This window comes from Lactuca sativa, chromosome 4, assembly GCF_002870075.4.
Source record: "Lactuca sativa cultivar Salinas chromosome 4, Lsat_Salinas_v11, whole genome shotgun sequence".
In the NCBI taxonomy this organism is placed as follows: Eukaryota; Viridiplantae; Streptophyta; class Magnoliopsida; order Asterales; family Asteraceae; genus Lactuca; species Lactuca sativa.
The window spans coordinates 402779356-402850511 of NC_056626.2; the positions used below are offsets into that span (position 1 = coordinate 402779356).

The 71156-nt window shown below is 39.4% G+C and overlaps 2 protein-coding genes across 2 annotated transcripts; both read left to right on the top strand.

Moving 5' to 3' along the window:
• Positions 1 to 30723: 30723 nt before the first annotated feature.
• LOC111920505 (bidirectional sugar transporter SWEET6a) lies at positions 30724 to 32408 on the top strand. The gene is made up of 6 exons (XM_023916086.2): positions 30724 to 30769; positions 31375 to 31411; positions 31526 to 31742; positions 31818 to 31979; positions 32069 to 32188; positions 32292 to 32408. The coding sequence occupies exons 1-6, from the start codon at positions 30724 to 30726 to the stop codon at positions 32406 to 32408; spliced, it is 699 nt and encodes a 232-aa protein (XP_023771854.1).
• Positions 32409 to 54229: 21821 nt separating this feature from the next.
• On the top strand, positions 54230 to 57236 carry LOC111920472 (uncharacterized). Its single transcript, XM_052771291.1, has 7 exons — positions 54230 to 54434; positions 54674 to 55478; positions 55543 to 55552; positions 55922 to 56078; positions 56415 to 56563; positions 56666 to 56760; positions 56888 to 57236. The coding sequence occupies exons 1-7, from the start codon at positions 54230 to 54232 to the stop codon at positions 57234 to 57236; spliced, it is 1770 nt and encodes a 589-aa protein (XP_052627251.1).
• Positions 57237 to 71156: the final 13920 nt, after the last annotated feature.

Sequence of the window (71156 nt, forward strand, 5' to 3'; positions counted from 1 at the left end):
AGTTATCCAATTCATTGTTTTATATCTTTAATGTATCAGTGTATTCCCAGGAAAGTCCCATACTCTCCTGAAGGGTAGTTATTGTAAAAGATGTAATGTTATTCAGTTGGTTACTCGTTTCTGATTATGTGTATGTTACCCAGGAATGCCCCATGCTTTCCTGTATGTTGGTTTTCAATGTAAAAGATGTATTCTGTTAGACCTGGTTGTGTACAAGATTTCCCAGGAAGGTCCCATACCTTCCTGAAGGTTGGTTATCATATGTAAAAGATGTAAAAGATGTAAAAGATGTAAACTGAATCCTGGTTATCTATAAAATGTAGTATGTGATTCATTATTACTATTAGTAAATCTCTGTTATTCTAGTTGCGAGTTCCATAACCATACTAAAGACTGAACCTGTGGCAATAAGTAGTCCACAGCCTTGTGGCAATAAGTAGTCCACAATCCTTATGACTTTCGTCACCCTTGAACCATTTCGGTTCGGCTGTAGCTAGCAGCCAGGTGTGGGGTAGTCAGCCCCGTATAGATCTATACACTCAAGTCACGTTCTTTAAATCCCAGAGATTCTGGTTACGGGTGTAGTCCTCCACTCGCGTATCTCTGTGGAGTGTTTGCCGAGGACGTGTCTCCAATCATACGGAATAACAAATTTACTAGTAATAATAGGATAATCCTCCATTCGCGTATCTCTGTGGAATGTTACCGAGGACAAGACAGTGTACGAATTATATTGTTCATATGTTATAATGTCATGCTTTTAACTGATAAAATGTAGAAACCATTTGTGAAATATATAAAACATAATCGTTTATAAAATTCATTTCACAAATAAATGTTTAAGTGAGCTATATGTTCTACTGGTTATCAGTTACGTATATCAGTATTAAAAGCATATGGAATGTGAAACACACACACAAAAATAAGTTTTGAGTACAAGAAAACCCTTGTACTTTGCTTGTGTTCCCCCCCCCCCCCTCTGAAAACAGTGAAAAACAGTAAAAAAGGTAGGGGTATGAACTCACCGGACTCGGAAACGTGTCGGTTTTGGATACTAAACGTTGGTTCGGGGTTTGATTACTCGCGATGTCCCTATGTAAAATGAAATAATGTCCATATATATACAATTAGGGATACATTCACTAATCATATGGAACATTACACTCCAACGAGGTTAAACACCTCAAAATGAGCGTTTGGAGTGACCCGGGTGACATCTTCGGACGTGTAATGGCACTAGGGACTTGGGACTTGGGTTTACTCTCCTTAAGTAAACATTTAAATGAGTTTACAACCACAAAACACACCCACACATGAGTTTACGGCCGTAAACTCATGTTGGTGTGATTTTGATGGTTTAAGGGTTTAAATGGACATGGGGATTGCTAGAATGAATTATCTAAAATGCCTTGGGACACTTGGAATGAATTTACAACATTTAAACATGAGTTTACGGCCATACTCTTAGAGTTTACGGCCGTAAACTCACCCATGGCCAAGAATGGTTAGTTTAAGCTACAAAGGACAATCACATGTGATTTTAGTTAATTTTCCAAGCCTTGAAATGAATTTAGAACACCATTTAACACACTTTTTGGAGTTTACGGCCTAGAGGTATGTTCTAAGGCCGTAAACTCTCCTTTACCCATAAAGAAGATAGTTTTTGATGCTTAAAACAATCACATGTGATTCTAGAAATTTATACAAGCCATTTGAGTGTATTTGATGCATCATTAACATGGTTTTATGAGTTTACGACCAAGGGTGTGTTCCTAGGCCGTAAACTCCTATAAATGACAATTTTGATATGTTTTAAATCCTTAAACTATTTTTAGATGCATCTAGATTTTACCACAAGGCCATTGGTTGAGTTTCAAAGCATTTGGACATGTTTTAAGGCATTAAATCCCCTTTTAAGAGGAGTTTACGGCCCAAGAATATGTCTTGGCCGTAAACTCTCTTTTGTCCCCCAAAAATTATGTTTAAGGTGTTTAGATGCTAAAACCAATGTCCCACAAGTCATATCTAAGTCCCAACTATGATTTGGAAGGGTTAATTGGCTCAAAAACCCTTTGAATATGAGTTTACGGCCCAAGAATGTGTCTTGGCCGTAAACTCACTTTTGTCACTTAAAATCAAGGTTTTAATTGTTGTAAGTCCCTTCCATTAAGTCATTAAGCCATTACTAATGTCTAACATTGCTTAGGAGAGGGTTTTAGGGCTTAAAAACCCCATTGATAGGAGTTTACGGCCCAAGCTAGTTCCTTGGCCGTAAACTCATGTTCTTGGTCCCAAATCACAAACTAAACACTAAATTGAAGGCTAAAGAGGTTGAATAACAAGTTAGGGGTGTTACCTCTTTGATTTCAAGCCTTAATTCTTTGTTTTGGACCTTGATTTTGGGTTGAGGAGAGAGGTTCTGAAAGTTTAGTGAGAGATTGGCCAAAGGCTTCAAATGAAGTCTTAAAACACTTTATATAGTGTTCGGGAATTGGACACGACGGAATTTTACCCGATACTGACGTTAAGTGAGGCTTTTGGTCATACCCGACCAAATTGTCGTGACTTGATATGGCCGATTCTATAATTATCCCGATCACTAAAGTGGGGTGTTAAAGTGATTTCTAAACGTATTAAGAAACCCATTAAGTCATTTTAGGTCAATATAAACTAATGACTTAATAAAATGGCGAAATTGGAAACGAAATTAAAAATGACGTTTGGTTGATCGGATTGGATTACAAGCTGTGGTACAAGAAGTGACATGAAATTTCGGGTTGTTACATTATCCCCACGTTAGAGAGAATTTCGTCCCGAAATTCAAGACAAGAATTAAGATAAAATACAAATCATGGACTTAGAAAGAGTTGTGGATATTTTTGTTTCATCGAGTCTTCTCGCTCCCAAGTGAACTCCGGTCCCCGCTTGGCATTCCAGCGAACCTTCACCAACGGGATGCGACTCTGTTTCGTGCGTTTGACTTCTCGATCCATGATTTCGATTGGTTCCTCCACAAAGTTGAGGTTTTCATCGATCTCAATCTCGTCTAATGGAATCACTAGGGTTTCATCGGATAAGCACTTCTTGAGGTTTGAAACATGAAAGACGGGATGGATGTTACTAAGTTCGTGAGGTAAATGAAGTTTATAGGCTACCGGACCAACTTTGGCGATGATTTCAAAAGGTCCAATGTATCTCGGATTAAGTTTCCCACATTTACCAAAGCGTACAGTGCCTTTCCAGGGCGAGACCTTCAACAAAACACGGTCCCCAACCTGGAATTCTAGTGGTTTCCGACGATTATCAGCATAACTCTTCTGACGATCGCGCGAGGCCTTTAGTCGTTCACGGATTTGGATAATTTTCTCAGTGGTTTCACGGATGATCTCAGGACCAGTAAGTGCGTTGTCGGGGACTCGACTCTTGGCTAACTGTGTATCTCCTACCTCGGCCCAGCACAGAGGGGATCTGCACTTGCAACCGTATAGGGCTTCGAACGGGGCAGCCCTAATGCTGGTGTGGTAACTGTTGTTGTATGAGAATTCGATCAATGGTAGATGTGCGTCCCACGACTTTCCAAAGTCAATGACACATGCCCTAAGCATGTCCTCCAGGGTTTGGATTGTTCTTTCGCTTTGTCCATCAGTCTGAGGATGGTATGCCGTGCTCATGTCTAGTTGGGTTCCAAGGGCTTTCTGAAGAGACTGCCAAAAGCGGGAAGTAAACCTGCTATCTCGATCAGAGATAATGGATGCAGGTACACCGTGCAGTCGGACTACCTCTTGAATATATATCCATGCAAGTCTTTCCATCTTGTATGATTCTTTGATTGGAATGAAGTGAGCTGATTTTGTCAAACGATCGACAATCACCCAAATGGTATCATACCCACTTGAGCACTTGGGTAGTTTGGTGATGAAATCCATGGTGATCATCTCCCATTTCCATTCAGGTATCTCAGGTTGCTGGAGCAGACCCGAGGGTTTCTGATGTTCAACTTTTACCTTGGCGCAAGTCAGACACTTGCCCACAAATGAAGCTATCTCAGCCTTCATATTTGGCCACCAATATTGTTTCTTGAGATCTAAGTACATCTTGTCAGAGCCCGGGTGAACAGAGTATCTGGTTCTGTGTGCCTCCTCCATGACTAACTCTCTAAATCCTCCGGACTTGGGAATCCAAATCCGATCCATGAAACAATGGACTCCATCGCTTCTAATCTCAAGTTTCTTTTCCATTCCTCTCAAAACTTCAGTTGTCATGTTCTCGGGTTTCAGGGCTTCTAACTGAGCTTCTCGGATTTGCATGGGTAGGTTGGAATGGATGGTTATCGACTGGCTCTTCACCTTGTTGCTGGTACTCTCCTTTCGGCTAAGGGCATCTGCTACCACATTGGCCTTGCCGGGATGGTAACGGATTTCACACTCATAATCACTGAGTAATTTTACCCATCGCCTTTGTCTCATGTTCAAGTCTTTTTGGTCGAAGATATGTTGCAGGCTCTTATGGTCGGTGAAGATCGTGCACTTGGTTCCGTAAAGGTAATGCCTCCAAATCCTCAATGCAAAAACTACGGCTCCTAGCTCCAAATCGTGTGTGGTATAGTTGACCTCGTGTGTTTTCAACTGCCTAGAGGCATAAGCAATTACCTTTCCTCTTTGCATAAGCACACAGCCTAAACCTTGAGTAGACGCATCGCAGTAGACAACAAAGTCCTCTGTCCCTTCGGGTAGGGACAGGACAGGTGCGCTGCACAAGGCTTTCTTCAATGTCTGAAATGCGGTTTCTTGTTTATCACCCCAACAAAAGGGTACATCTTTCTGTGTTAGAGTGGTTAGAGGTTTGGCGATTCTGGAAAAGTTTTGGATGAACCTTCGATAATAGCCAGCGAGACCTAAGAATTGTCGGATTTCTGTGGGTGTCTTCGGTGCTGACCAATTCTCTATTGCCTTAATCTTGGAAGGATCAACATGAATACCCTCCTCACTTACCACATGACCAAGGAAAGTTACCTTCCGTATCCAGAACTCACATTTTGTAAACTTCGCGTATAACTTCTCGGATCGCAGGGTCTCCAACACTAGCCTCAAGTGTTGTTTGTGGTCTTCTTCACTTCGGGAATAGACGAGTATGTCATCGATGAATACTATGACAAACTTATCCAAATAAGGATGACACACCCGGTTCATCAGATCCATAAACATTGTCGGTGCGTTGGTTAAACCGAAGGGCATCACTACGAACTCGTAGTGTCCATATCGAGTCCTGAAAGCTGTTTTGGGCACATCACTTTCATGAACTCGCAACTGATGATACCCTGACCGAAGGTTTATCTTAGAGAAGTAACTGGCTCCCTGGAGTTGATCGAAAAGGTCATCTATTCGAGGAAGAGGATATCGGTTTTTGACAGTCAACTTGTTTAACTCTCGATAATCAATACACATACGAAAGGATCCATCCTTCTTCTTGACAAACAAAACCGGGGCTCCCCAGGGTGAGGAACTCGGTCTAATGAATCCTTTGTTAAGAAACTCGTTAAGTTGACTGGATAACTCCTGCATCTCTGTTGGAGCTAAGCGATACGGAGACTTCGCTACAGGAGTAGCTCCAGGAATTAGGTCAATACGGAACTCGACCTGACGTTCGGGAGGAATTCTTGGAAGCTCTTCGGGAAACACATCAGGAAAATTACAGACCTCGGGGATGCTCGCGAGGTCTTTAACTTCTTGTTTCTCATAAATTACATGGGCTAAGAATACAATACACTCCTTTTGCAGGAGTTTCTGAGCTTTGATGCAGGAAATGATATGAAGGTCGGAACCGAGCTTATCGCCATAGATCACTAGAGTTTGACCCAAAGGAAGGTTAAGACGGATGGCTTTTTCGAAGCAAAGGATATCTGCATGATTGGGACTCAACCAATCCATGCTAATAATGACATCAAAGCTCTTTATGGATACATGCATAAGATCGATAGGAAATGAATGGTCGTTTAAGGTAAGAATGCAATCTACGAATACCTCACTCGCACTTTCTTTCTCTCCATTTGCCATTTCAACGGTAAACATTTCAGTTAGAGGTTGGGAATCATGTTTTAGGTTATGTTTGAATGCATGACTAATAAAACTTCTTTCAGCTCCCGAATCGAAAAGAATATTAGCATACGATTTGTCGAGAAGAAACGTACCCGAGACAACATTGGGATCGGCGACTGCTTCTTCCCGTCCCATAGCAAGGACCCTTCCTGTGTTGCCAGCAACAGTCTTCTTGGGGCAGTTCCTTTCAAAGTGCCCAGCTTCACCACAGTTATAACAGGCTTGACCAACGCCTGTTCCAGAAGATTGATTTGTTGATTGAGTCGGAGCTTTGCAGTATCGAACAGTGTGCTCCTTCTTACCACAATTGGTACAAGATAGTTCTCGACAGGGACCAGGGTTGTGGTGATACTTGCATTTTTCACAAAGAGGGAGGTTACCAACATATAGGTTGGTAGGAGTTGGCGCTGTGGATCCCACAACAGAAGCAGCAGCTACGGGGGTAGTAGCAGCATGAACTGCTACTGTTTGTTGTCTTTTGGAGGAGCCTTGGGAAGATTGACCCTTCTTTTTCTTCCAGAAATTTCTTTTCTCGCCACTGCTTTTGGTCGACTCAGGGGTAGCGGTGGTGGCTTCCTCAACATCATCACTGTGGTGAATTATAGCTTAGGCTAAAGTCTTAGCGCTATCATAAGTATCTGGGCGAGCAGCAAAGACATGACCTTTGGTTGGGTTGGTTAACCCCCAAATAAACCTCTCGATCTTTTTGCTTTCAGGGGTGACTAGACTAGGGCAAAGAAGGGCAAGATCATCAAATCGGGAAGCGTAGGCAGCAATATCGGAACCTTTCATCTTCAGGTTCCAGAGCTCGTGCTCTAGCTTCTGCATTTCGCCTCTGGGACAATATTCAGCAAGGAGGAGTTCTTTCATAGTCTCCCAGCCCATGGCATTGGCTACAGGGAGAGTTAAAGATTTGACTCGGCCACTCCACCAAGTCAATGCTTTATCAAGGAAGGTACAAGCTGCGAACTTGACCTTATCGGACTCATCACAGGCACAGATTTCGAAGATGGATTCGATTCTCTCGAACCATCGGGATAAGGAAATGACACCACCAGTGCCATTGAAGAAAGAAGGCTTCGCATTCATGAAGTCCTTATATGAACCCTCCTTACGGCGTTCCTGATTACCATCTTGACTTTGATTACTACCTCCTGAACCACCGGTATTTAACTGGGACATGGCAGCTGCCACCGCGGCGGTAACAGCTGTTTGAAATAACACGGGATCGATTTCAGGAGGAAGTGGCGGAGGGTTGTTGGAGCTGGGTCTCTTCCTGGGAGGCATCTTGATCTAATAAGATCAATAAAGAGAGAGGATGATAAGTCCTCTGAATCGAGAGATATGACAGGTATTTATTCCAATTAAGCGGTAAAGCAAGAAAGAGTTATTGAAGCAAGTAAACTATAGCTAACGGAATGTTCGGGGGTCTATACATGTATGATTATTCGAGAAATACTCCCATAGTATTTCATGGTTTGATACGATACTGGCTCGATGTTTGTGGTATTAGGGTAAGTTTTAGGCATGCCGCATACCACAATCACTCCCAAGCACATGTTGGCCGTGTCTCGAATGAATATAGTTGGCCAGGCTATATTGACCCTAGACACGACTACATAACTGCCCAGGTTTAACTGCAATACACAACACCCATTTACTTATTTTTTGTTCTACTTATAGATACGGATCTCGACGGTTCGGTATACTTGTATATTTTTGAAAATACTTATAGTCTGGAGATACTTTTATTTCAGAGCACTTAGGCCCCTTTAGTGTTTATAGTTTTATACCATGTAAGGTTTGGTATACTTTATTCACTATAAACAAGGGCTCTGATACCAATCTGTCACACCCCGAAAACCGAAGGCGGAAACATTTCCGGGGTTGACTCCACGTTGAGTATCAAATCCAATGTACATAGTAAGTAAAGTGAAACAAACATTACATTACATATTAAAAGTTTTACAATTTGTTTCAAAAGACACAGTTTATACAGTTGTGATACATAATATAGACATAATCAAAATGAACGAGCCTTGCACGCACACGATCCTGAACCAAGTAAGTCTTCGGGTACCTGTACTATCTTTGACCTGAGAACACAAGCAGTTTGAAAATCAGCATAATGCTGGTGAGTTCATAAGCAGTTTTGTGAAAAAGTTTATGTTTCCTTTCTGTTTCTGAAAATGTAACACACACCAAGAAAATCCCATATTTTCTTAAAAGTTGGTTGTTGTTTCATAAAAGTAAAGTATGGTTTAGTTATCCAATTCATTGTTTTATATCTTTAATGTATCAGTGTATTCCCAGGAAAGTCCCATACTCTCCTGAAGGGTAGTTATTGTAAAAGATGTAATGTTATTCAGTTGGTTACTCGTTTCTGATTATGTGTATGTTACCCAGGAATGCCCCATGCTTTCCTGTATGTTGGTTTTCAATGTAAAAGATGTATTCTGTTAGACCTGGTTGTGTACAAGATTTCCCAGGAAGGTCCCATACCTTCCTGAAGGTTGGTTATCATATGTAAAAGATGTAAAAGATGTAAAAGATGTAAACTGAATCCTGGTTATCTATAAAATGTAGTATGTGATTCATTATTACTATTAGTAAATCTCTGTTATTCTAGTTGCGAGTTCCATAACCATACTAAAGACTGAACCTGTGGCAATAAGTAGTCCACAGCCTTGTGGCAATAAGTAGTCCACAATCCTTATGACTTTCGTCACCCTTGAACCATTTCGGTTCGGCTGTAGCTAGCAGCCAGGTGTGGGGTAGTCAGCCCCGTATAGATCTATACACTCAAGTCACGCTCTCTAAATCCCAGAGATTCTGGTTACGGGTGTAGTCCTCCACTCGCGTATCTCTGTGGAGTGTTTGCCGAGGACGTGTCTCCAATCATACGGAATAACAAATTTACTAGTAATAATAGGATAATCCTCCATTCGCGTATCTCTGTGGAATGTTACCGAGGACAAGACAGTGTACGAATTATATTGTTCATATGTTATAATGTCATGCTTTTAACTGATAAAATGTAGAAACCATTTGTGAAATATATAAAACATAACCGTTTATAAAATTCATTTCACAAATAAATGTTTAAGTGAGCTATATGTTCTACTGGTTATCAGTTACGTATATCAGTATTAAAAGAATATGGAATGTGAAACACACACACAAAAATAAGTTTTGAGTACAAGAAAACCCTTGTACTTTGCTTGTGTTCCCCCCCCCCCCCCTGAAAACAGTGAAAAACAGTGAAAAAGGTAGGGGTATGAACTCACCGGACTCGGAAACGTGTCGGTTTTGAATACTAAACGTTGGTTCGGGGTTTGATTACTCGCGATGTCCCTATGTAAAATGAAATAATGTCCATATATATACAATTAGGGATACATTCACTAATCATATGGACCATTACACTCCAACGAGGTTAAACACCTCAAAATGAGCGTTTGGAGTGACACGGGTGACATCTTCGGACGTGTAATGGCACTAGGGACTTGGGACTTGGGTTTACTCTCCTTAAGTAAACATTTAAATGAGTTTACAACCACAAAACACACCCACACATGAGTTTACGGCCGTAAACTCATGTTGGTGTGATTTTGATGGTTTAAGGGTTTAAATGGACATGGGGATTGCTAGAATGAATTATCTAAAATGCCTTGGGACACTTGGAATGAATTTACAACATTTAAACATGAGTTTACAGCCATACCCTTAGAGTTTACGGCCGTAAACTCACCCATGGCCAAGAATGGTTAGTTTAAGCTACAAAGGACAATCACATGTGATTTTAGTTAATTTTCCAAGCCTTGAAATGAATTTAGAACACCATTTAACACACTTTTTGGAGTTTACGGCCTAGAGGTATGTTCTAAGGCCGTAAACTCTCCTTTACCCATAAAGAAGATAGTTTTTGATGCTTAAAACAATCACATGTGATTCTAGAAATTTATACAAGCCATTTGAGTGTATTTGATGCATCATTAACATGGTTTTATGAGTTTACGGCCAAGGGTGTGCTCCTAGGCTGTAAACTCCTATAAATGACACTTTTGATATGTTTTAAATCCTTAAACTATTTTTAGATGCATCTAGATTTTACCACAAGGCCATTGGTTGAGTTTCAAAGCATTTGGACATGTTTTAAGGCATTAAATCCCCTTTTAAGAGGAGTTTACGGCCCAAGAATATGTCTTGGCCGTAAACTCTCTTTTGTCCCCCAAAAATTATGTTTAAGGTGTTTAGATGCTAAAACCAATGTCCCACAAGTCATATCTAAGTCCCAACTATGATTTGGAAGGGTTAATTGGCTCAAAAACCCTTTGAATATGAGTTTACGGCCCAAGAATGTGTCTTGGCCGTAAACTCACTTTTATCACTTAAAATCAAGGTTTTAATTGTTGTAAGTCCCTTCCATTAAGTCATTAAGCCATTACTAATGTCTAACATTGCTTAGGAGAGGGTTTTAGGGCTTAAAAACCCCATTGATAGGAGTTTACGGCCCAAGCTAGTTCCTTGGCCGTAAACTCATGTTCTTGGTCCCAAATCACAAACTAAACACTAAATTGAAGGCTAAAGAGGTTGAATAACAAGTTAGGGGTGTTACCTCTTTGATTTCAAGCCTTAATTCTTTGTTTTGGACCTTGATTTTGGGTTGAGGAGAGAGGTTGTGAAAGTTTAGTGAGAGATTGGCCAAAGGCTTCAAATGAAGTCTTAAAACACTTTATATAGTGTTCGGGAATTGGACACGACGTAATTTTACCCGATACTGACGTTAAGTTAGGCTTTTGGTCATACCCGACCAAATTGTCGTGACTTGATATGGCCGATTCTATAATTATCCCGATCACTAAAGTGGGGTGTTAAAGTGATTTCTAAACGTATTAAGAAACCCATTAATTCATTTTAGGTCAATATAAACTAATGACTTAATAAAATGGCGAAATTGGAAACGAAATTAAAAATGACGTTTGGTTGATCGGATTGGATTACAAGCTGTGGTACAAGAAGTGACATGAAATTTCGGGTTGTTACATTATCCCCCCGTTAGAGGGAATTTCGTCCCGAAATTCAAGACAAGAAATAAGATAAAATACAAATCATGGACCTAGAAAGAGTTGTGGATATTTTTGTTTCATCGAGTCTTCTCGCTCCCAAGTGAACTCCGGTCCCCGCTTGGCATTCCAGCGAACCTTCACCAACGGGATGCGACTCTGTTTCGTGCGTTTGACTTCTCGATCCATGATTTCGATTGGTTCCTCCACAAAGTTGAGGTTTTCATCGATCTCAATCTCGTCTAATGGAATCACTAGGGTTTCATCGGATAAGCACTTCTTGAGGTTTGAAACATGAAAGACGGGATGGATGTTACTAAGTTCGTGAGGTAAATGAAGTTTATAGGCTACCGGACCAACTTTGGCGATGATTTCAAAAGGTCCAATGTATCTCGGATTAAGTTTCCCACATTTACCAAAGCGTACAGTGCCTTTCCAGGGCGAGACCTTCAACAAAACACGGTCCCCAACCTGGAATTCTAGTGGTTTCCGACGATTATCAGCATAACTCTTCTGACGATCGCGCGAGGCCTTTAGTCGTTCACGGATTTGGATAATTTTCTCAGTGGTTTCACGGATGATCTCAGGACCAGTAAGTGCGTTGTCGGGGACTCGACTCTTGGCTAACTGTGTATCTCCTACCTCGGCCCAGCACAGAGGGGATCTGCACTTGCAACCGTATAGGGCTTCGAACGGGGCAGCCCTAATGCTGGTGTGGTAACTGTTGTTGTATGAGAATTCGATCAATGGTAGATGTGCGTCCCACGACTTTCCAAAGTCAATGACACATGCCCTAAGCATGTCCTCCAGGGTTTGGATTGTTCTTTCGCTTTGTCCATCAGTCTGAGGATGGTATGCCGTGCTCATGTCTAGTTGGGTTCCAAGGGCTTTCTGAAGAGACTGCCAAAAGCGGGAAGTAAACCTGCTATCTCGATCAGAGATAATGGATGCAGGTACACCGTGCAGTCGGACTACCTCTTGAATATATATCCATGCAAGTCTTTCCATCTTGTATGATTCTTTGATTGGAATGAAGTGAGCTGATTTTGTCAAACGATCGACAATCACCCAAATGGTATCATACCCACTTGAGCACTTGGGTAGTTTGGTGATGAAATCCATGGTGATCATCTCCCATTTCCATTCAGGTATCTCAGGTTGCTGGAGCAGACCCGAGGGTTTCTGATGTTCAACTTTTACCTTGGCGCAAGTCAGACACTTGCCCACAAATGAAGCTATCTCAGCCTTCATATTTGGCCACCAATATTGTTTCTTGAGATCTAAGTACATCTTGTCAGAGCCCGGGTGAACAGAGTATCTGGTTCTGTGTGCCTCCTCCATGACTAACTCTCTAAATCCTCCGGACTTGGGAATCCAAATCCGATCCATGAAACAATGGACTCCATCGCTTCTAATCTCAAGTTTCTTTTCCATTCCTCTCAAAACTTCAGTTGTCATGTTCTCGGGTTTCAGGGCTTCTAACTGAGCTTCTCGGATTTGCATGGGTAGGTTGGAATGGATGGTTATCGACTGGCTCTTCACCTTGTTGCTGGTACTCTCCTTTCGGCTAAGGGCATCTGCTACCACATTGGCCTTGCCGGGATGGTAACGGATTTCACACTCATAATCACTGAGTAATTTTACCCATCGCCTTTGTCTCATGTTCAAGTCTTTTTGGTCGAAGATATGTTGCAGGCTCTTATGGTCGGTGAAGATCGTGCACTTGGTTCCGTAAAGGTAATGCCTCCAAATCCTCAATGCAAAAACTACGGCTCCTAGCTCCAAATCGTGTGTGGTATAGTTGACCTCGTGTGTTTTCAACTGCCTAGAGGCATAAGCAATTACCTTTCCTCTTTGCATAAGCACACAGCCTAAACCTTGAGTAGACGCATCGCAGTAGACAACAAAGTCCTCTGTCCCTTCGGGTAGGGACAGGACAGGTGCGCTGCACAAGGCTTTCTTCAATGTCTGAAATGCGGTTTCTTGTTTATCACCCCAACAAAAGGGTACATCTTTCTGTGTTAGAGTGGTTAGAGGTTTGGCGATTCTGGAAAAGTTTTGGATGAACCTTCGATAATAGCCAGCGAGACCTAAGAATTGTCGGATTTCTGTGGGTGTCTTCGGTGCTGACCAATTCTCTATTGCCTTAATCTTGGAAGGATCAACATGAATACCCTCCTCACTTACCACATGACCAAGGAAAGTTACCTTCCGTATCCAGAACTCACATTTTGTAAACTTCGCGTATAACTTCTCGGATCGCAGGGTCTCCAACACTAGCCTCAAGTGTTGTTTGTGGTCTTCTTCACTTCGGGAATAGACGAGTATGTCATCGATGAATACTATGACAAACTTATCCAAATAAGGATGACACACCCGTTTCATCAGATCCATAAACATTGTCGGTGCGTTGGTTAAACCGAAGGGCATCACTACGAACTCGTAGTGTCCATATCGAGTCCTGAAAGCTGTTTTGGGCACATCACTTTCATGAACTCGCAACTGATGATACCCTGACCGAAGGTCTATCTTAGAGAAGTAACTGGCTCCCTGGAGTTGATCGAAAAGGTCATCTATTCGAGGAAGAGGATATCGGTTTTTGACAGTCAACTTGTTTAACTCTCGATAATCAATACACATACGAAAGGATCCATCCTTCTTCTTGACAAACAAAACCGGGGCTCCCCAGGGTGAGGAACTCGGTCTAATGAATCCTTTGTTAAGAAACTCGTTAAGTTGACTGGATAACTCCTGCATCTCTGTTGGAGCTAAGCGATACGGAGACCTCGCTACAGGAGTAGCTTCAGGAATTAGGTCAATACGGAACTCGACCTGACGTTCGAGAGGAATTCTTGGAAGCTCTTCGGGAAACACATCAGGAAAATTACAGACCTCGGGGATGCTCGCGAGGTCTTTAACTTCTTGTTTCTCATTAATTACATGGGCTAAGAATGCAATACACTCCTTTTGCAGGAGTTTCTGAGCTTTGATGCAGGAAATGATATGAAGGTTGGAACCGAGCTTATCACCATAGATCACTAGAGTTTGACCCGAAGGAAGGTTAAGACGGATGGCTTTTTCGAAGCAAAGGATATCTGCATGATTGGGACTCAACCAATCCATGCTAATAATGACATCAAAGCTCTTTATGGATACATGCATAAGATCGATAGGAAATGAATGGTCGTTTAAGGTAAGAATGCAATCTACGAATACCTCACTCGCACTTTCTTTCTCTCCATTTGCCATTTCAACGGTAAACATTTCAGTTAGAGGTTGGGAATCATGTTTTAGGTTATGTTTGAATGCATGACTAATAAAACTTCTTTCAGCTCCCGAATCGAAAAGAATATTAGCATACGATTTGTCGAGAAGAAACGTACCCGAGACAACATTGGGATCGGCGACTGCTTCTTCCCGTCCCATAGCAAGGACCCTTCCTGTGTTGCCAGCAACAGTCTTCTTGGGGCAGTTCCTTTCAAAGTGCCCAGCTTCACCACAGTTATAACAGGCTTGACCAACGCCTGTTCCAGAAGATTGATTTGTTGATTGAGTCGGAGCTTTGCAGTATCGAACAGTGTGCTCCTTCTTACCACAATTGGTACAAGATAGTTCTCGACAGGGACCAGGGTTGTGGTGATACTTGCATTTTTCACAAAGAGGGAGGTTACCAACATATAGGTTGGTAGGAGTTGGCGCTGTGGATCCCACAACAGAAGCAGCAGCTACGGGGTTAGTAGCAGCATGAACTGCTACTGTTTGTTGTCTTTTGGAGGAGCCTTGGGAAGATTGACCCTTCTTTTTCTTCCAGAATTTTCTTTTCTCGCCACTGCTTTTGGTCGACTCAGGGGTAGCGGTGGTGGCTTCCTCAACTGTTAGGTTTTATACAAACAATCCTATGTGTGCATGCAACCCTAGTTGGATCTATGTTTTCACTATAAGACATACAACTTTATGAACACAAAATAAACCCTGGCATGCTTCTATAATTTTCGAAAATTACATAGAAGTGTAGTAGACATACCTTTGTTGTTATATAGCAATAACAACTAGTTTCCTTGATCTCTTGAACTCTCTTGAACTCTTGAAAGCAAGCACCACAATTGTAGTGCCTCTAATGGCTCACAAACACCTTGAAGCAAGAAGGCAACTAAGAGAGAGAAGGAATGATGCTAATTTCGGCCCTAGGGTTTCCTTGGAATCAAGTGGCCTTAAATTGAAGCATAGGGCATGTATTTATACTATGGGGTGCTAGGGTTTCAGTCAAAACCCTAATGGACAGCTTAGCCACCAAGCAGCCCAAGGAGCCTTATGGAATGAGGCCTTTGGACAAAAATATGATGATCCTTCATCATAATTTCGTTCCCCCTTAGTCCATTAGGTTTCCTAGCCCAAAACTCAACTATCACACATTTGACAGTTTATACCCTTTTATTTAATTAATCTCTTTTAGTCACCAAATTAATTCCTAATTAATTTATGACTAATACTAATTAAATAAATATGATTTCTCTTTTAATATATTATTCTTATAATATATTAATAAATCATAATATCTCCTCTCTCATATCAAATTACCTTGTCAAGTTGCTTTGGTGAAGGCAACCCAAAAGGACCATGCACACTCGGGTCAAGTATATACCAAATATGGTTACTGATTTAGACACTAATCCAACAGTCTCCCACTTGGATAAGTCTAGTAACTATATCTCACGTATAACTTCCGTACCCGATAGCAATCGTAGCTTTCAATAGCTGCTGTCAACTCTGACCAATAATCTGTCCTTTAGATAAGGGATCGTATAATCCTCTGTTCTAGATATCATGCTAACAATACTTATTGTCTAGCATTCTATTTCTTGATTTCTGATTTGTTCGACATAGAACTCAGTTGAACACATCAACTTTATCCTGACCGGGCCCGGCACATAAGTCAAACCAAATCATCAAGTGGCCGAGATATCGCTTTTATCCTCATAGAATAAAAGGAACAGAAAACGTTGACTAATATGCCTTTATCATTTACTAGTTAAACCACACACAATAATACGTTTTATAACATCAAGTTACTGATGCGTTTTCGTATTATCAATGTATAATCAACTAGTAAACAATAACCATATCTCTAGGTTTAAAGATTATATGATATTATCATCTTGCGATCACTTGTGATAACATTCATGAAGTAATACCAGCAAGTGTGGGTCTATTTCAATGCTCAATACAAATTTCATAAGCACTCATAAACTTTGCAGCAAACCTTTGCTATGTCTAAAACTTTTCAGACAATCTACAAACAAATTTATGACAATCTTCCTTCATATCTACTTCCAACATATGAGCGATTGTGAACTGTTCGAATAATCTTATTATTCAGGAAGTCAAAACATGCAAAATCGACACAATAGATAAATAATCAACACAAGATAGAAACTTTCTTATAAATAACACACCTTTATTTAATCATCATTTGTTGAATATGACATTATCTATTACAAGTTTTCTACCTATCTAATCTAAACTAATATCGTCCTTCAGCCCTACGCTCCTAGCGTGCTGCAAATGCTTGACCCTACTCAGTCCCTTTGTAAGGGGATCTGCTGGGTTATCTTCTGACGATACCCTCTTCACAACGAGGAGTCCCTCTTCTACCCGATGTCTAATAAAGTGATATTTCCTGTCGATATGTCGAGATCTGCCATGATCCCTTGGTTCCTTGGTTAAGGCAACCGCTCCTTCATTATCACAGAAAATTTCCACGGGCTCTTTTATGGATGGCACAACTCCAAGGTCTCCAATGAAGTTCTTCAACCATATAGCCTCCTTTGACACTTCGCTCGCCGCAATATACTCTGATTCGCACGTTGAATCAGCTACGGTCTCTTGCTTGGAACTTTTCCAAGTCACTGCTCCTCCATTTAGGGTAAAGACCCAGCCTGACTGCGATCGGAAGTTATCCCGATCCGTCTGAAAACTAGCATCACTGTACCCTCGTACCCTTAAGTCATCACTCCCACCGAGGACTAGAAACCATCCCTTGGTCCTCCGAAGGTACTTAAGAATATTCTTAACCGCAATCCAATGTGCCCTACCAGGATTCCCTTGATATCTGCTGACCATGCTTAAAGCGAAGGCCACATCAGGGCGAGTACAAGTCATAGCGTACATGATAGAGCCTACTGCGGAAGCGTAAGGTACTCGGCTCATATCAGCTATCTCTGTCTCTGTACTCGGGCTCTGAGTCTTACTCAGCTTGGTATTGCTTTGGATTGGCAACTCCCCTTTCTTGGAATTTTCCATACTAAAACGCTTTAGTACCTTTTCCAAGTATGTATCCTGACTGAGTCCTATCAGTCTCTTTTCCCTGTTTCTTACTATTCTTATTCCCAGAATATAAGCGGCTTCTCCGAGGTCCTTCATAGCGAAGCATTTCCCAAGCCAGGACTTGACTTCCTGCAAGGTTGGGACATCGTTTCCTATGAGTAGTATGTCGTCGACATACAATACGAGGAAGCTTACTATACTCCCACTGGCTTTGACATACACACAAGATTCATCTTCGCTTCGCAGAAAGCCAAACTCTTTAACCTTCTCGTCAAAACAAAGATTCCATCTGCGAGATGCTTGTTTCAATCCATAAATAGATTTTTCAAGCTTGCATACTCTATTTGGATGCTTCACATCGACAAAACCCTCTGGCTGATTCATGTAGACATCCTCAGCCAACTTTCCATTGAGGAAAGCGGTTTTTACGTCCATCTGCCATATTTCATAATCATGAAACGCAGCTATGGCAAGCATCACCCTAATAGACTTTATCTTCGCAACTGGTGAGAAGGTCTCATCATAGTCAACTCCGGGAGTTTGAGTAAAGCCCTTCGCAACCAATCGCGCTTTATAAGTATGCACTTTCCCATCCATGTCCGTCTTCTTCTTGAAGATCCACTTGCACCCGACTGTCTTACGACCCGGTACATTATCAACCAAATTCCAAACTTGGTTGTCGTACATGGACTGAATCTCGCTGTCCATAGCCTCTTTCCATTTTGCAGACTCTGGGCCTGCCATGGCTTCCTTATAGCTGCTAGGTTCATCCAAATTTACTAGTGTACTATCACTAATAAATGTATCCCCTTCAGTAGTAATATGAAAACCATAAAACTGGGGTGGAACACTAGCCCTAGTGGAACGTCGAAGAGGTAGGGACTCGTCAATAGGTTCAACAGGAGTTTCCTCCTCAAGTTGAGTGCCAGTGTCCGAGGTTCCTTCATCGCTTTGATCTTGAATCTCTTCAAGTTCAATTTGCCTCCCACTGTCTTCTTGGCTTATTAATTCCCTTTCTCGGAAAACCCCTCTTCTAGCAACGAAGACAACATTGTCACTCGGTCTATAGAAAAGGTAGCCAAAAGACTTCTGCGGATAGCCGATGAAATAACACTTCTCACTGCGAGGTTCTAGTTTGTCGTGAGTCTCTCGTCTTACGAAAGCCTCACAACCCCAAACCTTGATATGTGCCAACGAGGGAGCCTTCCCTGTCCACATCTCGTGAGGAGTCTTGGAAACCTTCTTAGTGGGAACTAAGTTAAGTATATGGGCGGCAGTCTCTAAGGCATACCCCCAGAAAGCTATTGGTAGCGAAGTCCGACTCATCATAGAACGAACCATGTCCAACAAGGTCCGATTACGTCTCTCAGCCACACCATTCAATTGTGGCGTTCTCGGAGGCGTCAATTGCGAAACGATTCCACATTCTCTTAGATAGTCGTGAAACTCAAGACTTAGGTACTCTCCTCCTCGGTCTGACCGAAGCATCTTGATTTTCCTGCCCAGCTGATTCTCCACTTCATTCTTAAACTCTTTGAACTTTTCAAAGGTTTCCGACTTTTGCTTGATCAAGTAGATATATCCATATCTGCTATAACATCTGTAAAAGTCACGTAGAAGCGGCAAGCATCCCTTGTGGTGGATCTAAAGGGCCCACACACATCGGTGTGTATGAGATCCAATAAACCCTCACCCCTTTCACAAGTGCCAGTAAAGGGTGACATGGTCATCTTCCCAAGTAAACAAGACTCACACGTGTCATCGTCCCTAAGGTCGAATGACTCCAACACTCCATCCTTTTGGAGTTGGGCTATGCGTTTCTTGTTGACATGGCCAAGACGACAATGCCACAAGCATGCTTTGTCTAGACTAGTAGACGAATCAATATTCAAAACATTATTTCCAAAATTATCAACAATCATCACTGATTCATAAATCCCATTACAAGGTAATGCATTGAAATAAAAGACACCATTCAAATAAACATTAATAGAACCATTACTATTATCAAAAGAATATCTGAAACCTTGTCTAAACAACCCATGAAAAGAAATAATGTTTCTTGCCATATCTGGCGAATAACAGCAATTCTCTAAATCTATTCCTAACCCATTACTTAACACTAAAGAATAAACACCGACTTTGGTCACAGGCGACGATCTTCTGTTTCCCATAATCAGGTTCATCTTCCCATGCTCCATCTCCCTACTTCTTTTTAGGCCCTGCAAATCAGAACAAATGTGGTAACCACATCCTGTATCAAGAACCCATGAAGTAGCAAATGATGAGTTATTAGATTTAATAGAATACATACCTGCAAATGTGGGCTTGATCTTCCCATCTCTTATGTCTTGCAGATATTGTGGGCAGCTTCGCTTCCAGTGGCCCTTTTGGTGGCAATAGAAGCACTCTGCTTCTTTAGGATCGGAAGAGGGTTTAATGGGGCCTGCTTTGGTCCCACTTGATGACGAACCATCACGGGGTTTCCCCTTATGGTGGCTTTTACATGGAACCTTCCTCTTTTTACCCTTTCCTTGACCTATCGCCATCACGGGAGCGGCCACAGCAGGTGACGGTGCAACGGATTTGTCTTTGAGGTTGCTCTCAGCAGTCCTCAAGAGTCCTTGGAGCTTGCTCAAGGAGACCTCCTCTTTGTTCATATGGTAGGTCATCCTAAACTGATTGTAGCAGGAGGGAAAGGAGTGGAGGATTATGTCAATAGCCAAATCCTCATCAAACTTAACATTAAGTTTGAGAAGACGATCAACATACCTCTGCATTTTCTGCAAATGAGAGGTTAGGGATTCTCCACTCCCCATCTTAGCGGTGATCATGCTAGTAATGATCTCATAGCGCTCTTGCCTCGCGCTCTGGTGATACCTGTCCAGCAAATCCTGATGCATTTCATATGGATACATGTCCTTATAGGACTTTTGGAGTTCGAGGTTCATGGTGGCCAGCATGATGCAGTGAACTTTCGTGGCATCACGCTCGTGGGCCTCAAAGGCGGCCAGTTCCTCAGGAGTAGCAACATCTGGGATGATCTTCTCAAGCTTTTCATCGAGGACATATTCTTTGTCCTCGTAGCGTGTGATCATGCGAATGTATCTCATCCACTCGTTGAAGTTTGAACCATCAAATGTCACTTTCTGACACAAGTTCATTAACGAGAATGACCCAGAAGCGTTGTTGTTGTTGTTGTTAGCAGACATCTGAAAAAGAAAGGGACAAAGCTTGATTAGAAATGAATCCCTAATTAAACACCCAAATGAGAAATTAGGGCTAGGATCCAACAACATTATTTACAACTTAGAAAGGGATGCCGTACTCTAAAAGTAAATAACTTGAAGGTAAGTGAATGACGATTCACTAATTCTCACCATGAAAAACGAAAAAGCAATTTAGGTTTTAAATGTATTGAAAACTCCTGGATCTTTGAGATTCATTGAACTTTTCAATGGCATGTTTAAATCTCGATATGCATTTCACATTTGCGACTGGGATGCCGAGGATCGCAAACAAATTTGTGAATAACCATGCGAATTAACGTGGTGCACTCAAAGTCACTATCACCTAATCAATGTGCCGGTAAACCACACACGCTCCATTGATCTATGACAAACATCGAGTCACCCTTCGCTACCTATGTCATCCCCAAATTGATGTGCCGGTTAACCACACGCGCTCCATCAACGTTTGACAAGGGTACGAAGTGTAATTCCATGGATTAGCATCATTTTCACATTTTACCCTAAAGTAACTAAGAGTGGGAATTTGTAAAACAATGTAGTTACTTTAATATTTCCATTATACTTTTAATGAGGAATTAAGTGCCCTATCCTATCCGTTCGGCTAACGACCCTCCACCAGTCAAGCAAGCGGTAGATGTGAGTGTACATCCATTAAGCGCCATTTTATAGGCAGCAACCTTATACCCACCTTATAGACCGGCTTCGTGAATGAGGCCTACTAGCGATAAGACTAGCTTATTCTTATACATATATAATAATTAATCTTATAATATCATAATTGTATAAGGGTGTATTTTAAAGCATTTCAAAATACTAGTATCTTAATGTATATTTAAAATTTTCGAATATTAAGGCTATTTAATTTAAAAAAATTTAAACACCAAGAAAACTTTGATTTAATAATTATCAAAATTAAACAATTAATTTGAACTATTAAATCTTTAAGGTTTATCATAAAATTAAATTATTAATTTAATTAATCCTTTTATCCCCTAGATTTTTAAATATATGGAAAGGATAATACAAGATCTTCAATTATCTAGTTTAACCAATTAAATGGATAATCATAAAGATAGCAATATCCAAATCCCTAAAATCTTGGGATCTTATCTTGGGGGGCAAGGGAATTTCGAAATCCCTAGGGTTTCTTAACCCTAATTTCGAAATTTGGAGGCTAGGCAAAAAGAGTTTAAGAACCCTATCAAAAAAACTCGCCAACTAGGGTTTTGCAACCCTAATTTGCGAAAATCACCAAGCCTTAGGGTTTACTTGCCATAAACCCTAATTTGTCAAATTCATAATATGCATCAAATCCAACTGAAAACAAAAAACCAATGGCTCTGATACCACTGTTAGGTTTTATACAAACAATCCTATGTGTGCATGCAACCCTAGTTGGATCTATGTTTTCACTATAAGACATACAACTTTATGAACACAAAATAAACCCTGGCATGCTTCTATAATTTTCGAAAATTACATAGAAGTGTAGTAGACATACCTTTGTTGTTATATAGCAATAACAACTAGTTTCCTTGATCTCTTGAACTCTCTTGAACTCTTGAAAGCAAGCACCACAATTGTAGTGCCTCTAATGGCTCACAAACACCTTGAAGCAAGAAGGCAACTAAGAGAGAGAAGGAATGATGCTAATTTCGGCCCTAGGGTTTCCTTGGAATCAAGTGGCCTTAAATTGAAGCATAGGGCATGTATTTATACTATGGGGTGCTAGGGTTTCAGTCAAAACCCTAATGGACAGCTTAGCCACCAAGCAGCCCAAGGAGCCTTATGGAATGAGGCCTTTGGACGAAAATATGATGATCCTTCATCATAATTTCGTTCCCCCTTAGTCCATTAGGTTTCCTAGCCCAAAACTCAACTATCACACATTTGACAGTTTATACCCTTTTATTTAATTAATCTCTTTTAGTCACCAAATTAATTCCTAATTAATTTATGACTAATACTAATTAAATAAATATGATTTCTCTTTTAATATATTATTCTTATAATATATTAATAAATCATAATATCTCCTCTCTCATATCAAATTACCTTGTCAAGTTGCTTTGGTGAAGGCAACCCAAAAGGACCATGCACACTCGGGTCAAGTATATACCAAATATGGTTACTGATTTAGACACTAATCCAACATCAACATCATCACTGTGGTGAATTATAGCTTAGGCTAAAGTCTTAGCGCTATCATAAGTATCTGGGCGAGCAGCAAAGACATGACCTTTGGTTGGGTTGGTTAACCCCCAAATAAACCTCTCGATCTTTTTGCTTTCAGGGGTGACTAGACTAGGGCAAAGAAGGGCAAGATCATCAAATCGGGAAGCGTAGGCAGCAATATCGGAACCTTTCATCTTCAGGTTCCAGAGCTCGTGCTCTAGCTTCTGCATTTCGCCTCTGGGACAATATTCAGCAAGGAGGAGTTCTTTCATAGTCTCCCAGCCCATGGCATTGGCTACAGGGAGAGTTAAAGATTTGACTCGGCCGCTCCACCAAGTCAATGCTTTATCAAGGAAGGTACAAGCTGCGAACTTGACCTTATCGGACTCATCACAGGCATAGATTTCGAAGATGGATTCGATTCTCTCGAACCATCGGGATAAGGAAATGACACCACCAGTGCCATTGAAGAAAGAAGGCTTTGCATTCATGAAGTCCTTATAGGAACCCTCCTTACGGCGTTCCTGATTACCATCTTGACTTTGATTACTACCTCCTGAACCACCGGTATTTAACTGGGACATGGCAGCTGCCGCCGCGGCGGTAACAGCTGTTTGAAATAACACGGGATCGATTTCAGGAGGAAGTGGCGGAGGGCTGTTGGAGCTGGGTCTCTTCCTGGGAGGCATCTTGATCTAATAAGATCAATAAAGAGAGAGGATGATAAGTCCTCTGAATCGAGAGATATGACAGGTATTTATTCCAATTAAGCGGTAAAGCAAGAAAGAGTTATTGAAGCAAGTAAACTATAGCTAACGGAATGTTCGGGGGTCTATACATGTATGATTATTCGAGAAATACTCCCATAGTATTTCATGGTTTGATACGATACTGGCTCGATGTTTGTGGTATTAGGGTAAGTTTTAGGCATGCCGCATACCACAATCACTCCCAAGCACATGTTGGCCGTGTCTCGAATGAATATAGTTGGCCAGGCTATATTGACCCTAGACACGACTACATAACTGCCCAGGTTTAACTGCAATACACAACACCCATTTACTTATTTTTTGTTCTACTTATAGATACGGATCTCGACGGTTCGGTATACTTGTATATTTTTGAAAATACTTATAGTCTGGAGATACTTTTATTTCAGAGCACTTAGGCCCCTTTAGTGTTTATAGTTTTATACCATGTAAGGTTTGGTATACTTTATTCACTATAAACAAGGGCTCTGATACCAATCTGTCACACCCTGAAAACCGAAGGCGGAAACATTTCCGGGGTTGACTCCACGTTGAGTATCAAATCCAATGTACATAGTAAGTAAAGTGAAACAAACATTACATTACATATTAAAAGTTTTACAATTTGTTTCAAAAGACACAGTTTATACAGTTGTGATACATAATATAGACATAATCAAAATGAACGAGCCTTGCACGCACACGATCCTGAACCAAGTAAGTCTTCGGGTACCTGTACTATCTTTGACCTGAGAACACAAGCAGTTTGAAAATCAGCATAATGCTGGTGAGTTCATAAGCAGTTTTGTGAAAAAGTTTATGTTTCCTTTCTGTTTCTGAAAATGTAACACACACCAAGAAAATCCCATATTTTCTTAAAAGTTGGTTGTTGTTTCATAAAAGTAAAGTATGGTTTAGTTATCCAATTCATTGTTTTATATCTTTAATGTATCAGTGTATTCCCAGGAAAGTCCCATACTCTCCTGAAGGGTAGTTATTGTAAAAGATGTAATGTTATTCAGTTGGTTACTCGTTTCTGATTATGTGTATGTTACCCAGGAATGCCCCATGCTTTCCTGTATGTTGGTTTTCAATGTAAAAGATGTATTCTGTTAGACCTGGTTGTGTACAAGATTTCCCAGGAAGGTCCCATATCTTCCTGAAGGTTGGTTATCATATGTAAAAGATGTAAAAGATGTAAAAGATGTAAACTGAATCCTGGTTATCTGTAAAATGTAGTATGTGATTCATTATTACTATTAGTAAATCTCTGTTATTCTAGTTGCGAGTTCCATAACCATACTAAAGACTGAACCTGTGGCAATAAGTAGTCCACAGCCTTGTGGCAATAAGTAGTCCACAATCCTTATGACTTTCGTCACCCTTGAACCATTTCGGTTCGGCTGTAGCTAGCAGCCAGGTGTGGGGTAGTCAGCCCCGTATAGATCTATACACTCAAGTCACGCTCTCTAAATCCCAGAGATTCTGGTTACGGGTGTAGTCCTCCACTCGCGTATCTCTGTGGAGTGTTTGCCGAGGACGTGTCTCCAATCATACGGAATAACAAATTTACTAGTAATAATAGGATAATCCTCCATTCGCGTATCTCTGTGGAATGTTACCGAGGACAAGACAGTGTACGAATTATATTGTTCATATGTTATAATGTCATGCTTTTAACTGATAAAATGTAGAAACCATTTGTGAAATATATAAAACATAACCGTTTATAAAATTCATTTCACAAATAAATGTTTAAGTGAGCTATATGTTCTACTGGTTATCAGTTACGTATATCAGTATTAAAAGAATATGGAATGTGAAACACACACACAAAAATAAGTTTTGAGTACAAGAAAACCCTTGTACTTTGCTTGTGTTTCCCCCCCCCCCCCCCTGAAAACAGTGAAAAACAGTGAAAAAGGTAGGGGTATGAACTCACCGGACTCGGAAACGTGTCGGTTTTGGATACTAAACGTTGGTTCGGGGTTTGATTACTCGCGATGTCCCTATGTAAAATGAAATAATGTCCATATATATACAATTAGGGATACATTCACTAATCATATGGAACATTACACTCCAACGAGATTAAACACCTCAAAATGAGCGTTTGGAGTGACCCGGGTGATATCTTCGGACGTGTAATGGCACTAGGGACTTGGGACTTGGGTTTACTCTCCTTAAGTAAACATTTAAATGAGTTTACAACCACAAAACACACCCACACATGAGTTTACGGCCGTAAACTCATGTTGGTGTGATTTTGATGGTTTAAGGGTTTAAATGGACATGGGGATTGCTAGAATGAATTATCTAAAATGCCTTGGGACACTTGGAATGAATTTACAACATTTAAACATGAGTTTACAGCCATACTCTTAGAGTTTACGGCCGTAAACTCACCCATGGCCAAGAATGGTTAGTTTAAGCTACAAAGGACAATCACATGTGATTTTAGTTAATTTTCCAAGCCTTGAAATGAATTTAGAACACCATTTAACACACTTTTTGGAGTTTACGGCCTAGAGGTATGTTCTAAGGCCGTAAACTCTCCTTTACCCATAAAGAAGATAGTTTTTGATGCTTAAAACAATCACATGTGATTCTAGAAATTTATACAAGCCATTTGAGTGTATTTGATGCATCATTAACATGGTTTTATGAGTTTACGGCCAAGGGTGTGCTCCTAGGCCGTAAACTCCTATAAATGACACTTTTGATATGTTTTAAATCCTTAAACTATTTTTAGATGCATCTAGATTTTACCACAAGGCCATTGGTTGAGTTTCAAAGCATTTGGACATGTTTTAAGGCATTAAATCCCCTTTTAAGAGGAGTTTACGGCCCAAGAATATGTCTTGGCCGTAAACTCTCTTTTGTCCCCCAAAAATTATGTTTAAGGTGTTTAGATGCTAAAACCAATGTCCCACAAGTCATATCTAAGTCCCAACTATGATTTGGAAGGGTTAATTGGCTCAAAAACCCTTTGAATATGAGTTTACGGCCCAAGAATGTGTCTTGGCCGTAAACTCACTTTTGTCACTTAAAATCAAGGTTTTAATTGTTGTAAGTCCCTTCCATTAAGTCATTAAGCCATTACTAATGTCTAACATTGCTTAGGAGAGGGTTTTAGGGCTTAAAAACCCCATTGATAGGAGTTTACGGCCCAAGCTAGTTCCTTGGCCGTAAACTCATGTTCTTGGTCCCAAATCACAAACTAAACACTAAATTGAAGGCTAAAGAGGTTGAATAACAAGTTAGGGGTGTTACCTCTTTGATTTCAAGCCTTAATTCTTTGTTTTGGACCTTGATTTTGGGTTGAGGAGAGAGGTTGTGAAAGTTTAGTGAGAGATTGGCCAAAGGCTTCAAATGAAGTCTTAAAACACTTTATATAGTGTTCGGGAATTAGACACGACGGAATTTTACCCGATACTGACGTTAAGTGAGGCTTTTGGTCATACCCGACCAAATTGTCGTGACTTGATATGGCCGATTCTATAATTATCCCGATCACTAAAGTGGGGTGTTAAAGTGATTTCTAAACGTATTAAGAAACCCATTAAGTCATTTTAGGTCAATATAAACTAATGACTTAATAAAATGGCGAAATTGGAAACGAAATTAAAAATGACGTTTGGTTGATCGGATTGGATTACAAGTTGTGGTACAAGAAGTGACATGAAATTTCGGGTTGTTACAGATTTCCATCATCGAGCCACCATGGCTGCTTGCGTTCCCATCTTCCTTTCTCGATAGATGAACCACGACCACCGGACCAAAACTCCCGCTACCTTCGTCATTCTAATTCCCCTTTTTCCATTTATCTGTGGGGAATAAGAAACAAATGAGAATCAATATTTGCATTCTAATATTGAGACTTGAGAGTATAATACTGAATTAGGGCTTTTTCTGAAAATTTCAACATTGAGTGGGAGATATAGTGGTTCCAGTGGGTAGAAGTAAATGAGCCTTGATCGATGTCAATGAATGGGGAAGAATCACTGGCGACGGTTAGAGTGCAAGAGAAAGAAGCAAGAAACACTAGATGTAGGGAGGCGGAGGAAGACCGGAGAAGATTTTTGTGTTCAAAGAAGCAGGTCAAGGAATAGTGCAAGAAAACTATTGGCAAGTATTCTCAATAACAGCAGAGAGATGAAGAAGGTGAAATTACAGCAACGATGAAGTAGATGAATGGAAATCAGAAGCCCTTTTTCTTGATTGAGATGATGAAGTCGAGAGATGGAGATGAAGTCGTAACCTTCGATCTTTGATTGAGAGGTTGCACAACAGTGTGAGGAGAATGAAAGATGCGTGAAAATGCTTAGGGCAGGGAGGGTAGCGGGCTTTTCTAATTTTTTGGCTTTTCTTTTCCCGCTTGTAACTAAGGAACGCGCGTTCATTAAAATTATAAAGCGACACATATAGAGGGCGCGCATTTAAGGTACAGTGCCCTCCGTGTTTTTATTTTTTTTTCTTTTGACACTAATTTAAAGGCACGCAATAATGCGTGACCTAAATCCTTAAATTTTCTGAAGAGATGACACTTTTTTAATGTCACTCTCGTTTGCGTAACATATATTAATGAGTGTCGTAATTTGCGCGTCATAAAAGGCTATTTTTCTAGTAGTGAAATAGTGTTTCGATTGAAATATCTTGCTCTATAACAGTTAGACTCAAACAAGAGCTACACATATAGAGCAAAATTAAGCATTCTAAAACTATTTAATCTTTATGGCATGTAACCTAACGCATTATCTTAACAGTTAGCTAATATCAGGATAGGTTTCAGTTAGTAGAAAATAAACAACATTCGCGCAGCAAATCGATCATGCACCAAGGAATCATAAAGATCAAATAATTCTAACATGCAATTGCTAAAAGATCCTTAGCCTACACGTTATCACGTATCTCTAGCAACTCACATTACAGACACAAAAGGCATCTCTCTTCAGCAGGCATTCTACCCTAAAATCCTAAGTAGATCCTTATTCTAACTTTGATAATGCATATCATACTACAACACATATAACACATCAACATATACGGATATTCTGGGAATCACTTACTTTAGCTTTGACTGATTGCACACATCATATCCTTTTCTTTTGTAAAAACTTTTCAGAAAACTTTTTTGTAATGAAATCCTTCAGTCCTTAGTTTGAGTTTAGATGCACCCAGTGCTAACCTGAATCCCTCAAACCAAGGTTGTGATGCTAACTTGTAACATCCCAAAAAATAGAGTAATTTTTTTTATTTCAAAACCAACTCAAGTTTCATACCAAATAAAATATGTTTAATACATGAGTTCAAATCCTACAACTAGTTATCAGAGTAATAAACAAAATTCATAAAATGTGAAATCTCGAATGGATGATATACAATCAAGTTGCCCCTTCCATTTGCCACCAGATGCACCTGAAATATTTTAAATCGAAAACTGTAAGCACAAAGATTAGTGAGTTCCCCAAGATACCACATACCAATATGAATGCTATGATCCAACCATAGTCTGGCAGTCATTTATGTTGTTACAGTCCAACCACATTCTTTCCTACTATGATCCAATCATAGTATTTCATTTATGTGTTGTGATCCGACCGTAGTCTTTCATATATGTGTTGTTATCCAACTACAGTTTTTCATATATGTGATGTGATCTAACCATAGTTTTTATAGAGGTGATGTGATCCAACCACATATTAATGTGAATGGTATGATCCAATCATAGTCTGACAATTACTTCTGTTGCTACAGTCCAACTATAGTCTTTCCTACGATGATCTAACCATAGTCTTTCATGAAAATGATATGATCCAACCATAATCTTTTATATTGGTGTTGTGATCCAACCACGGTATTTCACATATGTGTTGTGGTCCAACCACAATCTTTCATGCAAAAGTTAGAAAGCTAATCTCGCATAACATGACACCTAGTGTCCTACATGGTACAGTGAAAAGACTCACCTGAATCCAACAAGCAGAGAATTTTAACAACACTACTGGAGAAGCTGGTGAGGGTGGAAATCAGAGAATCACCGGAGAAATCAAAAGGGGAAAACAAATGGGAGCACACCTAGTTATGGGACGGGGGACGAACTAAAGGGACTAAACATTAGTAGCGACAAAGAGGTAATAGCGGCAACTCATTGAAGGGAATTATTCATGGTTTTTTTTTGTACTAGCGGTGACGGTATCGCTGCTATTACATATGGACAAAGTTAAACCCTACTTGTTTAATCAACAAACAAACATAGGGCCAAGATTCATTTTTCACTGTCATACAGATAGCCAATCAAAGATATATATTAGAGATGACATCTTTAGCAGCGGTCCAGTCTGATGTCGCTGCTAAAGCATGCATTGCTGCAAAAAAGTGGTGTCAGCTAATTAAATGTGAGATTTCTTGTGGTGTTTTATGTTATATAGAATATCTAAAAGTATCAATTTTAAAAAATATTGTGGTTTTAGTTATGATTTTAGAAGTTGAACTCCAAGTTAAAATTATCAAAAATAATTTATCTTTTTTTCAAAAAAAAAAAAGCTTTTAGACTCTAAAATTTTAATTTTTTTGAGGATAAAGAATTATGTAATCCGTATTTAAGGTTGTTATCTAGTCTAGTTATTAAAAGGAAAAAATAATAGATAATGTTGTATTTTTAAACTGAGTAATAGTATCACTTTTACGGGACGAAGATGTTATCTGATTAAAAAATATTGTGGTTTTAGTTATGATTTTAGAAGTTCAACTCCAAATTAAAATTAATTAAAAATAATTTACCTTTTATACTCTAAAATTTAAATTTTTTTTGAGGATATACAATTTTGTAATCCGTATTTATAGGTTGTTATCTAGTCTAGTTATTAAAAGGATAAACTAATGGATAATTTTGTATTTTTAAACTGAATCATAGTAGTATTTTGGGGGACTAAGATGTTATCCGATTAAAGTAGAACTCGGATTGGCGCTTATATATAACATCCTTTCCATGCTGCGCTGAATTCATTCATCAATAATCATTTCTCACTTTTTCTTAATCTTCTTCGTTTGGATTTCAAAGATGGTGATGAATAATGATGAGATACGCACGATTGTTGGAATCATTGGTACGTTTCGTTTTTTTATCTTTATGTCCAATTAACTGCTCGATCGGTTATTTCATGGTGGATCTATTAATCGTTCCTACATATACGTTATATGTATGTGGAGCATTTTGATATAGATTTAGATTTTTTGACTGTCGTTTCTCAAAAATGCATATGTTTATGTTCTGAAACCGACATTAAAAACGCATGTTTCGAGATTTCACGTTTTGATTTAGTTAGATAACTAGAAATAGTTTGTAAAATTGATAGTTTATTAAACTCTTTACCTTTTACTGATCTGAAACTGTTAATCGATCAACATGTTAATCGATCAACATGATGTGATGTGAATTAGGTTGACGATAGCATTTTTGAAAAATGATAGTAAAAGAAAAACTAATATTCCTTTTTGCTGTTTCTTCCGCTTTTATCAATCTGTTATACTGTACAATCAACTTGTTCTTAGTTTGAAACGGATGAAATAATTCTTCCTATATAGCTACTAGGATTATTCATCTGTTAAACCGATTTCAAATTTTAATTTGTTTCTTCTACATATATTCTTTCTCTTTGCTATTCAATAATCAACACTAATTCGTGTTCATAACTTTCTTTCTCTTCTATAGGGAATGTCATCTCTTTCGGCCTGTTTATCTCTCCCTCGTAAGCTCCTTTTCATTATGACTATACACCTAAATTTGTTACTTTTTCTATATTGTGATATCATGTAATCAAAACTTGTGATCATATCATGTAATCAAAACTGGTAAATCATAGGCCTACGATATGGAGGATCTTCAAGAACAAATCAGTAGAGGAATTCTCACCAGATCCTTACATCGCCTGTGTCATGAACTGTTTGCTATGGATCTTCTATGGCTTACCTATCAATCATCCAGATAGCACTCTTGTCATCACCATTAACGCCATAGGGCTTGCATTGGAGCTCATCTATCTCAGTTCATTCCTCTTATATGGCAATAATAGTCATAGAGTACGTTTTCAGTACTTCTTTATCAATTTTTTTATCGCATATCTAAACTTTCTTATACATATTCTTCTTCTGCAGAAAAAGATATTCGGGTTTTTAGCAGCCGAGCTTGTTGGCCTTGGTGTTATTGCAGGTTTGGATTTAGGATTGTTCCATACCCATGATGCTAGATCAACTTTCATTGGGATCTTCTGTATTGTATTCGGAATCGGGATGTACACTTCCCCTCTAACTATCATGGTATGTTGATCTCCCTTCTCTTTTATCTATTTGAATCATGAGTAATTCAATATTTCTGATTGATTTCATTTATTTTGAAAAAACAACAGTGGAAAGTAATAAAAACAAAGAGCGTCGAATACATGCCATTCTATCTTTCATTAGCTGCGTTCTTAAATGGTTGTTGCTGGACCACTTATGCTCTTCTTAAATGGGATTGGTTCATTCTGGTAATTAATTAATCTGTTAAATGTTTTCAATTAATCTTCTTCATCCAATAAACTAGAAATTAATTCAATCGTAAATGCTAAATTTTGTATTTTGAAATTGCAGATTGCGAATGGTATTGGGGCTCTTTCTGGGTTTGTGCAGCTTGTTTTATATGCAATTTTCTGGCGAACAACTCCAAGGAAGAGCAAAACGCCGGCAACTGAAGTACAGATGGCTTGAAAAGATGTATAGACATTACATTTGCTGTTTGAAGGACCTTGGTACCCTTTTGATATAATGTAAATTTAGGTTTGGATTTTTAGGTTTTTGAAGGGGTTTGGATTTTTAGGTTTCCGAAAGATTTTGGAGTTTTAGGGTTTTGAAGGGGTTTGGATTTTTAGGTTTTGAAAGATTTTGGATTTTTAGGGTTTTGAAGTGGTTTGGATGTTAATTAGGTTTTGAGATTTTGAATGTTTTAAAGTTTTGGTTTTTGACTTTGGGATACTTATTCTAAGATTTTTAATATGACAGGACTCTTATTATTTGCTCGGTATTCATTGTGATTCATATATTTTTTTTTGTCTCTGTGGTATTATATATGATTTTTTGGTTTCTTCTAATATATACGATAACTAAATTGAAATTTTTTAAAGGATATAGTGAAATATTTTAGTGCCATGTATTTGGTAACAATTCAAAATACATGATCTAACAATTATGATTATAAAACTATATTATTAATGTGATTGTAGAATTTTATTTAAAACAACTTATATTTTATTTCCCACATCTGGTAAGATATATCTAATTTTTTTGATCATATATGATTTACTCTTGGTTTATCATTTTATATTTATTTCCACAGTTTTATTATTAACTAATCCGTCAAGTTATTGCTGATGCTCTAAAGAATCGATGTTCATAAGTATTAATGGTTAATATGCAAATGATTACGAATATGATAAACGATTAATAATATTAGACATTATTACTTGATAAACTCATACCTTCTAACATTAAAGCCATCATCTATCTCTCAAAACCTATATTTTTACTTACTAGGTGCACCGTTTGTCAAAATAAAAACTAAAAATTAAATAACTTTAAAAATCATAATCAATAATCATAGATTTACACACAATTATTTTTAAACAAAGTTTGATATTTTATCTGTAACTGTATCGATCATTATTTTATTGTAATGCATAAAATGGTTTGAAAATAAGAGTAGTGTTCTTTTAAGTAGAAATTTGGAATCATTACCTAGCTACTTGATAAGAAAACATACCCAAAAAATTATAAATATTGTGAAGAAAAATTTAGACGATGCATGGGCAATTAGGAAATTTACCTTCTCAACAAAGATGAGTTCAAGTTAGGGGTGTGCAAAAAACCGCACAAACCGTCCGCACCGCACCAAACCGCACCGCATAATGCGGTTTAGAATTTCGTAGTGCGGTTTGCGGTTCGTCATTTTATCAAACCGCACTATACGGTGTGGTTTGCGGTTTGTATTTATAAAATCGCGGTTCAAACCGCACAGCACCGCATGTTATATATATATATATATATATATATATATATATATATATATATATATATATATATATATATATATATATATATATATATATATATATATATATATATATACTTTTTTTTTCTTTACTTTGTTATAACTTCAAATCACGATTTAGAAACGATGTATTTAAATATATTTCTTACAATAATCAAATATCTATAATGTAACATTAAATCACTATTAAATCAAGATCTCACAGTTTACAAGAATATAGCAACTATAACGGCAATATAAAGCAATAACAGTGACACCTACAAAACTATAGTAGCATGAATCACAATTTATTAAAAACTATTTAACTTGAAAATTGTATTTGTTTTTATAAAATAAAAGCAATCAATTTTTTTAACCGGGTCAGTTTTTTGGTTTTTTGATAAATTTAATGTTGAACAACTCATCAAACCGCACAAACCGCAACCAAACCGCATAAATCGCCCGCATCAAACCGGACCGCATAACGCGGTTTTGAACATTTGTGGTGCGATTTGTGGTTTCTAAAATATTCAAACCGTATATACGGTGCAGTTTGCAGTTTTGACTCTAAACCGCACCAAACCACACCATTTCACACCCCTAGTTCAAGTGACCAAACTATACCACTCTAGAGCATCATGCTCTCACGAAACCAATTACAAGAAACAATAGCCCTAATTGGTCACCAAAACAACTACTTAGTGACCTACTGAAAACATTAAAATAAAAAAAGATTCAATAAAAGAAAACAAAGATTGACATAAAGGTTTATGTATTCAACGATTCTTAGCTAAATCTACATCACTATTTCAAATACATACTGAAAGACATTTATGCGAGTCTTCGTACATAGGAAACTTAAAGAAAATGAATAACAAACTAAAAAATCGGATTATTGGAAGAAAAACACAAGAACTAATTCGTTTCTTATAATTTCATATATTTACCGTATAAAATCGGACCTTTATGAATACAAAATATTTTAGGGTTTTTATTAGTGGAGGAAAAGGCGTGGTGGTAAAGAAAGCCAAAGCAATTCTTTTAGAGGATGATATGTGGTATATTGCAGATTTATTTATTAAAAGAGAAAGATTAGAGTATGAAGATTTAGTCCCAAAAGATTTTACCAATTAAGCATGCTACATAATATTTTTGTGTTTCATAACGTAAAAAATATAATAAAAAAATGATTAATATAATATATACCCTTAAAAATATATTATAATCTGAAGTACATGAAACATAAAACTTACATTGTAAGCCAAGACTTAGTGAGTTTTTCCAAAATACCACACACAACTATTACAGATAAAACCATGCATGTATGAGCCTTCAGTCTGACTGGACCACCTTGTAGGCATTCAGTCTATCTGGACCGTTCTTCAGGCCGTCGGCCTGATTGGATCGCCTCGCCTGCCTACAATCTATCTCGACCGCCCCAAATATCTTAGCCTTCAGCACAAAGCAGAATCGCCTCAGCCCAACAAACCATAACATGTAGATATATACAATAACAATCAATAACTAGCAAATACAAGTAATCATACAGATCCATCAATCTAACACATGCTCAGTGAACACAGGTAATCATACATATCTACCAATCTATCATATAACCAGCATAACATCAATCCAATATACCAAGATATATCAACCAGTGGGTTGGCATTGGTGCCTTCGACCCACAAATACAATGAGGAAAACTCACCTCAGAGTCTGAAAAGATAGATGAAGAGATCACAGCTCTAACGGTTGACTCTACAGGTCACCTATACAACAAACAATAACCTAGTCCCAAACTACTACTCAAAATACCCAAAATGTCCCTAAGTAAAACTTTGTTAAACCCCAAGTCAAAGTTAAAAGTCAACAAGTAAAAAATTCAAGGGAAGGTCAAGTTGGTTGAGTACGCACAGCCTACTCAGCTACTACATTGGGCGTAGTCGCATCTCATCCAAAACCATGGGACTCTAACCCAGTACGCGCAGCGTACCTATTAGTATGCCTAGCGTACTCCTTCTAAATCCAAAACTTCATATTAAGAACTTATTCCTTAATGACCTCTCATCCAAACTCAGATCTAGACACATAACATCATTCTAAGTCATAAAGTTTCCGCCTTTATGACTTTCCATGGCTAGACAAAGCCTAAAAGCTAAAACCCTAACTTAATAATCCATTAAGACATCACGACTCTTACATGGAAGCGATATAAGGACAAAGATCTCATTTTTTATGGTTCTTAGAAACTCCATAATGGATAAAGTTTCCAAGTTCATCCATTAGGATGGTCTAAACAACTAAGATCTAGTATTTAAGTTTCAAAGGGACCAAAAATGCATATTTCTCAACCTAATCTATTAAGTCCAAGTCTCCAACCGTCATATCTGAATCAATATGATGTTTAGATGGATAAATTTTTCAACTTTATCCATAACAAGGCCACAAACTTTCAAGATCTTGACTTTATGCACTAAAGTGACCAAAAAGTGACAAATATGAAGATTAATAAGATCTATGAAACTAATGAGCAAGTTTCAAGCTTTTTGTAACACCCTAATCCTCAAGTATGAGATTTGATTCTTTAAACATGTTATTCCTTGGGAACTCGACGAGTTAGAAGCCTCAACTCGGCGTGTTGAGGTGACTTTTGGCCGCGGATATTAATGAACCAACTCGGCAAGTCGGGGTGCCTCAACTCGGCGAGTTGGCAGCTGAGAAGGAAAACCTAATTTTTAGGGTGTTTCACCCTATTTAAAGGCCTTAAGTCCCTTGGATAGCCTCCTTACCAGTCTCCTCTGTCTAGAAACCCTAATTTTGTGTATCATCTTCCAAAGTTGAGTGTGTGAGCTTGTAAAGAGCTTGGAGAGTTGATTTTTGGTACTCTTTTGAAGGAGCCTTGAAGTTTGAGGTGTCTAGTTTGAAAGGAAGACTATAGATCCAGAACCTCCCCATTTGTTGCAGTCTTTCCCTTGCTTCTTTATTTCTTAGATCTCTTCTTTGAAGTTTTATTATGATTATTGGCGCATTGTCAGGTTGTTCAAGGAGTTGACTATTTTATTGGTTGTCACTTTAGATCTGGCCATTTTATGGCCTCATTTGGCTTAAAGTTGCAAGCTTTATTAGGTTCTAGGTCGCATCCATGCATTAAGTCCTTTATTAAGCATTTAATGAGTTTTATAGCTTCTTTTTGGCGTGCATGAGCGTAAAGTTGGCAACTTTACGTGGTGTTCCAGCTCCAGGGTATTAGATCTACATTTTGAAGCCTTAGATTTGATAAAAGGACTAAATGTGTTAAGATGGGGAAAACTCAGCGAGTTTTCCAGCCAACTCGATGAGTTGGCTAGGGTTTTCTCGACCTTCTAAGTACTATAGAAACTCAACGAGTTCATTGGTGTACTCAACGAGTTAGGTCAACATGGACTGTTGACCTTAACCGTTGACTCTAACTTTGACCATGGTTGACCAAGTTTGACTTTGAGGGCAATTTGGGTATTTTGGGATTTTGATGAGATTGATCACATGGTGGTTGTAGGCATGCGAGTCGAGAGATGAGATTCGGAGTCAGACCTTATCAGTTATGTACTACTTGTGAGGTGAGTTTTCCTCACTGTACTTTCGGGTCGAAGGCACCAAGGTCGTCCCTTTGGTTTGATAACCTGAAATTGTTGATATGCCGAGTATAGGATAGATATGCATGCTAGTATTGTTTTGCTATTCTTGATATGTTAGTCTGGTAGATCCATAGGACTACCTGTGATACTGCATGTTTACCTGTATATGATGTTATCTGTTATACATCAACATATTGTGTGGGTTGGGTTAAGGTTGTATTGCTCTGTGCTATAACCAACAAACCCTGGAGCATACAAGATATGAGTTGCGGGCCATGGAGGGCATGCCAAACTCATACTGAGGGCTCATGAGCATTCCAGATACGAGTTGAGGGTCGGTAGGGGCATGCCAAACTCGTACTGAGGGCTCAGCAGTATTTAGTCTGATGACTGACCAAGTCGGGGAGCAAGTCAGACATAAGTTGTGAGCCAAGGGTAAGTCAGAATTATGTTGTAGGCTTAGGGGTAATCCAATATGTTAGTTGTAGACCCATTGCATGCTATTATTATATATGTATTATTTGCTATGTATTGGTATTTTTGGACAACTCACTAAGCTTGGGGCTTATAGTTTTGGATTATATTTCAGGTACCTCAGAGGATCGTGGGAAGGTGAAGGCATGATTGGGCACATCCTCATGTTTTGTTTCGTGATTTTGGGATTTCTCTGATGTTTAAACTTGTTTTGAAAACTAAAACGTAAACAACTATGATTTTTGGTTGATTGATAAAGTTTAAATTTTCATGTATTTTTATGAGTGTTGCAAGTTGGTATCAGAGTCTAGGTTTAAGTAAATTAGAGGAACATTAGTGTGAATCCAGTCTCAAACTAGGGAAAAAGATTTTAAAATGGTTTTCAAACAGTTTTCAAAACTATCAAGGAGGATGCAATGTGTATGATCAGCCGGAGCCAGTAAGTAGTCCTCAAAATATCATAATGTTATTTGATATTATGATATGTTAGAATATCATGCTAGTGATAAGCTAGGAATCTACAGGAATTACATGTTAGAATTACCTGATTACATGATGCCTGATAGCCTAGGGCCTTGCTTTTATGGAATTGACATCATTAATATAGTTGCTTAGTGTATGCATCATGGTTATATATAACTAAGATCTTATAGCCTGAGAATGTGTGGTCTGGCCTTATTTCCTGTTCTTGTTTGATGAAGGGATTAGGGTAGGATCAGATATTCAAATATCTATAGGATCCAGTGTTATATATGGCTAGCATACACGAGTGTTGCGGGGTTGGTGGAAGTTTCATTGATGAGTCATGTGGGTTCAGTCGGCCAGTCGTGAGATGTTTAGCTTTTCCTCTAGGGAGTGGGGATTGAGTGTTCAGCTATGCTTATGAGTATTGTTAGGACGTTTTGATTTTCCATGAGACAAATACGGGTAGGTATGGAAGGTGGTATAGGCATGTACTATGGAAAGCATAGGACCCGTATGCGTAACAAGGAAGTCACAATTCCTAGGGCTTCGTTGGGATTTGTTTCCCCATTATGATATGTGGATTATCTAATATCTTCCTGGTGTAATTTCAGTTTGGTGACTACAAGATCAGTTGAGATTAGATTTGGTTCGGGATCAGGTGCTCGCAGCCAGGGTGGGCCAGCAGTGTCAGAGGACCGCATCAGGGAGATCATTCATGAAGAGGTGGTTACTATTGTCTGGGGATAGATTCAGGAGATGTTCGGGTCTATCAAGACCACAATAATGGAGTTCTTTGATGATCGATACACAACCATTGCTGAGATGGCTGTTGCTACAGGTTTTGGGTCAGGGCAGGCCTATCAGTTTCAGGACTTCAATAATACAAAGCCCCCAACTTTCGAAGGAGTTTAGGACCCGATCATAGCCATCAAGTGGCTATCTACTGTGGATGGATGTTGCTTCACTTGTTTATGCCCTGCTGACCAGAAGGTTAGGTGCGCTCTGAACCTTCTAAGGTCCAGAGCGAAGGATTGGTGGAGGCTCGCTACTACTTCATATTCTGTTGAGAAGAGAGCTGCTATGAATTGGGAGCAGTTTTATGAGATGTTCTGCTAGTAGAGTGTGAGAGGTTTGCACATGAGTATATGGATTTGAGACAGGGTTTTGAGACGGTGACCGAGATCACCAAGATGTTCACGGAGAGAGCTATGTTTTGCCATGAGTTTGTTGCATCTGAGCAGGCTCGGATGGCCCCTTACTTGAGCATGCTCAAGACAAAGATAAGGAAGTTTGTTTCTACACAGTGCTATAGTTCATTGTTAGAGATGCAGGAAGCCGCAAAGCGACGTGAGATTGAGACTAATTTGCAGACGGGAGATCAAAGGTCGGCCTTGGTGCAGTCGCAGCCCTCGCCAAAACGGTTTAAGACCGTTGATGTCAAATCAGGGGGCCGAAAGGTCCGCACTTGCGGGAAGTACGACAAGGTGCACAAGGGTGCTTGTCGATCATCGTCTAGTTGCCATAATTTTGGCATGTAGGGCCACATGGAGAGGGATTGCCGCTAGCAGGCCCGAACACTCAGTTCTAGGATTTGTTATCATTACGACCAGGTTGGCCATGTGAAGGCCAATTGTCAATCGCTTGCTGCCAGGACGGTGCAGGCTTCAGCACCGGCTACTTTGAGGATCACTAACAGGAGTCAAGGCAGGGCGGAGCCCCCGAGGGCTCGAGGTTGCGCTTTCCAGCTTATTGCTGAGAAGGCCAACGCAACACCAGATGTTGTGATTGATATGTTTCTATCCCTTATCTTATGGATTATGTTTGTTTCATTCTCATATATTTGTACCTTTTGGTAGGTACATTTCTAGTGAACTCCTTGCCTACTTTAGTGTTGTTTCACTCAGGTGCGAGTCAGTCCTTTGTTTCTCGGTCGTTTACTAGGGAGTTTCTTTGCCTATAGGGGAGTTGGAGTGTTCGTTTCTAGTTTCTATCGCCAATGAAAACGGGGTTTCTGCTTTTTCGGTTTATCAAGGTTGCGTTCTAGAGATCTTCTGGGTATCCTTTCCAATCGATTTGATTCCTATTCCCATGGGGGATGTCTGTGTGATTGTGGGTATGGATTGGCTGAGACGTTTCGGTGCCATGATCGACTGTGAGGGTCAGCGCGTGGTAGTTTGAACCCCAAGTGGGGGAGAACTAGTTATATATGGAGAGGGCACCAGGATGGGTTTAGGGTTTTGTTCAGCAGCCAGGGCTCGACAGTATATTCAACATGGGTGTGCATGTTATTTGGCTTGTGTGGTAGAGACACAAGTTAGGCATCAGGTGTCGGTTGTCGTTGTTCCAGTTTTCAAGGAGTTCACTGATGTATTCTTGGAGGAGTTACCTAGTGTACCTCCAGTGAGGCAAGTCGAGTTTAGGATTGACCACATGCCAGGTGCAGCCCCGATTGCCAAGGCGCCATACCGTTTGGCACCGCCCGATATGCAGGAGTTGACATCTCAATTGTAGGGGCTACTAGGCAAGAAGTTCATCCATCCGAGGAGTTCTCCGTGGGGAGCACCAATTTTATTCGTCCAAAAGAAGGACGGTTCACACCGGATGTGCATTAATTACCGGGAGTTGAACAAGTTAGTGGTGAAGAACCATTATCCCCTTCCACGGATTAATGATCTATTTGATCAGTTTCAGGGAGAATCTTGGTTCTCCAAGATAGATCTGAGGTCTGGGTACCATTAGGTCAGGGTGATGGAGGAGGATGTGGAGAAGACCATGTTCCGAACTCGTTATGGGCATTACGAGTTCGTAGTGATGCCATCCGGACTCACCAATGCGCCTGCGGTATTTATGGATTTGATGAATCGGGTATACAGGTCGATGCTTGATCGCAAGGTCTTCGTGTTTATTGTTGATATCTTGGTGTATTCCAAGACCAGAGAGCAGCATGAGGAGCATCTTCGTGAGCTCCTAGAAGTTTTGAGGCCAGAATGGATTTATGATAAGTTCTTGAAGTGCGAGTTCTAGTTATGAGAGGTTCAGTTCCTTGGACACCTCGTTAACCAGGATGAGATTTTGGTCGATCCGGACAAGATTGAGGCGTTAATGCAGTGGGAGGTTCTGAAATCTCCCTCGGATATCAGGAATTTCTCAGGTTTGGCAGGGCACTACCGAAGATTCATTCAAGATTTCTCCAAGATTGCAGTACCCTTCACTCGTCTGACGAGGAAGGGAGTGGATTTTCGGTAGGGCCCCGAGCAGCTGTAAGCGTTTGAGATTGTTCGTCAGAGATTATGCAAGGCCCCATTTTTGACCCTCCCAGAGAGAATTGAGGATTTTGTGGTTTTTTGTGATGCATCCATCAGTAGCTTGGGAGCAGTCCTAATGCATACGGGACGAGTGATAGCTTATGCTTCACTGTAGTTGAAGCCGCATGAGACGAGGTATCCCACGTATGACCTAGAATTAGGGTTTGTGGTTTTTTCCCATAAGATGTGGAGACATTATCTTTATGGTGTTTGTTGTACCATCTACACAGACCACAAGAGTCTGAGGCACATTATGGATCATCCGAAGCTGAATATGAGGCAGCGTAGGTGGTTGGACGTAGTCAAGGATTATGACTGTGAGATCCGTTACCATCTGGGTAAAGCGAATGTGATAGCGGATGCTTTGAGCCGCAGGTCAGTTGGACCTACTAATGGGGAGTCATGTATGAGGTTATATGTGCATTCTCCACATGTGGGATTGATTAGGGAGGCTCAGGTTGAGGGTGTTCGGGGAGAGAATTGGAAGATTAAAAGGATCAGGGGGTGAGATCACCAGGTTTGTTCCGAACAGCCGTGGTTTGTTGACCCGTTGCGGTCGGGTATGGGTTCCTATGTCTGGTGGGGTCAGGCAGATTGTAATGGAGGAGGCTCATAAGTCTCATTTTTCTATCCATCTAGGGGCCACTAAGATGTATCAGGATGTGAGATTGAGATACTGGTGGTCGTGCATGAAGAGGGAGATCGCCTAGTACGTCGAGAGGTGCTTGACCTGTAGGATGGTCAAGGCCGAGCATCAGAGGCCGCATGGCAAGCTACTGTCTCTGGAGGTTCCCATGTGGAAATGGGAGTAGATTTTGATGGACTTCATCACCAAGTTTCCGAAGACGGCAAAGGGTTTTGATGCTATTTAGGTCATCATGGATCGATTGACCAAGAGAGCCCATTTTATGGCAATTCGGGAGAGCTCGTCGGCCGAGAAGTTGGCCGATGTGTATATTCGCGAAATCGTTGCTCACCATGGGGCTCTCATCTCTATTGTTTCAGACCGTGATGTTCGGTTCACCTCCCATTTTTGGCAGAAGTTCCATGAGGAACTGGGCAAGAGGATACACGTCAACACATCTTATCATCCGCAAACCGACGGCCAGAGTGAGCGGACAATTCAAACTCTCGAGGATATGTTGCGAGCATGCGTCATTGATTTTGGTAGGAGCTGAGACTTTTACCTGCCTCTTGCAAAGTTCTCTTACAACAACAGTTTCCACTCCAACATTGGTGCTCATCTTTTTGAGCTATTGTATAGGCAGAGATGTTGTACTCCAGTCTGCTGGGGCGAGGTTGGTCACAGGGTTATGGAGCAAACCGAGTTGGTCCTTCAGACTACAGAGATGATCCAGCAGATCAGGCAGAGATTGCAGACTGGTCAGGGTTGGTAGAAAAGCTAGGCCAACCGGCGCTGATCTAAGTTGGAGTTTCAGGTCGATGACATGGTGTTACTGAAGGTCTCACCTTGGAAAGGTGTGATTCGTTTCAAGAAAAGGGGGAAATTGGGTCCCTGATATATCAGACCATTCTAGATTATTTCCAGGGTTAGCATGGCTGCATATAGATTGGATCTTCTAGAGGAGCTCAGTCAGATTCATAGCACTTTCCACATTCCACAGCTGTGAAAGTGCGTTCTGGACGAGGGTGTAGTGGTATCATTGGATGATATACAGGTTGATGAGCACCTGAACTATGTCGAGAAGCCATTAGTTGGCCTGGAAAGGAAAGTAAAGGTTTTGCATAGCAAGGAAGTGCCCTTGGTAGGTACGGTAGCAACACCGGAGGGGCTCTGAGTGGACCTAGGAGCCGGAGGCAGAGATGCGGTAGCATTACCCAGAATTATTCACCATGGTAGGCTTCAGGAATGAAGCCTAGTCCAATTAGGTGAGAGTTGTAACATCCCAATCCTCAGGTATGAAATTTGATTCTTCAAATATGTTTTTCCTTTGGAACTTGGTGGGTTAGAAGCCTCAACTCGGCGTGTTGAGGTGACTTTAGGCCGCGGATATTAATGAACCAACTCGGCAAGTCGGGGTGCCTCAACTCGGCGAGTTGCCAGTTGAGAAAGAAACCCTGATTTTTTAGGGTGTTTCACCCTATTTAAAGGCCTTAAGTCCCTTGGTTGGCCTCCTTACCAGCCTCCTCTGTCCATAAATCCTAATTTCGTGTATCATCCTCCAAATTTGAGTGTGTGAGCTTATGGAGAGCTTGGAGAGTTGATTTTTGGTACTCTTTTGAAGGAGCCTTGAAGTTTGAGGTGTCTAGTTTAAAGGAAGGCTATAGATCCAGGACCTCCCTACTTGTTGTAGTCTTTTTGAGGTATAAAGTCGACACCTTGCTTCTTTATTTCTTAGATCTCTTCTTGAAGTTTTATTGTGATTATTAGCTCATTGTCGAGTTGTTCAAGGAGTTGTGTATTTTATGGGTTGTCACTTTAGATCTGGCGATTTTGTGGCCTCATTTGGCTTAAAGTTGCAAGCTTTATTAGGTTCTAGGCCTCATCCATGCATTAAGTCCTTTATTAAGCCTTTCATGATTTCTAGAGCTTTTGTTTGGCGTGCATGAACGTAAAGTTGGCAACTTTACGTGGTTTTCCAGCTCTAGTGTCACATCCATAAAATTCATGAAAATTTAAAACTTTTTCAAGCATTAAAAAACCATTATTTATTACAAAATGTTTTCAAAATAGTTTCATATCAGAATATCCTAGAAATCAAATCCTAAAAATGCGAGGAGGTTCATGATCACGCCTTCGCCTTCCCACGATCATCCAAACTACTTGAAACAAAATCCAAAATTGTAAGCCTGAAGCTTAGTAAGTTCCCCCAAAATAGCAACGCCATACAAACCATAACCATATCATAATAAACATCGTGCATATAGAGTCTACAGTTTGACTGGACCGCCTTCACCGGGCCTTCAATCTGTCCAGCCCACTCTGACAACCTCCAGCATGTCTGGTCCGCCTCACCGGGCCTTCAGCCTGTCTGGACCATTCTTCGGGCCTTCGGCCTGAATGATATGCCCCGTTGGGCCTATAATCTATCCGAGCCACCCTGGGTATGTTGGCCTACAGCACAAAGCAGGTACACCTCAACCTACCCCCAGCACACAATCAACACATAGATGACAATGCTCGCATATACAAATAGTCAAACCGATCTAACAGATCACTAATCATAGCATTATCCTATCAGATACTGACCTAACCGGTCACTAACATAGCATCATCCTATATACCTGGATAACGACCTAACAAGTTACTAAGCATATCATCATGTAATAACTAGGATATTAATCCAAAAAAAGGGTAGGCATTGGTGCCTTCGACCCTATTAGTATAGTGAGGGAAAATCACCTCACAATGTCGATCGGAACAGAAATATTAAGCTCCTAAAACATGGATCCAAACACCAACACCTAAAACCACCAATGATCCACTTCCATAAATTCCCAAATTACCAAAATACCCTTGGAAGTCAAACTGGTCAACCCTTAATCAAAGTCAACGGTCAAGGTCAACAGTCCATGTTGACCTAACTCGTCGAGTGCAACTTACAGACTCGTCGAGTTCCTTCAGAACTCAGAAAGTCATGAAAACCCCAGTCAACTCGTCGAGTTTCCAAGTAACTCGTCCAGTCCATCCAGCATCCAGAATATCGGGATAACCCTAACCAACTCGTTGAGTTATCCCGGTAACTTGTCGAGTTCATGCAAAATCTAGAGAGCTAGAAACCCTAATCCAACTCGTCGAGTTGACCATGCAACTCGCCGAGTTCCTTCAGTCCTTTTCTCATTCAGACGTTTCTAAGTGAAACCAAGGCTCCAAATTGTAGATCTAAACTCCTAGGGTGTAGTTACCGCATAAAGTTGCTAACTTTACGTGCATGCAAGGCTTCAAGAAGCTAAAACACTCAAAACTAGCCTTAGGAAGAGATTTATAGAAAGGAGAAGAGCCAAAGCTTCATAAAGCTTGAGGCTTTATGTTAATGAGTGCCTAGAGGAGTCCAGATCTGAAGTTACAACTTCAAATCATGATCAAAATCAGAATGCTTCCAAGATAAGCAAGAAACGGCCCTAACCTCTTGGATGAATAGATCTATTAAGAGAATGATCTAGGTAATGACTTTTTACCTTCAAATGGATGCCAAAATGATGTAGATGTTGGATCTACAATCCCTTTCTCGTTCCAAGCTCCTAACTCTTCAAACCTCTTCAAGAAATGCACCAAATACACACTTTTAGCCTCACACACACTCAAAATAGGGTTAGATCGACTTGGGTTTGCTTATGGACGTGAAAATATGGTAAGGAGGCTGGAAGGAATGACTTAAGGTCCTTTAAATAGGGTGCAAACCCTAAAATTTAGGATTTTCATGCACAGCCTCTACTAGTCGAGTTGGGGTCCTCCAAGTCTTCGAGTAGGTTCCATAAACCACACGGCCATATCCGTTTCTACATGATGAGTTGGGGAAGCCAAATCGTAAAGTAGGTATCTAATAATGAATATAAAACTTTAAAATTTATACATGGGAATCAAGGTGTTACAATTCTCCCCAACTTGGACTAGACTTCGTCCTCGAAGTTTGCTATAGCAAACAAGTTTGGGTAATGCTCCCGTATCTTAGCCTCCGGCTCCCAATTCCACTCAAATCCCCTTCGATGCTCCCATTGTACCTTTACCAAGGGTACCTCCTTGTTCCGTAGAACCTTCAATTTCGTCTCCAGAATGGCCATTGGCCTCTTTATGTAATTCAGGTGCTCGTTAACCTGAATGTCCTCTAATGACACCACTGACTCCTCATCTAGTATGCACTTCCACAATTGAGAGACGTGAAAAGTGCTATGAATATGACTAATCTCCTCTAAGAGTTCATGTCTATATGCCACCTTGCCAACCCTAGCGATAACCCGAAAAGGTCTAATGTATCCAGTACCCAATTTCCCCCTCTTTCTGAAGCGAATAACGCCCTTCTAGGGTGAGACCTTCAGTAATACCATGTCGTCCACCTAGAAATCCAACTCAGATCGGCGCCTTTTGGCGTAACTCTTCTGCCGACTCTGAGCAGTCTGCAGCCGATGTATGATCAGTTCAATCCTCTCGGTAGTCTGCAGAACTACCTATGTATGTCCCATTATCCTGTGACCAGTCTCATCCCAACAGACTGGGGTGCGACATCTTCGTCCATACAATAACTCATGTGGTGGAGCACCAATAATGAAATGAAAGTTGTTGTTGTAGAAGAACTCTTTGGGTAGATAGGAGTCCCAACTCCCACCGAAGTCAATGACGCAAGCTCTCAGCATGTCCTCGAGATTTTGTATGGTCCACTCACTCTGGAGATATGTCTGCAAATGATAGGTTGTACTGAAATGCAGTTGTGTGCCCAGTTCCTCGTGAAACTTCTGCCGGCAACGGGAGGTGAATCTAACATCACGGTCTGAGACAATAAAGATTGGTACCCCGTCGCGAGCAATGATCTCGCAGATATATATGTCGGCCAACTTTTCGGCCGACAAACTTTCCCATATCACTAGAAAATGGGCACTCTTGGTCAATCGATCCACGATGACCCAAATAGCGTCCAAGCCCCTATCCATCCTCCGTAGCTTGGTGATGAAATACATCGTGATATGCTCCCATTTCCACATGGGAATCTTTAGAGGCAACAGCTGGCCATGCGGCCTCTGATGCTCGGCCTTGACCATCTGACAGGTCAAGCACCTCTCAGTATACCATGCGATCCCCCTCTTCATGCATGGCCGCCAGCAACTCAATCACAAATCTCGGTACATCTTGGTGGCCCCCGGATGAATAGAGAAGCAAGACTTATGAGCCTCCTTCAGAACAATCTGTCTGACCCCACCAGACATCGGAACCTAGAACTGACCAGAACGGGTCAACAATCCCAGGCTATCCTACACAAATCGGGTGTTCTCACCTCTGATCCTTTCAAGCTTCTAGTTCTACTGTCGAATACCCTCAGCCTGAGCTTCCCTAATCAAGCTCAAGAATGGAGAATCCACAAATATCCTCATACATGCAGCAGGAGCAGAAGATCCAGTTGACTTGCGACTCAAAGCATCCGCAACCACATTTGCTTTACCAGGATGGTAAAGGATCTCGCAGCCATAATCCTTGACTACGTCAAGCCACCTGCGTTGTCTCATGTTCAGGTTCGGCTGATCCATGATGTGCCTCGGACTCTTATGGTCTGTGTATATGGTACAGCGGACCCCATAGAGGTAATGTCTCCAAATCTTGAGAGTGAATACCACCGCTCCTAACTCCAGATCATGAGTGGGGTATCTCGTCTCGTGCGGCTTCAACTGTCACGATGCATACGCTATAACCCGTCCCCTATGCATAAGGACTGCTCCCAACCCGGTTATTGATGCATCACAAAATACTACAATCCTCAACTCCCTCATGGAGTGTCAAAATTGGCGCCTCGCATACTCGCTTTTGCAAAGTCTCAAATGTAGTTTGTTGCTTAGGGCCCCACCCGAAATCCACCCCCTTCCTCGTCAGACGGGTGAAGGGTACCGTAATCTTGGAGAAATCATGTATGAATCTTTGGTAGTACCCTGCCAATCCTAAAATGCTCCTGATACCTGAGGGAGATCTCGGAATCTCCCATTGCATAATTGCCTCAATCTTGGCTGGGTCGACCAAGATCCCCTCCTAGTTAATGAGGTGTCCAAGGAACTGGACCTCTCGTAACCAAAACTCGCACTTCGAGAACTTGGCATACAATCCTTCTTGCCTCATCACTCCTAATAGCTCACAAAGATGCTCCTCGTGCTTCTTTCTGGACTTGGAGTACACCAAGATGCCGTCTATAAACACAATGACTGAACGGTCAAGCATCGGTCTGCACACCCGATTCATCAGGTCCATAAACATTGATGGCATGTTGGTGAGCCCAAACTGAATCACCACGAACTCATAATGTCCATAACCAGTCTGGAACTCGGTTTTCTCCACGTCCTCCTCCCTAAACCTGACCTGATGGTACCCGGACCTCAGGTCTATCTTGGAGAACCAAGATGCTCCCTGAAACTCATCAAAAAGATCATCAATCCTTAGGAGTGGATAACGGTTCTTCACCGTCAACTTTTTCAACTCCCGGTAGTCAATGCACATCCGGTGTCAACCATCCTTCTTCCCAATGAAGAGAATCGCCGCTCCCCACGAAAAACTGCTCAGACAAATGAACTGTTTGCCCAGCAGTTCCTACAGCTGTGATGACAGCCCCTGCATCTCTGGTGGTGTCAATCGGTATGGCGCCTTGGCGATAGGGGCCACATTAGGCACTAGTTCGATCCTGAACTCGACCTGCCTCTCCGGAGGCACTCCGGGTAACTCCTCCGGAAACACATCAATGAACTCTCTGACAACAAGAACATCCGAAACTGAAGCCTGATCCCTGATCCGCATATTCACCACATAAACTAAGTAACCTGCATACCCGTACTGAATATACTGCTGAGCCCTGGCAGCTGAGCAAAACCATGATCCCAATCTGGTGCCCTCGCCGAAGATAACCAGTTCTCCTCCACTTGGGGTTCAGACTACCACCCGCTAACCCTCGCAGTCGATCATGGAACCGAAGCGACTCAACCAATCCATACCCACAATCACACGTACATCTCCCATAGGAATTAGAATCAAGTCTATCGGGAAGGATACCCTAAAGATCTCCAGAACGCAACTCCGGTAGACTGAAGAAGCAGAAATCACGTGTTTTTTAGCGATACAGACTCACAACAGACACTCTAGCTCTCCTATAGGCAAATCGAATTCCCTACTGAACGATCAAGAGACAAACGACCGACTCGTCCCCGAGTCGAATAATACCAATGCAGGTAAGGAGTTCACTAAAAATGTACCTAATCATAGGTACAAACACATATAAGCATAAAAAATATAATCAACAAGATAAGGGATAGAAACATACCAGCAACCACATCTGGTGTTGTCCTGGCCTCCTTGGCTGTAGGCTGAAAGGCGCGTCCCCGAGCCTTCGGAGGCTCTACTCTACCCTGACTCCCATCAGTAATCCTCTGTGTAGCCGGCGCTGGAGCATGCTCTGGCCTAGTAGCGAGCTGTGGACAGTTGGTCTTCATGTGACCAACCTGATCGCAGTGATAGCAGATCCTTATATCCTGAACCGGGATTGGCTGGCGACAATCCCTCGCAAAGTTCCCATCCTTGACACATTTGTGTCATGCACTATCCGATCTGCAAACTACCGAATGACCCTTCCCGCAAATTTGTTCAGCACCAAAACTTGAACTAGAATATCGTCCTCGAGTGCTCACCACCGTCTTGAAAGGAAAACATATAAACACTCATAACATAGTCAAGGGAACTCTCACACTAAAATCTCCTTAGTATCTCTTTGATTTTCCTTGATTCGATTATAGATCCTATGCTTTTAATAATATGGGCCCAATACTACCTTCCACACCTATCTGTACTTTCCTCAAGAATCACCTCGAATCCTCAAAGTCACTCCACTATGGAAACTCTCATGATCCCTATGCTAAACAACATATATATCTCGCTACAGCAATCCTTAGCCTCTCTTAGGGATCCTCATCTCACTCGCTTCTTCATTACTAGGAACCTCTATCAACATCGTTGCTTGCTTTATGCATGCAAATTATACACAATACTGGATCAAATAGACTGTCAAATAAATGACTCTACCCTAAGCCCACAACCAGACAAGGAACATGAAATAAGGATGAATCAATCATTTTAAGGCTATATGATCCTAACCATATACAATTTTTAAACATAGACTTTGCAATAACTTTGTCAATCTAAACTCCTAGTAGCACATAACATTCAATTCTTCCTAAGTTAGAAGTCATCACACATGTCAGGCAATTCTATAATGCAATTCCTGAGGGTATCCTTAGCCTTTTTCTAGGATGTAACTCACATAATAGCATACTAAAGCATAATACTCATGTATAGGTCTTTTGGAATCACTTACTTGACCTCGACTGATTGCATGCATCGTACCCCTTTCTTTATAAAACTTTTTTTTAGAAAAAATTGTTTTTCTTACACAAAGATTTATCAATTCCTCAGTTTGAGTCTAGACATACTCGAGGGTGTGCCTGAATTATCCCTCAAACCAGGGCTCTGATACCAACTTGTAACGTCCCAAAAATATTAGTAAAAATTTTAATTCCAAACCATCAAGTCCATAAAAAAACATTTGTTCAAAAACCAATCGTAGTAAAATGAATCTCTCAAACATCATAGTAAAATAGTAATAATAATGTCAAAATAAACTCCAAGGGGTGTTGCGCGATCATGTTGAACCCTTCCTTTTGCAACCAGAAGTACCTGAAATGTTTAAACCATAAAACCGTAAACACAAAACTTAGTGAGTTCCCCAAAATACCACATACCATACATATCAGTGGGCCTATCCCTAAGGGTCTATTTCAACCCTACATGAACGATATGATCCAACCATAGTCTTCTAATCACTTTCAGATTACAGCGCGGTTATAACCTTTATACCATGATCTAACCATGGTCTTCCATGCAAGTCACAAAGACAAACAAGTGTTGTGATCCAACTACAGTCTTTCATATAAGTGTTGTGATCCAACTAGAGTTTTTCATGCAAGTGTCACATAGACAATCTAGTAACCTACATAGTATAATGAGAAGACTTACCCCGCAGACGTACTCAACATCTAACAGCTTTTACAACCAATGAATGGGTGTTATACACATCCTAATAAACCATACAAGGTAAATCCTTAGTCCACCTTCTAGAACTAACCAATTAACCAAAAGTAAACCAAGTCAAAATTCAACAATCAAAGTCAAAGTCGACTCAAAATGGTCGCCACACTGTGACCATCCCTAGCCACGTCATGACCGCTTTCGACAAAACAATTTCAAACCGTTGTCTCCATGTCATGGTGAGCAGACTGCTACATCGTGGAAATTGGTCTCTCACAGCCTAATGGATTAAGCTCTCAATCCATTAAGCTACTTCATTCCAACTTTCCAAAAAGCTTCCTAAGGTGTAACACAACATAAAAATTAATGCCTTTCAAAAATGCATTCCCAATGCAAGTCTAACACTCAAACTAGGCCAAAAATGGAGAAATGTAAGATATAATGCTCATAGGACTCAGAAAGGCCATAAAGTTGCTAACTTTATTCCATCTATTCACTCTAACCAAAACCTTGAACCAAAAGCTCATAAACTGGCCTAATATTATATCTAAGGATTTAATGAGCAAGGTGAAAACTTTTTACCACCAAATGATCAGAAATAAAGCGAAGATACGAGCACCATGCTGAACCAAGCACACAAACACCAAGATGAGCTCCTTCTTCTTTCAACCTTCACAAAGTTGGCTTCACACACTCAAACAAACATACGGAGGCTAGGTTTTGGATGGTATAATATCTCAGAGGGTGGAGGCTGCCAAATGAGGCAACCATAGGAGTTAGTGCCCGTAAATAGGGCACCAAGCCCGGAAATTACAGTTTAGCCCAAAATGGTTGTCACATCGAGTCAGCCATAACGCCATGTGTTGTGTCGTGTAAATGTGCATTTCCTCTAAATGGATGTCACATCGTGGCCCCATAAGTGTCACGTCGTGGCAACACAAAAAATCCATAAAATGCATTAATTAACTCATGAAAGGAATACCTGAGAAACGGATATTACAAAAGACTAGAAAGAAAAATAACCCGTCGAAACCGTCTGGTAAAAAAAACCAAGATCATTCTGAGACTGCCAATATGCATATATATGTGTAACTATTGTAATTGGTCACTAACTGGCCCTCGAGTGACTGATCCCATCCGATCTCTTAAACCAGTTTAACAAAAATCAAAGACTATATATATATATATATATATATATATATATATATATATATATATATATATATATATAGAGAGAGAGAGAGAGAGAGAGTTAGGTTCATATATGAACCTTAACTATTGTGTGATTGTAAGACCAAACATCAACCATTGATCTAGAAAAGGGTATGATCGACATTTTCTTTTGTATTACCTAAATTAAAATAGTTGTATATATGGAAGCAATTCGAACGTTTCAAATGATAATATATTTTCAGTTGTTTAATTAGGTATAGATTTGTTTAATTAGGGTTCAGATCGACATATTGTTTTCATGCATCTTTTATTAATCAAGTTTTGTTGTAGTTCATTTGAAGTTGTCATACTCAACAATTCTGATTTTGCTATGATAATGAGTATCGTCGATGATGAAATCAAAACCAGTATAAGCGATGGACCTGTTCGATTTCTGTTTGGTATAAATGTATGATTTTATCTGTTTTTTGTTTATATTTTTTACATTATCCATCTTAAACTGGTTATTTTTCCACTGATTGGTCCAATTGTCATATGAAATTCTTAAAGAATAATGAGTATCGTCGATGATGAAATCAAACATCAGTATAAGCGATGGATCTGTTCGATTTCTGTTTGGTATAAATGTATGATTTTATCTGTTTTTTGTTATATTTTTTACATTATGTTTCTTAAACTGGTTATTTTTCATTGATTTGTCCAATCGTCATATGAAATTCTTAAAGAATGATATATTTTATCATTCATAAAGAATCTTGTATTCTTAAAGAATTATGAAAACTATTTTCAAAATATATACATTCTAACCGATTATTCATAATTACCTTAAATAGTTCTGTTAAATTGAACAAAATAAAGGAATTTGTTTTGTAGTATTTTCAGTTTGAACAGAACATTATTTTATAATAAACTTACAACTTAATATGTATTTTATATATCAGATTATTAGTCTATTGAAGAGGATGAATGATCTTCTTAATCAGGTGGTTTTGAAGCATTGCATGGGACACAAGAAAGTAGTGTATCAAAAGTTGGTTTTGGATATAGTGGAAGCTCATTATATTCCGATTGAAGGTTGTGTGAAACCACATTATGAGAATGTCGCTTTTGAAAGAAATGCAGTTGTGGAAAGGAAGAGACTTTGTAAGATTTGCAATAAGTTGACAGATCATGATATGAGGAATTGTCCATATATGAAGATATATCGTTATTGAATTTCAATTCGTTTGCTAGTCATTTTATTTTCTCATGGTTATGAGAATTTATTTTCATTAAATGTTCGGATATGTCGATTTCATTAAATAAGATAATTATAATTATATTTATTTTCATTTGGAATAAGATCGATTTCATTGAATTAGTTTTTTTTTTTTTTTTGAAAAGGCAAATCTAACATTTATCCAACTTGAATTAGTTAGTTACAATTATATGTATTTTCATCAAATGCCGGAATACATTTATACCAATAGTACATATTCTTCAAGAATTGAGCAAGACAACAAGTTGTATTAAATTTGGAAGTATGATCTGTATTTGCTCAAATGTATCAGACTTTGATTTTAGTTACTTGTATTTTGGAGTCAAGAATTTATTTTATCAATTGAAAATATAAATAATAACGAAATTGATTAACGTTTTTAATGAATATTGTATTATCCAAAAATATGAAGCGTTTAACATGCAGTTGCTCTGATTTTGATTGTTCAGTTACTTTTTTGCCAACTCTTCTTATTCCTCGCCTATAAAACCAAATGGACAATGAAAAGACAAGTAACTTCCTAATGGAGAATGAAATAGTGAATCAGATTGTGCATAATCAAAGCATCGGAAGGGAGAATGAAATGCATAATGAAGAATTTATCACTCACCAACAGTCAAAAGATCCAATTTATTGGTCAGATAATATAGATGACGAAAACTATGTTTCGGATTACGTTGATCATGAAGAAAATGAAGGTGAAAACTATCTGAATGACGCAAAACTACAAACATTGTTATTGTTGTAATTCACATTCTTGCAAAAATATAGTTAATATTTTATTTTTTTTGAAAACATTATAATGTTACGTATGAACTGATACAGAAATCAGAAGCAGTAGTTGTTTATTCTTTAGGAATGTGTTTTAGAAAATATATTCAATCACACATTATTCTTTAAGAATGCTACTAATAAAACATTAACTAATATATTATAGTTGCAGAACAATTTGTAGTTGTAAGTGATTATACATCTCCGGGTGGGATAGATTATTATACACCCAAGACCAATGAAGATGTAAAGCCTAAAGTCGACGACATATATGATACATATGATGCAGCTGTAGAAATGTACAAAAATTATGCATTTCAAGCAGGTTTTGATATTAGGCTAGGATCAAACAAGAAGAAGACGGATGGTACTTTCACAAGCAGGTACTTATTATGTAACAGAGAAGGAAAGCCCAACACTGGTAATGTTGACACTATTGATATTCAGTACAAAAAAATAAAACAAAGAAAAGATATGCATAGGACAGAATGTGAGGTTCATATTGTATTCAAGCTCCTTCCTCAGACAGGAAAATATGTGGTTCATGAATTCGTTGAAAGACATAATTATATGTTGATACCTAAGGCTAATATGCATTTGTCACGTGCGAAAAGTAAAATAGATTTGTCTCAGCAAACTTACATTTATAACATGTCTAAGAATAATGTTGGGGCAAAAAAAGCTTATAGGTTAATGTGTGGTCTCCAAGGTGGGTGTTCAGTTCGTGGTGGATTGGCGATTGATTACAAGAACTGTGCTAGGAATTTAAATTGTTTTATTTGTGGTAGTGATGCCCAATTGATTGTCAACATAATGGAAGAGAGAGTTAAATATGCACCAAACTTCTCATTCGAGTTTAGAGTCGAGGAAAAAAAACTATTTTCAATGTTTTGGGCTGACGAAACTTCCAAGTATAACTATAAGGAGTTTGGGGATGTCGTTTCATTTGATGCCACCTACCAGACTAACAGGTTATTAGGTTACTAATAATTTTTTAAAATACATTTTGATGATTATAACATATTTTACATTTAGGTATAGCATGGTATTTGTTCCATTTACTGGAATCGATAACCATAAGAGGTGTGTCACATTTGGTGTTGGATTGCTTACCCGAGAAGACACAGATTCTTACAAATGGTTACTAAAATGTTTTTTGAAAGCTTTTGGAGTCCACCTAAGATTATAATGTCTGATCAAGATCCAGCAATCAAAAAAGCAGTTGATGAATTGTTACCACTATCCAGTCATCGTTTATGTATGTGACATATAACAACAAAATTACCAGAAAAGGTATACATACCACTATTATTTTCTACAATTGAATATTCTTTACAAAAAAATTATTATTTAATTCACAATTTTTGTTATTCTTTGTATGCTTACAATTTTATGTTGTTTGTATTTTTTTTAGTTAACTTGGGAAATTGCCAACAATTCAGACTTTAAGAAACGTTTCAACAGCTTGATATGGAATGCAAAAATTAATGAATTAGAGTTTGAAGCCGGATGGGACAGTATGATTACAGAATTTCATCTTGAGGATAATACATGGTTAAGAAAGATGTTTGGTTTGAGGAGACTTTGGATTCCTGAATTTTTCAAAAATGTTCCACTGTCCGGTTTGATGTGAACCACGTCACTCTCAGAAAGTCAAAACTGGTCTTTTCAGAACACTACACTATCTGGATCATATCTTGTCAATTTTATGATGACATTTGACTTGGTCATGCAAAGACAAAGGCACACTCAAAATTCATCGGATTTCATAACTACAACAACATTTCCGAAGAACATTACATATCTTCCTTATGAACCACACGCGGCAAAGGTTTACACCAGAAGAATATTTTATCAAGTTCAGGAAGAGATTTATTAATCTAAAAAATCATGTTTTATCACAAAAGTCGTAACTGATTCTTCTTATGGTGTCGACATGTTTGATGTCTTAGAGAGAAAGAAAAGTGTTAGCACACGGACAAAGGAAGTTGTCCCCGACCAACCCGAGGAGGAAGAATATCATTTTGATAGTCTTGTGAAGGACAAAGATTTTAAGGTATGTTTGTGGTATTATTTGATATTGAAATTAATTAAAATTCAAATCATAGACATATTAATTGATATTGAAATTAATTAAATTTTCATCAATAAAATGTAGGTTACTCACAACAAGAGTGAAGGATCCTTCATGTGTACATGCATGCATTTTGAACATGTTGGAGTTCTATGCAGGCACATATTTTCTGTTATGAGGTACTATAATCTTGAAAAAATACCCGAAAGATATATATTGAAACGTTGGTGTAGAACATAATTCCTCCAGAATTATTGAGGCGTCGGTTTAAGAATTCTCAAATGAACGGAAAAGTTGATCGGGCAGCAATCGACATCTTTCAACTATTGATCACTTTGTCTCATTTTTGAGTCATGATCCAGTGAAGTTGCATGAGTACTTAGAGGAGATAAATAAGTTGAAAATGAAGTACTGCCTTTCATCTTCGTCTGACAATTTGGTTAACAGGAATCATTTTGAACAGATTATAGGTGTTACTCTTCAAAAGGAACGTGAAATTGATAATCCTTCTATAATCAACAACAAAGGTTCTGGTACTCATGGAAAAAGACTTAAAAGTAAAAAAGAGATGTTTACAATCAATGTCATAAACCAAAGAGAATGTGTAACTCATGCAAAGAGAAGGTTAATCATGATAAGAGGAATTGCCCCTTGAAGGCTAAAGTAGTGTAGTATTTTTTTTGTCCTATTCATGCAACAAATGAATTAAACGACTTTATGTTTTCATTAATTTCTTTTTCAATAAAGAGTATGTGTTACTTAGATTGTTATAAGTAGCTAAGTACTCATTGTTATAAGTAATTAATTCCTTTATTCTTTGTTTTGTTATTTTACCTTCACCTGTTCTAGTTTATTATTCAATACATAATCATTTTTAAAACTATGTTTTATAATTAATTCTTTCATAATATATACTATCACAAGCTATTATTTGATTTATTACATGTAAGTGCAGCATACTTGGGAACCATTAGTTACACATAATAACCAGCCAATGCAAATAATTTTTAAAACTATGTTTTATAATTAATTCTTTCAGAATATATCTACCAGAATGTCCAGTTAAATGTAATTCAAAATTTCATTCAATACCATATTAAAACACCATATTCTAAGAGATTATCCATGTAAATGATATATATTTTTACAAACTATTTTTGCTGATTGTCAATGCAAATCAATCATCCTAAGAACCACCAATTTCAAGTATTGTTTACTCATATTCCTAATAAATCAGCCATAAAAAATCACATTCCACAGATATTTGTTAGAATCACCAATAAAATCATATCTTAATTATATAAGAGTTCAAAAAATTGTCTCCACCCAAAACCTTTAACTTTTATTTAAATCATAACTTCCATAAACCATCATTTTTTTCATACCTTAACTTCAAAATAATAAGATGTTCCATCAACCAAAGTCTGACAAAAGTTAAAACAAACGACATAAAAAACTTAAAGCAAACCAAACAATATAAAAACTATTGTTTTGCAAACCAGACATTCAAAACACTAACATTGTTATACAACTATACCCGTTTCAGCCACTTTTTCCATTTCCTTGCTTTTTTATACTTCTTTCTTTTATTCTTTGCCAACTCCTTCGCTTCATCAAACAACATACTTTTCTGCAATATATCTAGCTTTGAAAACTTATCAGCTTCTTCCAACAACATGTCTTTCTGCAGGTTGTGATCCGAGGTCATCAGTCTATACATATATTTGTACCTCAGTCTTGATAATACCGCAGCATCACTATGTTTTATTCCTTTAAATCCTGTTTCCCACTTCCCTTCTAGATCTCCCTTATAGCACTCCATGTGCCTCATCAAATATAGACCACAGTCAGGACCAATATCACGGACTTCCCAAACCACTCTCATGATTTTTGCTTCCTTTGAGTACAATTCAGCATGCATTTGATGGTTTTGTGTCATCAAGTAGTTGCAAAAGAACCGTTGCTGCAACCAAAGTCAAATACGTAGTGTTAACCATGATTTATTCATATATGATTTCCATATTTTCTAAAATGTAACAATATTATTTCTTACAAGTGTTCTTGGTATTCTTCCATATCGACTGTCAACTGTACTAATACGTTTCACATGATCAATAATCAAATATCTTCCCCTCTTTAAGTCGAAACACAACAGATAATACTTGTCAACATCAACTATTGGGAAGAAAACCTGCACAAGTGACTAAATTAATTAACATGCTATTCACATCAATATTTTTGAAATTTATATCTTTCATTATAAAAAAATACCAATCCAACATCACTTAAGTTTGCTTTGATAGCCAAATTTCCAATGAACATTTCAAGCATTAAAGTGAACTCCTTAAGTCTAGAAATCTCAAGTTCTGTTTCGTCCATCACTAATTCGTTCTGCGGGAATCAGTTAACCAACAATTAACATAAGAACACATTTCATTTGTAATGAACTTCAAGTATTAAAAAATTTCTGCATACCATAAAATAGGTATTAAAGTACAATCTTGTTGTTGTTCTTAGTTCTTTGTATCGTTCCATAGTGTTTAAGAATGTTGCCCAACAAATAATTATCGACCTATGAATGAACATTTTGTCTTCAAAGAAATATGAATCACCTTGAAGAAGTCTTTCTCCTTCTTCGAAATCCAAAATCACATCCCTACTTACACACATACTCATTAACAATCATGTACAAACCATATACCATGTTCAACATATATGATTAAAAAATGAATATAAAATTTAAACTTACAATTGATCTCTTTAGAAGTGAAAATAGAGTTGCAAAGAGTCGTTTCTTCTTTTCTTACTCTTTCATGTACCCGAGTTATCCTATCCAGAAATGGTGACCGCTCATAGTCTGTAACCTTACCTTTCCTTCTCCCGGTCACATTTGATTCTTTTTCAATGTTCCCTCTATCCTTCACAACAATTGATTCATTTAGATCAGTCAATAAATTTCTTGAGCTTTGTGCAGTAAAAGTTGTTTCCTCATTGATTGTCTCTTTTAAACTCTTATCAACCCCATAATTGTTATCTCCAACATAAGTAACCTTCTTATCACCTGATACTTTATCCATCATATCTAGCACTTCATCTACAACTCCAGGAAGTTTAAAGAATTGTGAACTACTCAATTCATTTATATTGCCCCATGCTTCATTATTTTCACCCATAGGCGTCACGTAGTCATGTGCAACTTCTTTCCCTTCCCTGTGTTTCCCAATGTCTTCTACATTCTCTTTTGTCCCGTATGGTGTAACAGGACTTTTATTTGACCCGGAAGCTTGTCCAAAATTTTCATGTTGTGCATTTTTCTATAACATGTCATCATCTGTGTCTGTGTCCTCCTCAATGCCATCACTTTCATTTATAACTACATCTTCATTAATCCCCACATCATTAAACAACATTTTCATCAATGACATCCTTTCTCTCAATATTTCTCTATCAAGAAACTTTTTCAGCTCTTTATATAATGCTTTTGACATGCTTCCTTTTTCAGTCAATACTTTATTGTACTAGATGTCAAATATGGCACAATATGCCTACATGTACCAAATACTTAAACTGTCATAAACAAATAATATTACACATTCATTGATTCAAAATAATTAATATCAGAAAAAATTATTATTAATCCATTATTTAAGATTCAAATAATTTTAAAACTCATCACAACCTCATATACCTCATACCATGTCATCATTCTGAATGAGTTATATAACATAATCACGTCTATATGATCGAATATGTAATTCAAACCTAAATATTTTATTATAATGTGCCTATTCTTAAATATAATACACCATCACTTACACAATCAAACTTAATATGATTCTATGTTAAATGGATATAAAATAACAGTGCTTACCTCCTCATCTGCAAATTCTCTCTCAACTGTTTCCAACTCCATATCTGTATCACTACTAACATCTTCATTCTCATCATCTTCTCTTTTGATGAAATACCCCATCCCAAGAGCATTCGCATTCACCTCAGAATCCTTGATCTTTTCCAGCTTATCTCCAGTAACATGTATTATGAAAGGAGTCCTTTTTTTCAATTTAATGCTTTCACTTATGCGGACATTAAACACATAAACAAGTTGTACACATATTACTAATTTGTTACAACATATAATAATATAACAATTATAGAATAATAATCATTAGTATTTAAAATATATTTATGACATTCATACCAACAATACGATAATAGGCCCTAAGTAATAGCAAAACCGGTCGTCCCGATTCCATAATTGCTTCCTTGTCATCAAGCTATCAACCATGTACTGACACCAATCAATAGTTGAATAGTCTTCCAACAGAACTAACTTCTCAACAGCTTTTATTTGATATGTCCCCATTTGCTTTGACTCAATAAAGGTGTTGATAAACAATATAATAAAATTAAGTATAAAGAAAATGTCATCCACTCTTGACTCCTTTATTTTTTTCAAATACGCTGTACTAGAAAACAATTTTTTTGGATACTGAGCCATCCATTCTTTAAGTACATGATTGTCCGTCCCACAGGAAGGTAGTTCCTTAATATTAACACCCTCCATAGGTATACCCATAATCTCATGTATCCTTTCTTTGGTTATTTCCAAGGCACCATTTGGCAACACAAGTCTATTTTTCAATGGATCATAATGATCAAGAAGATAGTAGTTTAAGTGCCCTGGTAAACTACCGATATCTATATCTAATAATGTACCTAAACCCATTTTTTAACTTGTTCTTTTTGCGCCTTTTTCAAACTCCTTACAGCTAGGCTCATCTTTGCAGGTGACATTCTACTGTTTAGTCTTCTAAGCCCTTCTAGATGCCTTTTATCCATCTTCTTTTCCATTCTCTTTTCCAATTTCTTTTCCCTTACCTTTTTCTCAAACTTCTTCTTTGAATTGCTACTTATTTCAATTGGCTTGTGCATCCCAGAACCATATTCCTTTTTACTTGTTTTAGCCTTTGCTACTAAATTACACTTTCTTTTTGATCTGATTTCAACAGCTTTGATACCATCATCTTTTCTTGTAACTTTTCTACCCTTCTTTTGTGATTCTACTATGTGCTTGTTCTTTCTTTTTTTCTGATTTTCATTCCTCCATTCACTCATACTTGCTTCTTGATCTACATTGACTTCTACCATTGGTAATTCTTCATCAAATGCTGCTACAGCTTGCGGAGCTTGTTCTATTAAACCAAAACCTGTCAATGAAATCAAGTTAAAACCTATCATTGAAATCAAGTTAAAAAATAAACCATTTTACTCACATTATGTAGTCTCATTTAATTTGACATACTATCCTTTATTATGTATTTCACACCATTCCTGAAGAATATGTTCATTGTGTTGTTCCCATTATTCTAAAAGAATTGTTCACCACTTTTTTACTACCCCACGCCAATCTCAAGCAGGGCCTATACATTGAAACATTCTACAAGAATGTATTGCACTTCATATAGGCCACTGACCGACATTTGAATTCATAGTTAAACTAACATCATTTTTTACTTAAACAACTCTCCTCTATCCTTAAATTATGTATTTAACCATTACAACCAACATTGTCACACCCCAAAACCAAGAACGGCGAAAACGTTCTGGGGCGGAGGACGTCATGTATAGTATCACAACACAGTAAATGTAAATAAGCAAACAACATCATCCATTGCATTAAATATATAATTTCAATACAAGTGTTCTGTACAGTTATAGACACCAAAAATAATGTATAACAAAATAATATGAGATGAGTCTTGAATGCACTCCATCTTCTCAAAAGCTGGCCTCGGTACCTGTCTACTGATGACCTGAGAATACAAGTTATTTTGAAAGAGTTTATCAGCATTAAGTTGGTGACTTCATAAGTATTTTAGTGTCAAGGTTTCTTGTAAAAACGTTTGAACCTGTCTCAATGTATAAGTTGTAAAAATGTAAGTAAATGTTTGAAAGTGTTTGTAAAAGTTTGAATCACTCAGAAAATCCTATATTTTCTATAAAAGTAACCTTCTACCAAGGCTAGGCTATTTTGTAAACTTTTCTGTTGTAAAGTGTGTGATTTCCCAAATATAACTATCATTTGTTAAAATATAGCTTGTACATTAATGCTTAAGTGAGATTATCACTAAAATATGTAATGGGTAAATCATTGAAGTACTGTAGCTTTGTATAATAAGACTACTGTTGTACTAAATACTATTACTACTACCTTAAACCTGATTTATATTAAGGTATATTGTGATTAATTGCACCATGCTATCGACTGAAAATCAACGACATAATGAACAGTCGTAATAAGAAATGACGTTTGGCACCCGCAGACCTGCAGGTCCGGCTGTAGCTAGCAGCAAGGTGTAGGATAGTCAATCCAGTATAGATCTATACGCAAACTCACGCTCTCCCTCCAGGAGAATTCTGGCTACAACTCGGGCCATGACAATTAAGGCATGCCCGATACAGTGGATCACAATTATTACGTATTTATGTATATGTATTGTTTTTCGTATGTCTGTATATGTGTTGTTTCTCGTATATCTGTATATGTATTGTTTCTCGTATATCTGTATATGTATTGTTTCTAGTATATCTGTATATGTATTGTTTCTAGTATATTTGTATATGTATTGTTTCTAGTATATCTGTATATGTATTGTTTCTAGTATATCTGTATATGTATGATCCTGCGTTACCCCGATGGTAACCAGCTAATGATGTACTGATGAGCATGAATATGGAAGTACTTTTATGTCTATACATGTATATATGATATATAAGTAATATGGAAACGACCTTCGGATGGTCACCCGAAATCCCACCAGACCACATCCAAATCGAGGAAAAGGAAATAGGGCGGATGACATTCCTAAGCCTTTTGAACATTATTTATATATCTATACATATATGGGCATGCAATTGTATATATAAAGCATAAATAAGTTTTCATAAAACATTTTGAAGCATAAATATAATTTCAAGAGAAGATTGGCTTGATGTCGAGCTATAAATCATTTTGAAAGCATAAGTTGATAAAACAGTTTAATTATATAAGAAGCATTTGATTGAATCACAGTCTATAAGTAAGTTTGGATAGTAAAACAGTTTGTAAAACATTTCGATAGTAAAGCAGTTGAAAAACAGTTTGAACAGTGTGAAAATCGTTGTTTTCCTAGTTATTAATCACATGTGATTAAACACAATCACATGTGATTGAAGTAATAACTTATAAGTATTTGACTTGTATCCCCCCCCCCATAAAGTGTTATAAAACATTTAAAATCATTTCAAAGGTTGATTCAAGGGGTATGAACTCACTTGTGGTGAGTCGTTTGAATTGCAGTGTCGGCTACCGTGCTAGGTGACAAACGGAGACTGGTTTACACGCACGAGCCTAGTTATCATATAATAAGCATATAAATAACTAATTAGACAAATAATAACTTAAATAAATAAGTTAATACACTTAGAAAACATTTAAACACTTTTATGAGTGTTTAAGGTCCAAATGGTTGCATCTAAGTTGCTACGGGACAAGGCAAAAGGGTTTGAAACATCAAAGGGCCTTGTATAGGAGTTCACCACCCAACCAACCCCACACCTTGGAGTTTACGGCCGTAAACTCATAGGTTTATGGCCGTGAACTCCTAAAAGGGTAGTTTTGGGTGTTTTGTGGTGCTATCTTGATCCTAGAACACTCCTAGCTTTGTTGGAATAACACATGAAGTAGTTTGAGGCTTTAGAACATTCCATATGGGAGTTTACAGCCTAAGGTCCTTCACCTTAGAGTTTACGGCCGTAAACTCTAGGAATTTAATTGATTTGAGACACTTAAACATCAAGGATTGTTTTCATGAATTTATCTAAGGCTAATGGGGGCAAGAGGCACACTTTGGTGCCATCACTTGGAGTTTACGGCCCAAGTCATGTTCCTTGGCCGTAAACTCCTTTCAAGGAGTGATTAATTTGTTTTCTACTCTCCATTCTAGTCCCAAGGGTTCAAGGAAAATTGTATTAAGGCCTTAGGTGTGATTGGAATGCATTTTACCCTACAAAAAAGGGGTTTACGGCCCAAGAGATATTCTTGGCCGTAAACTCCTAGAAACTTATGATTTTGATGTCTTTTGATGCCTAAAATAAACACAAGCAATTTAGGGTAAAGGTCCTTAAGCATTAGGGGGAGTTTAGGGCACTAATTGCCCTTAAAAAGGGGTTTACGGCCCAAGGTAGTTCCTTGGCCGTAAACTCCAAAGACTTATGTTTCTTGGATGCTTTTTGGCCTATAAAGATCATACTCTAACCCCTAAACAAGTTGTCTAACAAGGAATCGGGACTAGGAAGCATTTATGTTCTATTTTGGAGTTTACTCCCCAAGAACGTTCTTGGGCGGTAAACTCCCGGATCTTGATATCTAGACATGTTATTGTTGTTAATAAGCATTAAACAAGTATTGAAACACATATAGAAAAGTAGACTCACAATCTGGGATGAAAACCCGAAGATCCGTCAGAGAGAATATGGCTTTTCTCTATTTGGAATTGTGAATAATGAATTAATTTAATTCAGAAAACTATTTATAGTCCTGGAATATTTTGGCAGAAAATATTTTTATTCCTGATGTTGGACTGCAACATGATGAAACTTGAAATGCCCAAGTTTCACAAAACCAGGAGTATCCACTCTCCTGATATCGTCTAAAACATAAACCCTAATGTACACAAATTTGTTCGGAAAAGCTTGAAAATCACTGAAACTGAATTAGCTTCTATTGAATAGGTGAGGTTCATACAATTGGAAATTTCAGGTTGTCACATCATCCCTCTGTTAGAGGGAATTTCGTCCCGAAATTAAAATTTAAGCAAATAAAAGTTACAAACAATTAAGCGAAAAGATGAGGGTATTTCAACTTCATCTGGTCCTCGCGTTCCCAAGTGAATTCCGGTCCTCGCTTGGCGTTCCAGCGAACCTTCACGATAGGGATACGGCCTTGTTTCGTCTGCTTGACCTCACGGTCCATGATCTCTACAGGTTTTTCCACGAAGTTGAGGCTCTCGTTGATCTCGATCTCGTCGAGTGGGATTACGAGAGTCTCGTCAGACAGACACTTTTTCAAGTTAGATACGTGGAATGTAGAATGTACGTTACGCAGTGTGTCGGGTAGATCAAGTTTGTAAGCTACGGGGCCGACTCTGGCAAGAATCTCGAAAGGCCCTGTGTACCTCGGATTTAGCTTCCCACGCTTGCCGAAGCGTATCAAGCCTTTCCAGGGTGAGACTTTGAGAAGGACTCGGTCTCCCACCTGAAACTCCAAAGGTTTTCTTCGTTTATCGGCGTAGCTCTTCTGTCGGTCTCTAGAGGCTTTCAATCGTTCATGGATTTGAACGATTTTCTCTGTCGTTTCCCGAATGATTTCTGGACCAGTGAGAGTACTGTCGGAAGCTTGCCCTCTCGCTAGTTGGGTATCACCAACCTCAGCCCAGCACAGAGGGGATCTGCACTTGCGGCCGTAGAGAGCTTCGAATGGAGCAGCCTTGATGCTCGTGTGATAACTGTTATTATAGGAAAATTCGACAAGGGGTAAATGAGTATCCCATGCCTTCCCAAAATCAATCACACAGGCTCGCAACATGTCTTCCAATGTTTGAATGGTCCTCTCACTCTGTCCGTCGGTCTGTGGATGGTAGGCTGTGCTCATATCCAGCCTTGTTCCCAGGGAACGTTGTAGGGATTGCCAAAATCTTGAAGTGAACCTACTATCTCTATCGGAGATAATGGAAATAGGTACACCACGCAACCGTACAATTTCCCTAATGTATGTTCTTGTAAGTTTCTCCATCTTGTCGGTTTCTTTGATAGGTAGGAAGTGTGCAGACTTGGTCAATCTATCAACGATGACCCATATGGTGTCAAGTCCACCCGTCGTCTTGGGTAACTTGGTTATGAAATCCATAGTGATCCGCTCCCACTTCCACTCTGGGATCTCTGGTTGTTGCAGTAAACCAGAGGGCTTCTGGTACTCGACCTTAACCTTCGCGCAAGTAAGGCATTTACTCACAAAGGTAGCAATCTCTGCTTTCATATTAGGCCACCAGTATAGCTTTTTCAGATCCAGATACATCTTATCTGAACCTGGGTGGACGGAATACCGAGTGTTGTGCGCCTCGGTCATGACCAAGTCTCGGAAACCACCGTGTTTCGATGTCCAGATCCGGTTCATGAAATATAAAGCTCCGTCACCCTTGGCTTCGAAGTTCTTGTTCATTCCCCTAAGGGATTCACTCGACACATTCTCAGGTTTCATGGCCTCAAGTTGAGCCGCCTGAATTTGCTTAGTCAAGTGTGAATGGATGGTTATGGATAATGACTTAACCTTGCGACCAGAATATTCTTTCCGACTTAGGGCGTCTGCTACTACGTTGGCTTTACCCGGATGATAACGAATATCGCATTCGTAGTCACTGAGTAGCTCGACCCACCGTCGTTGTCTCATGTTGAGCTCCTTCTGATCGAAAATATGTTGTAAGCTCTTGTGGTCGGTAAAGATAGTGCTCTTCGTTCCATACAAGTAATGTCTCCAGATCTTCAGAGCAAACACTACTGCTCCTAGTTCAAGATCGTGGGTCGTGTATTTAACCTCATGTGTCTTCAACTATCTCGAGGCGTAGGCGATGACCTTACCTCGCTGCATCAGAACACATTCGAGTCCTTGATTGGATGCATCGCAATAGACAACGAAGTCTTCTATTCCTTCGGGAAGGGATAGTATTGGTGCGGTGCACAAGGCTCGTTTGAGAGTTTGGAACGCTCTTTCTTGCTTCTCTTCCCAGTCAAAGGCCACACCTTTCTGGGTCAGGGTCGTAAGAGGCTTTGCTATTCGGGAGAAGTTCTGAATGAACCTACGGTAGTAGCCAGCGAGACCTAGAAATTGGCGAATTTCTGTAGGTGTCTTTGGTGCTGACCAGTTCTCAATGGCTTTTATTTTGGATGGGTCCACGTGGATTCCTTCCTCGCTAACCACGTGTCCTAAGAATTCAACTCTTCGGATCCAAAATTCACATTTCGAGAACTTCGCATAAAGTTTCTCCTTTCGTAGTGTCTCTAGAACTTGTCGTAGGTGATCACCATGCTCCTTCTTACTTCGGGAGTAGATCAGGATGTCGTCAATGAAAACGATGACGAACTGATCTAAGTAAGGTCGGCATACTCTATTCATCAGATCCATGAAGACTGTGGGCGCATTGGTCAATCTGAATGGCATCACCACGAACTCGTAGTGTCCGTAACGAGTTCGGAAGGCTGTCTTCGGCACATCCTCCTCAAGCACTCGTAACTGGTGATATCCGGATCTCGGATCAATTTTGGAAAAATAGTTCGCCCCTTGCAGTTGATCGAATAGGTCATCTATGCGTGGCAGAGGGTAACGATTTTTGATCGTCAATTTGTTGAGTTCTCTGTAGTCATACACATATGGAATGATCCGTCTTTCTTCTTAACGAACAAGACCGGTGCTCCCCAAGGTGAGAAACTTGGTCTTATAAAGCCCTTGCTGAGCAGTTCGTTAAGTTGACCAGAGAGTTCTTGCATCTCGGCTGGTGCTAAAAGGTAGGGAGACTTGGCTACTGGGGTAGCTCCTGGGACTAAGTCTATTCTGAACTCGACTTGTCGTTGCAGAGGTAACCCGGGTAGTTCTTCTGGGAAAATGTCGGGGAAGTCGCTCACTACTGGAAGGTTCTTTAGTTCTTTCGTTTCTAGGTTCGTGTCGACGACGTGAGCAAGGAATGCGTGGTATTCTTTGCGCAGATATTTTTGTGCTTGAATACTAGATATAATGCGAAGACTCGCACCAGGTTTGTCGCCATAGACTATAAGAGTTTCGTTAGACGGGAGGTTTAGTCGGACTGCTTTCTCGTAGCACATGATGTCGGCGCGATGAAGACTTAACCAATCCATGCCGATAATAACGTCGAAACTTTTTATTGAGACCGGCATAAGGTCGATTGGGAATGAATGGTTATCTAAGGTTAGAAGACAACCTAAATATATGCTATTAGTACTTTCAGTTTTCCCATTGGCCATCTCTATTGTGAATTGTTCATTAAGTGTGTGTGGTTGTTGCTTAAGCATGCGAGCAAATTTGTGGTTTACGAAGCTTCGCTCCGCTCCACTATCGAACAGAATGCATGCATAGGAGTTATCAAGGAGGAACGTACCAGTCACCACTGTCGGGTCAGCGATTGCTTCCCCGTGGCCTATTGCTAGTACCCTCCCTGCTCCTCCAGTATTCCTCGCCTTAGGGCAGTCCCTTTTAAAGTGGCCTGCTTCGCCACATCCATAGCAAGTTGGGCTCACGCCTGAGCCAGGAACTTGAGAGATCGGTTGCGCTGGGAATTTACAAAATCGGACGGTGTGTCCTTTTCTGTGGCAGTTGTTACACTGCATTTCACGGCAGGCGCCGTTATGGTGGAAATGGCATTTGTTGCACTTCGGCAAACTTCCAGCATACTGCTTCCTCGGAGCAGTAACAGCAGTAGTGGCTACCGCAGCATGTACTGCTACGATTTGTTGTTTCTTTGAAGCTCGTTGCTTCTTCTTCTCCTCCCAGAATTTCCGCTTGTTGCCAGCGGGTTTAGAGGGTTCAGGGATGGCTAGGGTGGTTGTAGTTGCAGGGGTCTTGACTCCATGGTCAATAAGTCTTTGTGCCAATCGCTTGGCACTGTCGAAGGTAGCAGGGTTGGATGCTAAGACATTTCCCTGGTACGGAGGTACTAGCCCCCATACATACCGCTCAATCTTTTTCCCTTCAGTGGGAACCATGTTGGGGCATAGGGCCACCAGTTCGCTAAAGCGGGCAGTCTAAGCGATCATGTTGGTGCCCTTCATTGTCAGATTCCAGAGTTCATGTTCCAACTTCTGGACTTCGCCCCTAGGGCAGTACTCCTCAGTCATGAGGTCCTTCATCGTTGCCCAGCCCATGTCGTTAGCCACGACGAGAGTTAGGGCTTTGACGTGGTCGTTCCACCACGTTAGGGCTTTATCCTCGAAGGTGCATGCGGCATATTTCACCTTGAATGCTGCAGGGCACGAACAGATTTCGAAGACTGATTCAGTCTTCTCGAACCATTGCGAGAGAGCAATGACTCCGCCGGTGCCATGGAAAGGCTTCGGCTTGCAGTTTGTGAAATCCTTGTAGGAGCACTCCCTCGAGCGCACAGGGATTTCAACTGGGATAGATTCAACAGGGGTTCCACCTCTGCTAGCATCCGATGAGTGATACTGAGCCATGGCAGTTGCCACTGCTGCAGCTACGGCAGCATTCAGGGCTGCAGTATCGATGACTGCAGGTGGTGGAGGCGGTGGAGGTACAGGATTATTCCTATTTCTGGGAGACTTGCGAGGAGGCATCCTTCAGCTATAAGTTTATAAAAACAAGATGGATGATAAGAATCAATTTGTAAGCAATGTGAGAGTGACCCATGGACTAATTACCCATAGCCCAACAGTTGAATGAGTGTTAGAAATCACAATAAGAAATATCAGTAGGAATACACAAGTGTACAAAATTTTTTTTCCCACAGATTAGGTAGATTTCAATAGTACGGGTATTACTGATGTAGTAAGTTCAAGGAAAATCGACCTAACAGTAGGTCTTACATCATACCATAAGGACAATACTGACAGTCCTAGATTCCTAATTAGAGTACTGAAAGTTAGGAATATTTTATAGACAAGTGCTACTTAGAGCATATAAGTTCAAGGCTATCCCTAATTCAAAAGACAGAGATGTACTAGACATCATCTAATGGCGATGGGAATTCCTCGGGCGATCCCTGAGGTCGGACACTTGGCGAAACACCTCTTGAAGGTGTCGGTCCTGAGCTCTCTGACGAGCTCTAAGTTCTACGACCTCAGTTCGGGAGGCAGCCAGCTGTTGTTGTAGAGTTTCGTTGGTTCTCCGGGTCCGTTCCATGTCCTCTTCGAGACGGCGAATGCGGACTGTATTGACACCTGAATTGGCATCAATCTCCATGACCCGGTCGATGGCTGCTCGACCCTGCTCGACATTACGAGCCATTCTGCGGATGATTACCGGCAGAGCTCTATCAGCAGATCCACCATCGCTAACATTGTAATAGGTTCGGTCCCCAAAGTATGGTAAGGGCTGACCCTGCTCATCACTCCAACGATTCAAGTCGTTTGCCCACATGGGAGTAGGGCCTGGAAACGCTGGCCGAGGGTTGTTGTTCGGGGCTTGACCTACAAGCGGTAGATTGTTGACTTCAGGCTCGGAGTCGGATCCATCCGAAAAGCCTTCTGCGAGGTGATCATCCAAAGGGATTGGATGATCATCTTCGGGCTCTTCATCGATCCATCCGGCATTGCCTTCATTGGGAAAGTACGGGTCGCCATGATGGAATCCAGCCATTTAGATCTACGCGAGAAGAGAGGTATAAGAATATAGTATACGTGTAACTAATAGCACAAAATACTCCTATAGTATTTTAAGGTTAAGTTCTACTGATCTTCTTGTGGTATTGCTGGTAAGTTTTTAGACTTGTTAACATATCACAACCATTCT

Coding starts and splice junctions, on each gene's coding strand:
- LOC111920505 (XM_023916086.2), top strand. CDS start 30,724: ATGGTGATGAATAATGATGAGATACGCACGATTGTTGGAATCATTG. Junction 30,770..31,374: donor CACGATTGTTGGAATCATTG/GTACGTTTCGTT, acceptor TCTCTTCTATAG/GGAATGTCATCTCTTTCGGC. Junction 31,412..31,525: donor GGCCTGTTTATCTCTCCCTC/GTAAGCTCCTTT, acceptor GGTAAATCATAG/GCCTACGATATGGAGGATCT.
- LOC111920472 (XM_052771291.1), top strand. CDS start 54,230: ATGGACAATGAAAAGACAAGTAACTTCCTAATGGAGAATGAAATAGTG. Junction 56,079..56,414: donor ATGGTTAAGAAAGATGTTTG/GTTTGAGGAGAC, acceptor TTATCACAAAAG/TCGTAACTGATTCTTCTTAT. Junction 56,564..56,665: donor TGAAGGACAAAGATTTTAAG/GTATGTTTGTGG, acceptor AATAAAATGTAG/GTTACTCACAACAAGAGTGA.